General features: G+C 47.8%; 4 protein-coding genes and 1 pseudogene across 5 annotated transcripts in view; 3 read left to right on the forward strand and 2 right to left on the reverse strand.

The window, feature by feature from the left end:
* The window catches only part of LOC109755795 (codeine O-demethylase), a 3627-nt gene extending 3045 nt beyond the window's left edge, over positions 1–582 (forward strand). Inside the window, exon 4 of the mRNA XM_020314683.4 lies at positions 66–582. Within this exon, the coding sequence (XP_020170272.1) occupies positions 66–314 (249 nt within the window). The 3' untranslated portion in view covers positions 315–582. The remainder of the gene's footprint in view (positions 1–65) is intronic.
* Positions 583–8285: 7703 nt separating this feature from the next.
* Positions 8286–9659, reverse strand: LOC109755793 (protein SRG1-like; annotated as a pseudogene).
* Positions 9310–40446, forward strand: LOC109755792 (codeine O-demethylase). Of its 2 annotated transcripts, XM_020314681.4 has the most exons (6): positions 9310–9594; positions 12414–12866; positions 12981–13240; positions 13436–13766; positions 13861–14108; positions 15410–15889. In XM_020314681.4, the coding sequence occupies exons 2-5, from the start codon at positions 12633–12635 to the stop codon at positions 14101–14103; spliced, it is 1068 nt and encodes a 355-aa protein (XP_020170270.1). In that variant the 5' UTR covers positions 9310–9594; positions 12414–12632; the 3' UTR covers positions 14104–14108; positions 15410–15889. The 2 variants fall into 2 exon arrangements, with proteins under 2 accessions (XP_020170270.1, XP_040253005.1); XM_040397071.3 differs by lacking the exons at positions 9310–9594; positions 15410–15889 and adding an exon at positions 40428–40446 and having other exon boundaries at positions 12523–12866.
* Positions 16159–17915, reverse strand: LOC109755797 (protein LATERAL BRANCHING OXIDOREDUCTASE 1). The gene is made up of 2 exons (XM_020314685.4): positions 17442–17915; positions 16159–17323 (listed from the first exon to the last, which is right to left on the reverse strand). The coding sequence occupies exons 1-2, from the start codon at positions 17715–17717 to the stop codon at positions 16511–16513; spliced, it is 1089 nt and encodes a 362-aa protein (XP_020170274.1). The 5' UTR covers positions 17718–17915; the 3' UTR covers positions 16159–16510.
* LOC109755767 (uncharacterized) lies at positions 18832–19810 on the forward strand. Its single transcript, XM_020314659.1, has 2 exons — positions 18832–19224; positions 19694–19810. Exons 1-2 carry the CDS (start codon positions 18832–18834, stop codon positions 19808–19810), a joined length of 510 nt encoding a protein of 169 aa, XP_020170248.1.
* Positions 40447–71683: the final 31237 nt, after the last annotated feature.

Raw genomic sequence — 71683 nt, forward strand, 5'->3', positions numbered from 1 at the left:
ATCTCCCATATGATACCACTATACTCAAGTTCTTGATGACTTTCGGCTGACCATTTCTCTGGCAGATAATGATCAACGGGATCTTCACAGGGCCAGTGCATAGAGTTGTGACTAATGCCGATAAAGAGAGGATATCAGTGGCCATGTTCTATGGTGTGGACCCTGATCATGAGATTGGGCCAATAGCTCATCTGTTGAGGGATGAGCAACCGGCACGGTACAGGAAAATGAAGGCCAAGGACTTGCTAGTCGCGCAACTTGAACATTTCTCTCAAGACCGAGGAGCACAAATTGCCGATGCATGCAAGATCTAAGTGAGATGACTGTACTTTCATGCCACAGTACCCATAGAAAGTAAATAGTTGATGAATTTACAGGGGATGAATCTGGTTAAAATGAAGAATTAGTCCGGTTTATGTTTGAGTTTGTATAAACACGCTCTGTGAACACTTCCATATCCTCTTATCAGCTCCAGTGCCTCTTCCCTTCCTTCTTCTGTACTAGCTTTTATTCTTAAAAAATATAAATCATATCCCCATGAGTGAATAAATCATTTTTATTATTAGTTTATTATTTACGAAATCTTGAAACTATGTTACTGATTTTAGAACTTTCATTTATATTACCTCGTTGTTGTCGTGTCGAACGAAGAGCGGTACTCTTTGTTGCGGAGCCACTTTTCATTGTCGCCTTTGTTGCCGTTTGGTGAGGAGCATCCCATGGACATCACCATGGATCTTACACCAACACCCCAAGTGACAAGTGGACCAATGACTAGAGCACGCGCACATGCCATTGAAAATGAGGTGAACTCGCTCCTCTTTGATCTTCCTATACATTCATATGAGACATGTCTACTACCTCAAACGGACACCCTATGCATACTCAGGTGCAAGGCATTGACCATGGGGAAGCGGGGATGGAAGGGCAAGTCATGGCGGAGGAGAAGCGAGAAGTCAAGGAGCAAGAAGGTGGAGCTGCTTCAACAGCCAGACGCCTAGGCTACCGTCAGACGACTAGGCTCCAAACCGAATGAAACAACACTCTCACTTTCTGTCCGGACCGATGTCCGGGGTTGCAACAGAAGCGTCGGCCATGAAGCCGGACGTCTGGCTTGCAACCGAGACGTCCGACCCCTGGAGCGCTCAACATGAAGAACCGACCCCGACTCGTACGAGCATCAGTGCCCAGATCTGCGGCCCATGCTTGTGTGCAAAACGGTCCGAGTGACATATCCCCTCCTACCTCCCTATTTCTCCGTAGACTACAAATACCTCCCCCCTACTTCCTCTCTAGGGTTAGGTAAGCTCAATAGAACTTGAGAGAGCTTTGCTCATCTATCTTTCTCCTTTGCGAACGAAGGCCTCCATTTGGAGAAGAATCCCAAGGGATTACCAAGCCCGCCCCCCAGCCCCCCGCCCCCATCGCTCCTAGAGGTTTAGGGAAGATCTATCTCTCAAGACCTCAAATCCCTTGAGGATTGGGAAGAACTATCTAGTATCTATTTTCTCTTGTTGATTGTGGATATATATGTAGCTTTACTTGGATTTGCTTGTGTAGAGAGGATATGTTATGCGTGATTCTAAGGTTCTCGCTGAGGCCAGTCGTCATGGTGAAGAGGAGGAGCTCATCGGAGACCGGGAACTCAAGATCACGCAACTCATCTAAGAGAGTCTTGAGACGCATGCAATATTTGTCAATGGAATCGTTTTGGTGCAAGTCAAAAAACTCTTGTTGGAGGAAGACAATTCGTTGCAGCCTGTCGTCGGTGAAGAAGCTGGTGATCTTGGTCCACACCATGTAGGTGTCGTCGCCGTCGCACACGACGGTGTGAAAGATGTCCTTGGAGACGGTGACAAAGAAGCATCGAATGATGGTGGCATCGATGGCCATCCACTCGAACGTGGTCGTGCAGATTGTACTCACGGAAGAGGAGGTTGAAGTAGGCCTTCCACGCGTAGAAGTTGGCGTCGGTGTGTGAGAGCTTGACGGGGACGTGGTCGGCGATCGGCACATCACGGATGCGTGCCGCCACAAGAGGAGCCAGAGTGGCGAAGGGGTTCGTTGTCGCCGAAGAGGGAGGAGACGGGGAAGTCCATTTAGTTCATGGTGGGAGTGGAAGCGAGGGAGAGAGGGTCAAGTGCGGCGGCGGCTAGGGTTAGCAAGCGATGGCGGCGGCTTGGGTAGAGGATCAGCGACGGCGTCTAGGTCTAGGTAGCAAAGGCAGCGGGTAGGGTAGGCTAGCAGCAGCAGTGACGTAGGTTAGGGGTGCGGCGCAGCTAGGAAGGAGAGAGGATCATGGGAAGGCTGAAATTACCAAATCCGAAAAGAGTGGACATTAAGTAGTTGAAATATTGGTTACAACAAGTTTTGGGATTTATCCTAATGTATGCTCTTCCGGTATTCACGCAGTGTGGACCAAACCCAGTAAAAACGTTTTGTGGGAGCTAAGTGTGATAGATAGGAACCATAAGTGGTTGGGCTGGTAAAGGCGTTACAAACAACAGATGACGCACCTATATGCCTTAGTGACCCCTTTGCCGAAGGAGGAGTGTATAATTTGTTAGAAGGTGGCGTGGGGTATGAACCCGACCAGGGCAGTCAACCATGCCAACGGAGGTGCGATGTGTGAGGGTGTGGTGTTGGGAGGTGCTTTGTGCGAAAGCTTGCCAGGCTCTTACCAGCAGTCAATGGTGTCAGCATCTGTGGACGTCGTTTCACCTCCTTGGAGGCGTCGCCATGGAGTCCAGCCCCTACACACCCTCGGATCTTGCTCTTCGAGTGAAAGCCTAAGGCCTGGGTCGCGCGACGACGTCGACATTATTGTTACTTCCCTCTTTGGCGCGTCGCCTTGAAGAGCATAGGATCCCGTTTGCACGCTTCATGGGCTGGACGCTCACGGCATTGCGGACGATAGGTGTCCGTCTAGTGATGTGGATGTTTGTGCGGCCTCTTGTATGGCAACAATGCGGCTTCAGGTGGAGTTGGGTTTGGAGTTGTGTTTTGGTAGTCAGTCTCATCCCACATGTTCGAGGGTCACCATGCCCTCACTTTGTCTTTTTAAAGTCGGAGCTGCAAAGGAGGGGCCTTCGTGGCAAAGATGACACATTGACACAAGGTGGGTGGCTGATTATGGTGCAGGCTCGATGTTTTTCTCCTTCAATGCTCGTCGACAGAGTCAGAGCTGCCTGGTCGTCTGCGTGTGCGGTTGACTGTTTGACGTTGGCCGGCACCAACCTCTCACTTGTTTGTGGTGCGGACGACATTGGTGGTCGCCAGTAGTGGAGTCGAAGGAGTCGGAGTTGTTGGCTCGTGCAGGAGTGACGATGATGACAACGGATCGCAAGCTCGATAGAGCTTTTCTCATCGATGGTGTGTGCGTTTTTATGTGAGTTGCCAATTCGTCTTATTTGCCTTGTTTTGCCAGCATGTTATAACGGTTTTTACTTGGATTTCCATAAATTAACCGGGTAACTTTTTTTCCTTTTTAATTAATAGAGATCTTTGGAGGTCAACTTTGAAAAAATAGTGCATCTCATTTTTTAACACAGTACACACGCACACTCTACTCATATGCACCTCCGAGATACTAAACCGGCATAATAATTTAAAATTAATAAAGTCATCACACACGCCTTCAAACATATCACCAATGCCAAGTCTAGGATTTTGAATGAACCTTGGTGGATGTGTTCCACCATGAAGAACCTAAGTAGCTAAGCTACACTCAGTTTGCAGTGCATCAGTTCTACATAGTTCTAGATCACTGTTACGGTAGAGAATTATCTAATGGCCAAAAATCTTGTCTCTCCCATTTTTGGACATCTAACTTCACATCATAATGAGTCGGAGATGCAGTAAGGCCAACTTCAACGCATGACCCTAAACAAATGTCCGTTTGTTCGGATTTCGTCTGTTTAAAGTAGCAATGGACGGGAAAACGGACATCAGCATCCGGCTTCTGTTGGAGGCGCCCAACGCGGCCGACCACCCCAAAACGTCCGCCCACGCCACGCCCGTGTGCTTGCCCCCGTGGTCGCCCTGCAGTCGCAAAACTCACGCTCGCCCGCGGCCGCCCGCCTACGCGTGCCTCTACAGCACTGCCTCGCCTGCGCCCGCTCGCAGCAGCCCGCCCCCGCACTCTCCCCCGCTTGCTCGCCGCGCGAGCCAGCCCGCACGCCCCTATAGCTGCGCCCTCACCTGCGCCCGGTCGCCAGCAGTAGCCCGCCGCACACGCCCTAGGTTGCAGCAGCCGCCGCCGCACTCACTAGGCCGCGGCAGCAGCGGCCGACGCGGGGCAGTGCCATGGTGAGGGCGAGGAACATGCCGATGCGGGGCAGCACCATGTCGAGCTAGAGCACGAGAAGGTGGAACCGGCAAAGCAAGCTATGGCGGCGCGTGCGCTCCGGCGAGGAGATGCGGTGGACGGCGGCGCGAGGGCAACCATGGAGACGCGGCTTCGGCGAGATGAGGGAAGGCGACGCGGCTCCAGCGTCCAGCAGAGGAGAGAGGGGAAGAAGAGAAAAGTGGGGGCAGGTGGTTGCCATGCGGGCCATGCGCCGGCGCGAGGACGCAGACAGGCTGTCCGCTTTGACGCAAATCCATCTCAACTTTGCTCTAGATATGAGGTCAAACAAACACTAATGGATGAAAAAAATAAGATACGATTACGCGCTGGGTCGTTGTTTTTGTTCGTTTGACATCCAAACGAATGTGCCCGGACGATTTGTGATCGTATGTTGGAGTTGGCCTTAGCCCATGGCAGCCACGTTCGGGTCCGCCGTAGTTGGAGTTGGCCTTAGCCCATGGCAGCCACGTGCGGGTCCGCCGTAGAAATCGCCCAGACGGGAATAGTAGCTGCGCTCTGTGTTCGTCGTCCTGCCCATCATCTCATCAAAAAAAGGCCATCCTGCCCACTGCCCCCCATAAGTGATTCGGCGAAGTCGAGCGGGAGCGCGGCGCGGCTTAGAGCATCTCCAGCCGCGCCCCAGGAAGGCCTCCCCAGACGATTTTTTCGCGCCGGCGCTAAAAAAAGGCCCAGTCGCGTTCTCAGGAGCTCGATTTTCGCCGGCCTGGGCCGAAATCAGCGCCGGCGGACCCAGGCCGAACCCGGCGCGCTGGGAGCGCCGAGGCGAGTGGTTTTGGCGCGAAAAAGCTGCGGGCCAGCCGCGTCAGCGACACCGCGCCTCGCCTTCCCCCAACGCCTCGGTTCCCGCGGGGAATCAATGGCAAGGCTGCCGCCGCCGGTCAGCCTTGGCATTGATTCCTCAGGGGCGGCGCGTCACGGGACGACGCGCCAACGCCTCCCCTCCCTCGCACGCGTACACACAGGCGCGGCGCGCCTATATAAGCCGGTGGCCTCGCTCGCATGTGGCCACACCAGCCCAGCCCTCGCCGCCGAGCTATACCTCTCCCGAGCGCCGCCGCCGAGCCTTCCCTCTCCCGAGCGCCGCCGCCCAGCCCCTCCCTCTCCCTCCCCTCCCCGATGGCCGAGCGTTTTCCCGGAGACGCGGCGGCCAACGGCTTCGGCCGCCGCACGCTCCGCGAACAGGAGTCCTGGCTCCTATTCCAGGCAAACATCCCGGCGCCGCTGGACATGCGCGCCGGGCCGACGGGCTGGAGGCTCAGCAACGGGGGAGTGCCCATGCCCCCGTTGCCCGACGCCGTGGCCAAACCCTCCTACTTCGCCGACGAGGTTGACGTCGTGCGCGCCTCCCTCACCGACGCCCAACTCTCCCTCCCCCAGTACGCCGCCGACAACCACGCGGCTTGGGCGGCGTACTTCGAGCGCCGTCAGCAGCAGCGGATAGCGTCCACCAACGGCGCGCCGGTGGTCGGCGGCCTGAAGAACAGCGAGGGGCGCCACCTGTGGTGGGGCGTCCCCGGCCGCACACTCGAGGGCGTGCTGACGCACCTCGAGGGCGGCAACGACCCGCCGTTGGCGTACCCCCCGGCGAGGGCGGCCGCCCCGGCGCACCACCGACGCGACAGGCCATGGGCACCAAGGAGGTTCGGCTCCTCCTCTTCTTCCTCCTCCTCGCGCTCTTCCTCGCACTCCTCCGGCACTCCGGCGCTGCTCGGCGTCAAGGCCGAGCCCGCGGCGGAGACGCCGCTCGGCCGGTGCACTCGCAGCGCCGGCATCGTCATCAACGAGGGCGGTCGGCGCGCCTCCTCGCCGGCTCCTCCTCCGCGCTTCGTCAAGCCAAAGACGGAGCCGGGGCTCGCGCCGGTGAAGGCAGAGCCGGGGCTCGCCGCCGTGAAGACGGAGCACGGCGAGGTCGAGCGCGACGACGACGTGGCCCTTGAATAGGCACGCCAGGACTCCCTCAAGATGGCGAGGGAGCACCAGTGCGCCGCCCTGCAGCGCTTCGCGGAGCGCCGCCGGGGCCGCGACGAAGGAGGAGTCGTCGTCATCGACGACAGCGACGACGACGACGCGCCGCCGCCGCCACCAGTCTGCCATGGCGACGCCGGGTCCAGCAGGGGCGCCCGCGTCAAGGAGGAGAAGGCCGACGACGAGGATGGCGGCGACGACGGCGACTACTCGGTGTTCAGCCAGTTTCTTTTAGATTGGTTTATTATATATTTGCTATGTAATGAAAATGGGCGAACTTTGTTGAAATATATGCCCAAGTTGGCCGAAATTTGTCGTGTTTAACCGAACTTCGCCGAACTGTGCCGAAATTTACTATACATTTTTAATTTTTAAACGCGCCTGGGGCGACCCTGGGGCCGGCGGCTGGGGACCAACTCGCCCCGGCCCTTTTTTGCGCCGGCTCACCCCCAGGCGGCGATTTTAGGCGCCCCCTGGGGGGCCAACGGCTGGAGATGCTCTTAGGGATCGCAGGGGACCTTGGCGGGGGAATGCGAGGCCGGCCCAGGAGGGCCTGCCGCCGGACTCGCCGAGGAAACGCCCCGCTCCATTGGGGGGGACGCCCTGAGGTAAGGATCCAGCGCGATTAGCACGCATTTTCTTCAGGTATTTCGAGAATTTTGGCAGAGAGCTTGTTTCGGTTGATGAAAATCAGGGCTGGATTTCCACCGACGGCGGTTTGTGTAGGTTGGCTTTGTGGATTCTCCGTTACTATGTCGGGAGATTTGAACCCGTAACATCAAAATTGTGAAAACAAATGTTATTTCGTACTCCCTCCGTTGACAAATATCAAACATAAGATGTTTTGGATATTTCAATATGGACTACGTACAGACTCAAATGAGAGAACAAACACACTAAAACGTATCTATATACACCCGATTCGGAAAAAAGTTAAAACATCTTATATTTGTGAACGGATGGAGTACTAAATATTTCAGCCAAGTGTCCCCAAATCAAACATGAGTATAGATAGTGCGCCATATCAGACTACAAATTCAGTAAAAATAAACATTTTTTACTGGCGACAGGCCTGGCTGATAGAATGCAACTGCAAAATTCAACTACATATTTTGGCAAATAGCACTTTGGTAGTTCAGATGAATCAAAGATTAGACTACAGACACCGGTTTTATGTAGTAGTATTGTAGTAATTGTTATTTCTTTCAGGGATGAAATAACTGGTTCTACCAAGTTATTTCAGAAGCTACTCCAGATCAGGCTATATCACTCCTGACATGAATAAGCTAATGGATTATACGATCTAAACACTTTTATATTTGTTTACGGAGGGAGTATTTAGTAAAAATTGATGTCAATGAAAGGCCTGTCACTGATAGACTACTTGTAAGCGTTTTGATGCGTGGTCCAGCCAGTGTGGAAGCTTCTCTGATCCTATGGTCAACTCTTCGGTTCTCACGTCCTCATTTTCCCTACTAGGTGGAAATGATTATCCAGATGTAATTTGTCCTCTTGGTTAATTCACTCTCTTAAAAGAATGTGCCTTTGTGAGGTCACTGTAGTTTAGACCATTGTTGCTCAGGCATACCCAGTTCTTGATTAGCAAGCTGACTTTGTTTTAATCAGCATGGCCATCAACCAATAGATCGAGCAGCTATTGGTCACTAGCAAAATTAGGAGAAAAATAAGGAAGATGATAGACAGGAAAGTAGCTATATGAAGACTGAATCAGAAAGTTAACACGGTACAAAATAATGTAGAACAAGGGGGTAACACTTGAACTTAAAGAGATGAAGTAGCCCTCCGATGGCATACGATGACGCAAAAGTATCCGCATATAGCACATTCTAATCAGAAAGTTTAAATGTCAACCAATTCTGTAAGGAAGAACAGATTGTTGGAAGCAACTGCACCACACTGCACATCAATCTGTTACACCTCAGAATCACATTCAGATCTTCATTGTGTCGATGACCAGTGTCCCTTCTGCAAAAGTTTCGAAGAGTTTTCTTAGATAATCCTTGCTCTTTATCTTCCTGTACCGTGCCGGTCTCTTATCATCCACCAGTTCCGGCACTGGTCCAATCTCTCTCTCCGGGTCCGTCGTATAGAACATAACCAACGAGACCCGGTCTTCCTCTGCATTGGTCACAGCCCTGTGAACCGGGCTCTTGAAGAACCCGTTGCTAAGTATCTGCATGTATCAGATGAAATAGAGCTCAGCTTAACTGTTTACATGACAAGATTGAACAACTTTTGCAACTTCCTGCACATACGTACCTCCATTACATCTCCTGTGTTCACAAGTAATGCATTAGGAACTATTGGCACTTTGTACCACACACCATTTTTCTGCACCTGGAGCCCACTGACACTATCGTCGATAAAGACAACGGTGATCACAGTGGCATCAGTGTGGGGTTTCAGGCCTAAGACTTGGTTCGGCTTGGGACAGGGAGGGTAGTAGTTCAATCTGGCATATGTGATGGCATCCTCTTCGATCATTTCGACAAAGTAGTCCTTATGTAAATCGAGCATCTTGGCCAGATGCCTGAGGACAAGGCTGGCAATCTCCCTGCACCTTACTGTGTACTCGCACATAATATCTCTGAAGAAAACTGAATGATCAGAATCGTTCAATTGCTACTCATCAGTTGACTTTTTTTTAAATCATGCATATTGATCATGGACGCCTGATAAAATCCTAAAAGGTACCTGAAAGAAGGAGGTTGTGTGGGCCACAAGCTATAGATTCTCCGGGACTCCGGTTCCACTACAAGATACAACCGGTCACTCCAGTCTAGGGTCTGCTTCTCTGATACGACTATGTCGTTCCCGTATCCTTCCATAAGGAACTCCTCGCCATCAACCAAGTTTGAGTACTTCTGCTTCTCGTCTAGTGGGAGCTTGTAAAATTCTCTTGTCACTTTCATCACGTCACCAAGAAAACTTGGCTCTATTCCATGTCCAAACAGCCTAGAGAAAGATCGATCACAACTCTTACTTGCCTGATAAAAAGGTAGCACAAAGAGTTAATCAGAGGACAAGCTTACCAGGAAGAGGCCCCAGTTCTCCAAGGCGGGACTGCATCTTGGCAACCTCATCAGAGCTGTTACCAGGGGCAGGCAAACGGCTGAGATCAATGATTGGGATCGGCTCAGGCATCTCGGAACAGGCCACGTCGGGGCGGTTTTGCTCAGGAACCACATACTGGCTTGGTGGTTCATGTATGCAAGTCACCAGCTCTTGCACAATCGAGGGTATGTTGACTATCTTCGATGGTTCTTCACAAGCCATGGTTGCTTGCTACTGTTGTTTTGCTTGAGTTCCCTTGTCTCGCTTTGGCAGTTTTATGGGCATAGATATGCGAAACCGAATAGTTTGTTTCAAAGCAAATGGGTATCTTGACTTTCAAGCGCGCAGCTGGATCCAGTACTGACTCCTTTGTCCACTTCTATAGAGCCAATTTTTATGTGCACAAGTGAGTAGTTTAGGATGTAGTCAGCACTTTGATCCACACATAATTTAGTGAGAAATACAAACTGGTAAATTTGTAGGAACTTGTACCCTACCAGGCTGGGGCTTAAGCGGTAAGGGAAGGAGGGGGCTGGGCGTGGCGATGAGCGGCCGCGCCGGCGGCTGGGCGCCGTCGCGGGAGAGGAAGATGGTGGCGGCAGCGCAAGAGGCAGGGGGCGGCTAGGGTTCCAGCTCCTCTGGGAACCGGGCAATAGGGATAATAATATTCTTATTACTTGATTGCAAAAAGAGTCTTACAGCCTATATTTATAACCTAGATAACTTGCATAAGAATCAACCTAAGATAAATTGCATAAGAATTAACCTAAGATAACTTGTGGGCTAAGATTGCCCGGTGGGCCTAGCTAAACCGGCCATAACACTTCTCCCCGCCTGCACAACAGCTCGTCCTCGAGCTGTAAGGTGGGGAAGCGCTTGCGGAACTCCTCAAGGCGATCAACCAGTGTCAAACACCTTCTCGATAGCTGGGGCGGCCAGGTCGGCCGCGACGGCGTCCTCCGGAATGTAGTCTGCAACCTCCAGGTAGAAGAGTCGTGGGCAGGCATGGCCGGGCGTGTAGGGCTCGTCGCAGTTGAAGCACAACCCTTGGCGGCGACGCTCGAGTAGCTCGGCTGAGGTGAGCCGGCCGAACGGGCGCGCCGCGGTCGTGGCGAGGGGTGCCGCAGAAGCCTGCGCAGGCCGACCTGCGCGGAATCTGGCCCGGGTAGCGACCCAGCGGTCCGGAACGGTGATTCCTGCTGGATGGCCACCGCGCGGCGCTCGAACGCGCGGGCGTAGTACATGGCCGACTGGAGACCCTAGGGTCCCTGAAACTCCACGTCCACGCGGATGTGATCCGGAAGTCCACCGACAAAGAGGTCGGCCAGCTGCTGCGCCGTCACACCTGACGCATGGCATGCCAGGGCCTGGAAACGGTCGGCGTAGTCCTGCACCATGGAGGTGAAGGGAAGGCGGCCGAGCTCCGCCAGGCGGCTCCCGCGAACCGGAGGCCCAATGCGAAGGAGGCAGAGCTCGCGTAAGCGCTCCCAAGGGGGCATGGCGCCCTCGTCCTGCTCGAGGGCGTAATACCAGGTCTGTGCCGCGCCACGGAGGTGGTACGAGGCGAGCCAGGTACGCTCCGATGTGAGGGTGCGAAAGAACTGGTTGCACTGGTTGAGCCACTTGAGGAGGTCCTCCGTGCCGTCATAGGTGGCGAAGTCGATCTTGGCGAACCGCGGCGGTGTCTGGGTCGGAGCGCCGTGTCGAGCTGGCGGGTCGGAGCGCCGTGTCGAGCTGGCTCAGAGGTGCGGAGCAGCGAGGCAGGTGGTGCCTGGTCGGAGTACTCCGGGTAGGGACCGGCGGAACCGGATGGCCCAACGAACTGCGGGAACGGAGTCGGCTGTTCGAGGGCCGTGGTGTAGACCGGCGATGGCGAAGACCCAGCCGCCCACGCTGGGAGTGGCGACAGGGAGGGCGGGAACCGGACCTGATGGATCGGGAGGCCGGTCGGCGAGGGTGCCCCCGAGCTTGGCAGGGGCGGCTCCGGTGGTTGCAGCGGCAGCAACAGGGGCTGGACGGGGGCAGCGGCTGCCGGGGACGGCAATGGTTGCAGGTGCCGGAGGGGCACCGTCGATGATGGCGGCGGCAGATGCCACAGGCCCGCGGCGGCTGGTGGTGGCCCACTGGAGTTCCCCGTCTGGAACGGCAACAGCGGGGGCCCACCGCCTGCGGGTGTGCCCGGGAACAGCCATGGCACAGGGTGGCCGTAGGTGGCGATCGGTGCAGCCGGCGGAAGGCCGTACGCTCCTGTTATGTACTGGTGGTACTGGTTCATGTGGAGCCCTTGGACGGCCGTCACGAGCTGCTGCAGCGTCCTGGTCATCTGTTCCGGCGTGAAGACGGCGGCTAGCGGCGGCGCGGCAGTGATGGGGGGACGGCGGTGGTGAGGAGCCCGCGGTGGTGACCGGGCCCGACATCGTGGGGCCCCGACGGTGGTCATCGGGGCGGACGTCATCGACGCGGTGGTCATCGGCGCGGAGGTGGAGACGGGCAGCGGCGACGATGGTGTTGACGAAGACATGATCGGACCCAAGTCTCTGGATACCAAATTGGTAGGAACTTGTACCCTACCAGGCTGGGGCGTAAGCGGTAAGGGAAGGAGGGGGCTGGGCGTGGCGATGAGCGGCCGCGCCGGCGGCTGGGCGCCGTCGCGGGAGAGGAAGATGGCGGCGGGAGCGCAAGAGGCAGGGGGCGGCTAGGGTTCCGGTTCCTCGGGAGCCGGGCAATAGGGATAATAATATTCTTATTGCTTGATCCCAAAAAGAGTCTTACAGCCTATATTTATAACCTAGGTAACTTGCATAAGAATTAACCTAAGATAACTTGCATAAGATTTAATCTAAGATAACTTGCGGGCTAAGATTGCCCGGTGGGTCTAGCTAAACCGGCCATAACATGAATATATATACCTGCGTAGCAAAATAAAGTGTAGTGCATGCCACCAAATGCCATGTTATCTCTGTCTCCCACTTGTCTTCTTACATCGCTTGTTTTGGCTTATTAGGTGTATTCCGGGGAAAAAGGAGTAGCCGCCATCTTTCCGATCTTTTTGGTGTTAGTTGCAGTGGTTAGTGGCTGGTCCATTCATCGATAACCATGTGGACTGAGACGGGACTGAGACAAAGACAACTTCATCTTGCATACTGCAACCTCTTTCTTCAAGAGAGCACAACCACCAAGGAGAGCAACACCAGGATCAGCAAAGAGACATCCAAGAACTCCAATGGCTGATGAGTCATGGAGGCTGCCGAGTTCAGTGCAGCAACTGGCTGCCAGCATACAGGAGCCACCAAGGCAGTACTTGCTCAGAGAGCAAGAACCGCTTGGTGGGAACCTGGCTGGTACGGAGATGCCGGACCCCATTCCAACAATCGATCTCGGCCTGCTGTCTGCATCCAACGACGCGGAGGAAGCCGCCAAGCTGCGGTCGGCGCTGCAGACCTGGGGATTCTTCAAGGTGAGATTTCGTTTTCGAGTTTCCTGTTCCTAAGTTTTAGTTTTACTTTGGTTTTTGCATTTTTGGTTCAGTGTACTTGCTATTTCTGTGACACGCATCACCCCGTGTGACCAGGTTTCTAACCATGGAATGGAGACCTCTCTGATGGATTCTGTGATGACCGCATCAAGGGATTTTTTCCGCCTGCCACTCGAAGAGAAGAGGAAGTACAGTAACATAATAGGTGGGAAACATTTCCAGATGGAAGGGTATGGAACTGACCAGGTGAAAACTCAAGACCAAAGGCTGGACTGGTCCGATCGACTGCATCTTAAAGTGGAGCCAGAGGACGAGAGAAACCTTGCCCTTTGGCCCATACATCCAAAATCTTTCAGGTAATCTGCCAGATATATGTGTTCAAATGGATCTGTCTTTGCTGTTAATGTTGCAGAATAGAGTTCATTTGCTTATTTATGTCACTAGTTATCTATCGTGACCTGGAGAAACTTCATAAATAATTACTATATGAAAGAAACCATCGTCCATATACCATACTTGGCTTAACTGAACTACCCTGGTGGTATTTGCAGGGATGACCTGCATGAGTACACATTGAGGAGCAAGAGAATCAAAGACGACATCCTTCGGGCAATGGCCAAGCTATTGGAGCTCGATGAAGATTGCCTCGTTAACCAGTTTAGCGACAGGGCACTCACTTATGCTAGATTCAATTACTATCCTCCATGTCCAAGACCTGATCTTGTCTTGGGCATCAAGCCTCACTCTGATGTCTATGCTCTTACGGTTCTTCTAATGGACAAAGATGTCGCTGGGCTGCAGTTTCTCAGAGATGGAACGTGGTACAACGTTCCAGCTGCGTCTAACTACACCTTGCTGATCAACGTTGGTGTTACAATGGAGGTAGCCATCTCTGAACCTCAAGTAAATTTCTCCCATATTTATTCGACAATGGAGGTAGCCATCTCTGAACCTCGGGTTATTTTTATTGGTGCAGATAATGACCAACGGGATATTTAAAGGGCCAGTACATAGGGTTGTGACTAATTCTGAGAAAGAGAGGATGTCAGTGGCCGTGTTCTATGGTCTGGATCCTGAAAGAGAGATTGGACCGATAGCTCAGATGTTGACTGAGGACCAACCGGCGCGATACAGGAAAATGAAGGTCAAGGATTTCCTGGTCGCGCACCTTGAGCATTTCTCTCGAGGAGAAAGAGTCGTCGATTCGTTAAGGATATGATCAAGGTGAGTTTGCTTTGGTGCTGCAATACCCATGGAATAAAGAATTTGTGACTTGCCTATTCGTTAAGGATATAAACGAGGCGACTTTACTTCTATAAGGCGATGAATCTGGTGAAAATAAATAATTTGATCGTATTTATGTTGCATTTTGGGTTTGTTCTGTGGTAGATGTGGCTCTATGGACACCTTTGTATTCTCTTACCTCAAGTGTCTCCTCCCTTTCTCCACAACTTACTTTTACTTAGTTAGGTTTCTTCATGCATGTGCCAAAAAAACTTAAATTCTATCCCAGGGAAAAAAGAGTATCACTTGTGAATTTTAATCAGGATTGTCAATAAAAGGTATTTTTGAATGAAATTGCTGCTCCTGTACACATGTTATACACTATAGGTGTAGCAACAAGAAATTTCCTGCATGCGTGTTCCAGTGACCCTGAGGTGATGATCATCACCTACGAGAATGAGCACAGCCATGGGTAGTCCAAGACAGAAATGCAGAAGCCAGAGGTTCCAATATCAGAAGAAAATAGATCATTGACTCGATGTCAGTAAGCACATCAGTTGGTCATTGATTTTTCACAAAATGGAATGCAAGTGAGAATTGTAGCAGAAAGATGCACATATAGTGGCATGCTGGTACCTGGTAGCAAAGCTATTTATGATCTTCAAGTGGTAGTGCCATGTTGGCAAAAGCATCTTGGCCATTCGGTGTGGTCCACAAATTTCACCTTCGGTATGCCTGACGGGAATTCAGTGTCATTATCTAGGTTGGCCGTGGTTATCACCTTCAGTCAATATTCACCAGAATTTCAGAAATTAGTCATTTGATTAGGTACCGAAACATGTGTCTGTCCTTCAGTCCAAATGTTTCAGTCATTTTAGTTGGTACACATGAATCCAAATAAAATTCAGAACGGTTGTAGATATTCCTGAAACTTCTGTTGGATTCAGCTATTTTCAAAATTTTGATCCTTTGTTCGAAATGGCAAGACAAAAGAGCTCGAAAAGTCAATATTTGGGGTGTGGTTCCTGCTCGCACCCCTGCTGGCTGGAAACTTCACATCCCACCCAGAATTCATGTTTGCACTGAACCTGAATCATGCTCCCATTTTGTTTTTCTGACTGTGTGGTGACACGATCGATTCGGTCTCTTATTTCTGGCATCGTTGGTGTTTCGCTGGGTTCTGACTTTGAGTCGATCGCCAGATGGCGGATAAGTGATAGTAAAAAAACGCCGTTTTGAACTTGCTTTGCTCTGCAACCCTGTGGCCTATTCGGAATCTGAGGGATGAACCTTGTTTTCAGGGAAAAGAGTGGCGCGGCATGACTGTACTGTGGCGCAAGGTGATGTTGTACGTTGGGAGATGGCGGGCGCTCTCCAGAGATATGATGCTCACTCATGGTTGCGGGATTGAAACGTCTGAGGATTGCTTAGGGCTGCTTGGAGATGAGCCATGTCGACTTGGAGTTCGTTCCAAAGGACTACCAGTGATGCTCCTTTGCTGGGTGCGTGTGCTTCACCAGGATGCTCCTTTGCTGGGTGCTGCGTGGTCTGGTCTGGATGCAATGACTGAAAACATGGATGCTTTTTGGTTGAAATATTTGCAAAACTGGGGTTTGAAACGACTGGATCATATCGACATGGATATATCAATCTGTACCGGCTACATGTAGGGAATGGCTAGGAGCCAGTCGATTGAAATCTTGTTTTGAGTCAGTCGATTTGGCCTGGATGAACTTGAAGCGTTGGATAGAAAATGAACGGTCCAGATTGTGTCTTCCTCCTTCCAACAGTTTTCCTGGTAAAAAAAGAACAGATCGCGCATTCTTCTTTCTCCCGCACGCCGCCTGCTACCACGGGCCGGGATGCCTGCTAAGCCTCGCCCTCCCCTCAACCTCTCCCCACCGCCATGCTTGCCGCCGCCCCCGGCCATCCCTCTAGCCCCACCCCCATCTAATTTTCTTCTCCGGCGAAGCCACACCACCACCACCATCGCCGTTCACCACCGTCCCAACCCTGAACCCTAAGATAGATAATGGGGTCCGGCGAGGCCTTTCCATCTCCTTCCTTCTCCTTTATTCAAAATCGACTAACCCGAAATCAAAAATTCAGCTGACTGAAATGTAGCTAAACTGAATGACCTTAGTACTCGTATTTTTGAACCGGCTACTTACTACTCCCTCCGTCCCATAATATAAGAACGTTTTTGACACTAATATAGTGTAAAAAACGTTCTTATATTTCGGGACAGAGAGAGTAGCTTATTGCCAGACCCATATATTTTACCGTACGTAAAGTAAGTAGTGTGCACAGTGCACGTCAACTAGCCACCATACTCCACGGTACACATAAGCCCATCGCCCATGCATGCAGCGAACCGTTGGATAAAAAACTGCTCGTCTCGATCAGACGAGCTTCACCTTGTCGATGGCCCTCTCCCCTCGCGCCAAGCTCTCCAGCAGCTCCCTGACGTAGTCGCCGCTCTTCTTGGTCTTCTCGTACCGCCTGGGCCTCTCCTCGCTCACCAGCTCCGGCGCCGGCTCCACCTCCCGCTCCGGGTCCACCGTGTAGAACGCCGCCACCGACACCCGCCCCCTCTCCGCGCTCGCCACCACCCTGTGCACCGGGCTCCGCAGCACCCCGTTGCTCACCACCTCCACCACGTCCCCGAGGTTCACCACCAGCGCGCCGGGCACCACGGGCACGTCGTGCCACTCGCCGTCGCGGAGCACCTGGAGGCCCGCGGTCTCGGCGAGGAGGACGGTGAGCACGCCGCCGTCGGAGTGGGGCCTGAACCCCAGCACGCGGTCGGGGCGCGGGCATGGGGGGTAGCAGTTGAGCCGCACGTAGGTCACGGCCTTCTCGTCCAGCATGTCGGCCAGGCGCCCCTCCTCGGGGAGCCCCGCCGCGCCGGCGAGCTCCCTGCACCGCGCGGAGTAGCGGTGCAGGACGTCCCGGAAAGAGGGCGGCCGCGTCGGCCAGAGGTCGTGGAGGCGCCGCGACTCCGGGTCGACGATAAGGTAGAACCGGTCGCACCAGTCCAGGACCTGCGTCTCCGACAGCACCATGTCGCCGCCGTATCCCTCGATCCTGTACTCTCTCTTGTCGCCGACCAGGTTGGTGTACCTCTGCTTCTCTTCCAGCGGGAGGTTGAAGAAGTCCCGCGTCACGGCCATCATCTCGCCCAGGAGACCCGGCTCGATCCCGTGCCCGACGGCCTGGAGGAATTCAGAAATTAATGGACGTCGATCAGACCATTGGATCAGCTGAAGATGAAACTAAAACGGTGCAAGAAGAAGCAGATGAAGCAGAGGAAGGTGGTGTTGGTTTTCTTGCCAGGAAGAGGCCCCAGGTCTGGAGGGCGGACTGCAGCTTGGCCGCCTCGTCTGCGTCGCCGCAGGACAGGCGGCCGAGGTCGACGACGGGGATGGGGTCCGTCACGTCGCCGCCAGCGCCGGCGAGGGCGGGACGGTCATGGTCGCGGACCACGTACCGGCTAGGCGGCTCCTCCGGGCCAGCTGCCGCCAGCTCCTGCACGTTCGGCGGGACCTTCCACTGCTGGTCATCATCAGCCATTCTTCTTGATTCTTCTTCCCTCAAGACAGTTTCCATTACCTGAAACTTTCTGAAACTCAGAGATCGATCGAGGGCTCGAGGCAGACTACAACTATTTATACTCCTGTATGTATGTACGTGCCGGCGTCACGAGATGATAAATCGAGACGTGCAAGAGCGGTGCAGGTCTAGCCGTATAGGCCAGGAGGTTAGGACGGTGGTCAGTGATCGGGAATTGTGTGCCGTGACTGTCTCTACTACTAATGCTGCTGCTGTGACGTTCCAGTGGAGTGGATGGATAGCGTTGGCTCACGTATACACGGCGAGCTGCTTTGTGCACCGCTCTTGTTCCGCTCTGCAAATCTCCATGATCGGCGTCACAAGCCTCTTCTCTTTGCCTATCCAACACTTGAGTTCGGATTAAATCTTATTTGGTGCCACTTACCTGACAAAATCCTGTTTCTGACAAGGTTCTTGAAATAAGAAATATAAATATCAGTGCCAGTGGGCTACCAGTACCAGTACCAATTCAGCATATCATTTTCTGAACAATGAATGACCAAATGATGTGCTTAGTGACATCGAGTCGATGATCTATTTTCTTCCGATATTGGCAACCGCTGGCTTCTACCCCTCCGTCTCAAAATAAGTGACTCAACTTTGTACTAATATTTTACACATTTATGGGTTGTACTGACTCGTCCAGGGCCTACCCCATGACTCTGCTCATTCTGGTAGCTGATGATCTTACCCTCAGGGTCACTGGAACACACATGCATGGAATTTCTTGTTGCTGTGTGTACAGGACCAGCAATTTCATTCACGAATACCTTCTCTTGAAATCGTGATTAAAATTCAGAAGTGATACATTTTTTTTCTGGAATAGGATTAAAGTTCTTTTTTTTTGCACATGGGGGACGTGGTGGAGGTGGTGAGAGCATCTCCGCCAAAAGGCGCGCGCGCGGGGTAAACTGGGCTTTTAGCGCGCGAGACGTTTTCGCGCGCTCCAGCGGTGGCGGGAAACTAGCGCGCGCGGGAAAAGGCGGCAGCTCGCGCGCTAGATTTGGCGCACCGCGTCCAGCGCGCCTATAAATTGCAGCGCCTCTGCCGCTCTCTCTCGCTCGCTCTAGCGCTTTCATTCCTCGCGCCGACACGACACCACCGCGCCACCATGCCGCCTCGCCGCCGGGGAGGTTCGGGCTTCCACGGCGTCCGCGTGCGTCCGTCCGGCACCTACTCCGCCTCGATCCAGTTGCGCGGCGGCATGCGCCTCGGCCTCGGAACCTTCGACACCGCCCAGGACGGCGCCCGCGTGTACGACGCTGCGGCGTGGCGCCTCCGGCGGTCCCGTGGGGACATGAACTTCACCGACGTGGCGACGCCAGAGCAGGCACAGGAGTTGGCTCCTTTCCCACGGCTTATCACCGACGAGGATCGGCGCAAAAACCGGAGGCGGGAGCGCCGTCTCAGCCTGGCCGAGATGGACGAGGAAGCCATGGCGCTGTGGAGGCAACGCTTCCCGCAAGATATCATCAACGAGGAGCAGTTCTTCGCCGAGAGGAGGGCGGAGAGGAAGGAGAAGAGGAAGGAGCGAGCCGCCTATCGCGAGGACAAGCGAACGCGGAAGGCGGTCGCTAAATACAACATGGCACTAGGAGATGCATCGTCCTGGGACTCCCGCGACGATCGGTTCCTTGACGCCTATGCTCAAACGTCTGAGGAGGACATCACCGAGACAGAGTGCGAGTCGGAGAATGACGAGTAGTAGTTCTATGTGAGACTATGTATTGTAGGAGAAGACTAGAACTATGTACGCTTAGTTGTATCGTAGAACTATGTACTACTATGTATTATAGGAGACGACTTGAACTATGTATAAAATATAGCGCGCTTTATTTTGCGGCGGCCGTTGGAGCCAGCGCGCCGCCGCGCGCAAAACCTGACTCACCCGGCAATGTATCCTGACTTTTAGCACGCCGCGCGGCTGTTGAAGATGCTCTGAGCAACGGGGTGCTGACGAGCCCGGTGCATAGGGTGGTGGCGACCGCAGAGAGGGGCGGGTGTCGGTGGCGGCGTTCTACACGGTGGACCCGGAGAAAGAGGTGGAGCCGGCGCCGGAGCTGGTGAGCGAGGAGAGGCCCAGGCAGTAGGAAAAGACAAGATGGCCGGCGACTACGTCAGGGAGCTGCTGGAGAGCTTGGCGCGAGGGGAGCGGGCCATCGACAAGGTGAAGCTCGTCTGATCCATGGTTCGCTGCATGCATGCACGGTGGGCTTATGTGTGTGTGACGCGTGTACCGTGGAGTATGGTGGCTACTTTTTTTTGACGGGTAAATCACTTTATTCCTCATATATGGTAAGATCATGTACAACGAGATGAGAAATAAAGTCCGGTACGGGACCATCCCAGTACCCAGACGAGCTATTACAGAGGGAGTTCTTCGCAAGCATATCAGCAACACCATTGGCCTCACGGAAACAGTGAACCACATCGAGTTTTGTTAGTTCTGCCTCAAGCGCCTTACACTTTGTGATAGTTGCTGCATCCTGACCCAAGTACTCTTCTTGGTTGATACTCCCTTCATCCGAAAATGCTTGTCCCTTAAATGGATGTATCTAGCACTAACTTGGTGCTAAATACATCTATTTGAAAGACAAGTTTTTTCGGACGGAGGGAGTAGTTTCAATGGCATTCAGACTATCGGACTCAATAATCACCGAGCTACATCCAAGTTAGGCATCTAGGTACAACCCATTCCTGATCGCAGCAATTTCTGCTGATTCCACACTCTGTACATGCGATATAAACCATGATGCTGCACCCATGAACTCGCCATGATCATCTCTAGCTACTGCACCGGTAGCTCCATTCATATTTTCCAAACAAAACGATGCATTCACATTAATCTTAACTCTCCCTCTGCCTGGTTTTCCTAACTGTGATCACGTTTCTGTATTGTATGTTTATAGGGCTGGCAGCTCGCACAAAGTTCGTCGCTAAAACTTTGATAGAAATCGCAGTACAATTTGGCGGCCTAATAGATTCTCCCTTTATAAGCTGTCTCCTTTGCCACCAAATATACCAGCTCGCAACTGCCACTATTTCTGGCAAAGGAATCTCACCAAGTAGATCATCTCGTCTCATGAGGCTGTCCATAGTAATCGCACTGGACCAGTCTTCCAGATCTGATTTTCGTATCTCCTCTTTCAGCCCAGTTCCTTCCATATATTCAAGGCTCGGTTACAAGTAAATAAGCAATGTTGCGAGTCTTCATATCCAATTCTGCAGTGCGGGCATTGGGGCAACGTTGGGATATGTCTCCCTGCTAGCGTGCCTAGGCACGACAGTACCCCCCTCATCACCTTCCACACAAAGTGTTTCACCTTCCCAGGTAGCTTAAGCCCCCATACTCTCCTCCATGATTCACATTGTTGACTGCTTCCCGCTCCCCCATTATGGTTCCAGTTGCCCCCAAATTGGTGATGGAATTCCACATGATATGCAGATCTTATGGTAAACATACCAGACCGAGTGTGGTGCCAGGCCACAAAGTCCTCCATCATCTCAATCCGAAGCGGTATTTGCATAATTCTGTGTACATCCACAGGTGATAAAACCGATCATAAGATCTCTTCATCCCATTGACTAGAATATGGATCAATTAAGTCCTCAACTTTATCTAGCATCGTTTGTCCTCTTGGTGTAATAACCTTCCGGGTTTCACTGCTTGGGATCCAGGGATCATTCCAGATATTGATATGCGCCCCGTTCCCAACACGCCATATGTGTCCCCTCTTGAATGTTTGGATACCCGAAACAATGCTTTGCCACTTGAGCGAGGAACCTTTCTTTGGCCCCGCTTCAAGAATATTTCCACCAGGATAATACTTTGCACTAAGAACCCTTGCACACAAAGAGTCTGGATTCTGGAGAAGTCGCCAACATTGTTTTGCTAGTAAAGCAAGATTAAAACTGTGAAGGTCCCTAAACCCCAAGCCTCCCTTCTTCTTTGGGATGCACATTTTCCACCATGCAAACCGATGCATTTTCTTCTTTTCCTCACTATCTCCCCACCAAAACCCTGTGATCTCATCATTTATAAGCTTGCAAATCCCCTTAGGCAGTTTGAAGACAGACATGGCATAGGAGGGGATCGCTTGAGCTATTGCTTTTATCAAAATCTCTTTTCCCTGCATTGACAATGTCTTTTCCTTCCAGCCTTTCAACCTTTGGCAGATTCTGTCAACTAGATGTTGGAAACAGTCATTCTTGTCGACTCCCACAATAGTTGGGAGACCAAGGTATTTATCTGACAGCGCCTCTGTTAAGATATCAAGAGTTCTACACACATCTTCTCTTGTATTAATACTTGTATTAGGACTAAAAAAGATGCTTGAATTTGGTGTACTTACAAGTTGTCCCAAGCTTCCACAGTATGTGTCCAACACTCTTTTGAGGGTAGTTGCATTCTGAACATTTGCTTTCATGAGAATTAAAGAGTCATCTACGAAAAGAAGGTGTGAAATTGATGGGGCATTCCTACAGACACTAACACCTTCTAAACTTCCAATTTCCTCTTCATGAGCCAAATAGCTAGACAATCCTTCAGAGCAAAGCAAAAAGAGATATGGGGATAAGGGGTCCCCCTGTCTGAGGCCCCTTGTGGGTGAAAACTCATTTGTTTCAGTGCCATTAAAACGAACTCTATAGCTTCCAGATGACACACATTCCATGATCAACTCCACCCAAAGAGAATGGAACCCAAGCTTCAGCATTATCTTCTTCAGGAAATTCCACTCCACACAATCATATGCTTTCACCATGTCCAGTTTCACCGCACAATAGCCATTTGTCCCATGGGTCTTCTTCTTTATCGCATGGAAACATTCATAGGCTACCAACACACATTATCTGTTAGTGATCTCCCTGGAACAAACAACTCTATGTTGGCAAGATTACCTCCGGTAATATTTCCTTTAACCTGTTAGCTAGCATTTTGGATATAATTTTATAAACCACATTACATAAGCTAATAGGCCTATACTGTGTAATTACCTCTGGACTTTCCACTTTCGGTATTAGCACAATATTGGTTTGGTTCCATCCAACCGGTATTTTCTAGTTATTTATTGCAGTCAAGACCTCATCTATTAATTCATCACCAAGTATATGCCAAAACCTCTTGAAGAACACTGCATGGAGCCCATCCGGCCCCGGCGCCTTTAAATCCCTGATCTGGAAAAGTGCTTTCCAAACGTCCTCTTGAGAGTACGACGCCAAAAGGAACATGTTCATAGCTGTTGTATCACGAGGTTTCACTGTATTCAATAGATCTTGGTCACAATCAACCAGATCCAAAGTAAAAATATTGCCAAAGTACTAAGAAATTAGGTGGTTGAGGTTATTATTTCCCTCTACCCACCCATTATTATTGTTACGCAATTTCTTTATCAAAATTTTCCTCTTCCTACCTGAAGCAAACTTATTGAAATATTGTGTATTACGGTCTCCCCGACGCAACCATCTCACCTTGCCCCGCTGCGCCCAAAATATCTCCTCTTGATCAAGATGATTCTCGATTAGAACCGAGAGATCTTTCCTCTTCTCCCGAACAACATCTGAATAGGGAGCACGCATCAGAGTTTCTAGTTCTTGCTGGTCTTTCTTCAACCTGAACCGCGGCCCCTTCAGGACTCGATGATCCCAAGCATGGAGATCGCGATGTACCTCAATACCTCATCCATCTTCTCTTTAACAGTTGGGCATAAGCCTCGGTGCACAGCTTTCTGCCAAGCTGTCTTTACTATTTCTTCCATAGTTTCTTCTTCAAGCCATCTTGTCTCAAACCTTCTGTTATTTTTAGGCTTTCTCTCCTCTACACCTGATAGGTACTCAGTGTCCAAGAGGATGGGGCGGTGATTAGATTTACCCATCTCTAGGTTACACAAGCCCGCATTAGGATGCATACCCATCCAATCTGAATTTGTAACCACACGGTCCAACCTCTCCTTCAAGCCACCCCAAAACCAGGTAAACTTGTCGCCTGTGAACCCCAAATCCTCCAACGCACAATCTGAAAGTGCGTCTTGGAACGCTTGAAGGCGTGCATGCTGCCTTGGGGCTCCACCTTCCCTCTCAGAGGAGATTAAGATCTCATTAAAATCACCAATTATGACCCACGGTAACCTTGACTGGGCATGTAGATTTATAATGTGACGATATGTCTGTTCCTTATTATCCCAACTTGGCTCACCATAGATGTTAGTTAGCCTCCAAACATTCCCGTTGCTCTCATGTATCTCAACATCAATCCCTTCAAGAGTTGTAGTCCGGGAGTAGATCCTCACCTCCTTCTTCCAAACTAACAACAAGCCGTCTGTTCTTCCATTAGGACTTGGTGCAACAATCATTTCATCCATCCCTAGCTTCCTCATTATTATTTCTGCCTTTGCTTCATCCAGATGCGTCTCAGACAGGAAAAACGCACCCGGTACATGCTACCTCTGGATTTCCAGAAGCGAGCGAACTGTCGGGGCACCGAGGAGACCCCGACAGTTCCAACTTATTATTTTCATTGTTGACGGCGATTCTCCTCAAGGGAGGTCGCCGATGAACTCTTTTCTTCCTCGTTCCCTACTTCCTATCCTGACTTTAACCTCTTATTATCATGAATTTTTTGAGGAGTACTAAGAAGACTTTTGTCATCTGGCTCCCTATTGACATGCTCAATCAAGCTGATTTTATCAGACACAAACCCTGCAGGTGGTATCACTGAGTTCATGGACATCGCCACTGTACCATCCTGATTAATAAGCCTCTTACGAGCCATGGGAATAAGAGCATCCCCTAGAGCCATATCTTCTGTTTCATGCGAGTTCGGCTCCCCTGAGTAGCCTCGGCCTCTTCCACGACCTCCTCCTCTTCCCATACTCCCTCCACCTCTGTTCCCCCCAGTAGTGTCTCGTCCCCCAGGATTTTCAAATTGAACCGGCAACCAATCTCCGCATTCACATGTTTCAGGATCACGAATACCATCTTCACACTCTGTTACTTCGTGCCCAATTAGGCCACAAAAGTGACAGAACTTAGGAAGCTTTTCATACTCCACTGGGTGTTTTTTATTCTCCTTCAGAGTTAAAGGGACAAACCGGACAAGAGGAGTACCCAGTTTTATAAACACGCGGGCTCGCAAATATTTTGCTGGATTCAGTCGACCTTCCGCCACAAACACCTTGATAGGATGGACGCCAACTTTGTTCGCTATCTTCTTTGCCAAGCTAGATTTCTGCATCACTCCATCTGGGATACCCATAATTCATGTACATACTGGAATAGATCCAATCTGTACTCCTGCGAGTCCATCAGTCCATCATATTCATCAATGACGATGGCCTCGCCGCGGAAGAGCCAAGGCCCCGCATTCATCACTGTGTTCCAATCGCCAATACACATAAACTGGACAAGAAATCGGTTATTTCCTACTTCCTTGAAGGTTACATCTTGGGCAGATGCCCATGCATTACGCATATCCTTGAAGAGGGCAACATTGGAGAAGGGTCTTTGAGTATGAACCCTAAAAATCCCAAGCCATCTGGTTTCCTCCAATAAACCCTCCACCTCACCAGACGGATCCAGTTCATCCTCTTCTTCCCCGTGCAGATTAAGGCCCTCAAACTTGCTCTCTAGATTTGATCCGAGAGGAGATCGTCCGCCTCCCCCACTGCCTGATGTGCCACCATTGTTCCCCTGCATTTCCTTTGCCATGTTCGCCATGACAAAGTCTCCAGCCAGGCGACAAACGCCTAGTAATTAGATCCTAACCTCGTCAGGAGAAGTTTTCATGTAGGAAGTTCATAGATTCGATCGACTGGTGAACTCTCAGCGGCGGCCGCCGAGAGGAACTTGGGAACCCTAGATCGCCCTAGGGGAAAAAACTTATATGCTGCTGAAGGAAATATTCCCTAGAGGCAATAATAAAGTTGTTATTTATATTTCCTTATATAATGATAATTTTTTATTATTCATGCTAGAATTGTATTAACCAGAAACTTAGTACATGTGTGAATACATAGACAAATAGAGTGTCACTAGTATGCCTCTACTTGACTAGCTCGTTGAATCAAAGATGGTTAAGTTTCCTAGCCATTGACATGAGTTGTCATTTGATTAACGAGATCACATCATTAGAGAATGATGTGATTGACTTGACCCATTCCGTTAGCTTAGCATTTGATCGTTTAGTATGTTGCTATTGCTTTCTTCTTGACTTATACATATTCCTATGACTATGAGATTATGCAACTCCCGAATACCGGAGGAACACTTTGTGTGCTACCAAATGTCACAACGTAACTGGGTGATTATAAAGGTGCTCTACAGGTGTCTCCGATGGTACTTGTTGAGTTGGCATAGATCGAGATTAGGATTTGTCACTCCGATTGTCGGAGAGGTATCTCTGGGCCCTCTCGGTAATGCACATCACTATAAGACTTGCAAGCAATGTGACTAATGAGTTAGTTGCGGGATGATGCATTATGGAACGAGTAAAGAGACTTGCCGGTAACGAGATTGAACTAGTATTGAGATACCGACGATCGAATCTCGGGCAAGTAACATACGGATGACGAAGGGAACAACGTATGTTGTTACGCGGTTTGACCGATAAAGATCTTCGTAGAATATGTAGGAGCCAATATGAGCATCCAGGTTCCGCTATTGGTTATTGACCGGAGACGTGTCTTGGTCATGTCTACATAGTTCTCGAACCCGTAGGGTCCGCACGCTTAACGTTCAGTGACGATCGGTAATATGAGTCCCGGATATGATCACGGACATAACAATGAGTCTCGAAATGGTCGAGACATAAAGATCGATATATTGGATGACTATGTTTGGACATCGGAAGGGTTTCGAGTGAGTTTTGACGAATACCGGAGTACCGGGGGGTTACGGGAACCCCCCGAGGAGTGTAATAGGCCTCATGGGCCTTGGTCGAGAGAGGGAGGGGCGGCCAGGGCAGGCCGCACGCCCCTCCCCCTCTAGCCCGAATTGGACTAGGAAGCGGGGGCACCCCTTTTCCTTCCCCCTCTCTCCCCCTTCCTTCCCTCCTACTCCTACTCATGGAAGGGGTGGAATCCTACTCCCGGTGGGAGTAGGACTCCCCTTGGGGCGCGCCTAGGAGGCCGGCCTCCTCCCCCCTCCAGTCCTTTATATACGGGGGAGGGGGGCACCCCATAGACACACAAGTTGATCATTGATCTCTTAGCCGTGTGCGGTGCCCCCCTCCACCATAATCCGCCTCGGTCATATCGTCGTAGTGCTTAGGCGAAGCCCTGCGCCGGTAGCTTCATCATCACCGTCATCACGCCGTCGTGCTGACGAAGCTCTCCCTCGAAGCTCTACTGGATCGTGAGTTCGTGGGACGTCACCGAGCTGAACGTGTGCAGATCACGGAGGTGCCGTACGTTCGGTACTAGGATCGGTCGATCGTGAAGACGTACGACTACATCAACCGCGTTGTCATAACACTTCTGCTTTCGGTCTACGAGGGTACGTGGACAACACTCTCCCCTCTCGTTGCTATACATCACCATGATTTTGCGTGTGCGTAGGAATTTTTTTGAATTTACTGTTGAGAGGAGAACAACTTGTATTATTAGGAGGTCAAAGCCAACATATATACACATACATGAGGATGCCAATAGACTAGAATGCAAAAGGCCAAAAGACAATATTAATATAACTCTAACACCCCCCCTCAAACTCATGGTGGATCCACAACACTGAGTTTGGAGAGGTGAAATCCATGTTGCGCTCTAGTCTGAGCCTTCATGAAGAAGTCCGCGAGCTGTAACTCAGAAGGCACATACTGAAGAGCAACAACATGATCCTGCACAGCGGCGCGCACATAAGAAGCATCAACACCAATGTGTTTGGTAAGCTCATGCTTCACAGGGTCCCGCGCAATACTGATAGCACCTGTGCTGTCCGACAGGAGGGTGGTAGGTGTAGTAACAGAAACACCAAAATCCTCCAGTAACCATCGTAACCAGGTCACCTCTGCTGTCAGAAGAGCCATAGCTCGCAACTCGGCCTCTGCACTAGAACGAGAAACTGCAGTCTGTTTCTTCGTCTTCCAGGAAATGAGAGAACCACCAAGAAAGACACAGTAGGCAGAAAGTGAACGGCGATCCGTAGGATCACTAGCCCACGTAGCATCCGAATAGGCCTGGAGCTGTAACAAGCTGGAACAGGGAGAAAAGAGACGATGAGAGATCGTGCCACGAAGATATCGTAGAACACGAAGAAGGTGACTATAGTGAACTGAAGTGGGAGCAGAAACAAACTGACTCGGAATATGGACAGGATCGGAGATATCCGGATGAGTGACAACAAGATACACAAGACTCCCAACAAGATGACGATAACGTGTCGGATCAGACAAGGGCAGACCATCAGAAGCACGAAGGTGAACATTGAGCTCCATAGGAGTCTCAGTAGTGCGCTCATCACTAAGAGCCGCACGAGTAAGAAGATCCTGGATATACTTTTCTTGGGAAATAAAAAAGCCATCAGAGGTGGAGAAAACCTCAATCCCAAGAAAGTAACGAAGAGGACCAAGATCAGACATAAGGAACTACTCATCAAGACGCGCCTTGACAAAGGCAATATACTCGGAATCGTCGCCAGTGATGATCATGTCATCAACATATAGAAGAAGAAGAGTGCGACCATGAGCAGAAAGGTGGACAAACAACGCTGGATCGTGATCACTGGGTGAAAACCCAGCAGCAGTGACCACAGAGGCAAAACGCTCAAACCAAGCATGAGGCGCTTGCTTAAGGCCATATAGAGAGCGACGAAGATGACAAACCATGCCATCGGGAACTGAATACCCAGGAGGTGGCTGCATATAAACCTCCTCATGCAACTCACCATTAAGAAAGGCTTTTTTAACATCAAGCTGTGACACACACCAGTGGCGAACAGAGGCCACGGCGAGAAGTGTGCGGACAGTGGTCATGTGGGCCACAGGAGCAAAAGTCTCATCATAATCACGACCATGCTCCTGCTGAAAGCCACGAGCCACAAGACGAGCTTTATAACGCTCAAGAGAACCATCAGAGTGAGTCTTAATCTTATAGACCCACTTACAAGTGATGGGACGAATACGGGGAGGAAGAGAAACCAGATCCCATGTGTTGTTGCGCTCAAGTGCGGCAATCTCCTCTGCCATCGCAAACTGCCATTCAGGATGAACAACAGCATCACGATAAGAGGTAGGCTCAAGTACAACCGAAAGGCCATATTTGCTAGGAGAATAGCGGTCAGGAGGAGGGCAAGGTCGAGCCCGAAGACCATAAGTCGGCTGGGACGAGGAAGACGGTGCACCAGAAGTAGATGGCACATTAGTAGATTCATCCATAATACGTCGACGACGAGTATAATGAAAAGGAAAAGTGGGATGAGAAGGAACCACCAGAGGTGATGGAGATGGAGAAGACATCGGTGATGAAGGTGGGGTGTCATGCAATAAGGAAGGAAAAGGAACGATAGGAGAAGACGGTGTCGGATCTGCAATAGTGGGACGATAAGGAGGAGTAGGAATATGAGGCACGGAGGGAGGTGTATCAGGAAACGTGAGAAAAGAGATATCCTCTACTGAAAAGGTCAAAGAGGATGGTCGTGGATAGAATGGACGAGACTCATCAAAAGTCACATCCCTAGAAATACGCATCCGTTGACCGACAGGATCCCAACACCGATAACCCTTATGCTCATCACTGTAACCCAGAAAAACACACTCGACGGACTGAGCAGTTAGTTTGGTGCGTTCTCGAGGGGCAAGGAGAACATAACAAACACAACCAAACAATCGAAGAGCGGAATAATCAGGATGATGATCAAAAAGACGCTCTAGAGGAATACCTCCCTGTAGAGCAGATGAGGTTGAATGTTTATGAGATATGTGGCAGTGGAGACAGCCTCAGCCCAGAAATAAGGCGGAAGAGAGGCGGCAATCATCATCGCACGAGCTGTCTCAAGAAGGTGGCGATGCTTGCGCTCAGCCACGCCATTCTGAGCGTGAGCACCGGGACAAGAGAACTGCGCAAGAGTACCCTGCTCAGCAAGAAAACCACGCAACATTTTGGAGATATACTCGCCAGCAGAATCAGCACGAAACACACGAATAGGTGTAGAGAACTGAGTGTGGACCATGGCGGCAAAACGCTTATAAATAGAGAGAACCTCGCGACGAGAAGACATGAAGTAAAGCCAAGTGTAGCGAGAGAAATCATCTATAAAAATAATATAGTAGCAATGGCCCCCTTTGGAAGAGAAGGGAGTCGGTCCCCACACATCGGAATGAACTAAATCAAAAGGGCGTTGAGACACTGACTCACTTGTAGGATAAGGTAACTGAACCTGTTTACCAAGCCTACAACCCTGACACTGCAAAGAGACATCTCCTGAGACAGGCCCCAGAAGACCACGACGAACTAAAGATGATAGCCGAGAACCACATAGGTGACCAAGGCGATGATGCCACTGCTGGAAGGAGCTGGTAGCAGAAGCGGCGATGGCAGATGTACTGGCGAGTGTAGTGGCAGTGGAAGGAACATGAAGCCAGTCTAACTCCCAAAGCCCCTGGGAGTCAAGGCGGCGAGGGTAGCTCCAACCAAAGCCTTCGTGTGACGATCCTGGACAGTGCAAGAATCAACGTTAAGAATGATGCGACAACCAGAATCAGTAAGCTGACTTGCAGAAAATAAGTTCATGGTAAGGCGAGGAACATAAGAAACATCTGGAACATGAAATGAAGAAGTGGAAAGAATGCCTCGACTAGCAACAGGTAGAGGAGTACCATCAGCAGTAAGAACATTAATAGGAAAATCGAGAGATCTAAGAGAGGACAAGACAGAGGAATCAGAAGACATATGAAATGAAGCTCCAGAATCCAGAACCCATGGGGATGTACCAGACTGTGTAGATGGTGGTCGCTCAACAATAGAAGCACCAATCACAGAGCCTGCAGTACCCGTCAAAGAACCTGAAGCAGCAAGTAGACGCTTAAGCTTCATAATATCCTGCTCAGTCAAGGAGACAGTAGACGACGTCGAGGAAGAAGCGCGAGTCCCAGTAGAAGAATAACGCTCCCTATTGCGCATATCACACTTCTTCTTGAAGCAATCAGATTCGGGGTGACCATCCCTGTTGAAGTACCCACAATGAGTATGAGGACGAGAGCGGCCCTCACGAGTGCGGCTCTCACTACCAGAAGGAGTGGGTAGTAGCGGCGGAGCACTCGAGCGAGAAGGTACTGGTGGAGCAGCAGCTTGAGCAGCAAGCACAGATGGAACTTGAAGCAGACCGGCACCACGAAGGTGAGTCTCCTCAGCACGAAGCTCAGAAAGCACCTCAGAAATAGGAACATGGCCACGAGCAAACAACTGAGCACGCCGAGGCTCAAACTCCCCACGGAGCCGCGACAGAAACTCATAGACACGCTGAAACTCCAAGTCGGACCTCACAGTCTGGCAACAGGCGCAAGTGCCACAAACAGCAGTGCGAAGGGAGTCAAGCTGGCGCCAGATAGCAGAACTCTGAGTGTAGAACTCATCAATAGTGGAGTCTCCCTGCTGAAGAGCATGCTCCTGACATAACACAGACAAGTAGAGAGCATCAACAGAGGGCTGATAGCACTGACGAAGACGAGTCCACATCTCAAACACAGTGCCGAGACCCATAAACTCAGAAGCAAACTGTGGTAGAACACTGGCAGTGAGGACAACAGCTGCACGAGCATCATCATCACACCACTGAGTGTAAGCAGCCAGATCATCACGATAAACGGAAAGAGCATCCGAATAAACCACGACCTGCTGGTCATAAGCAGCAACCGCATCATCAGCAGCAACTCGGGCTGCAGCCCTATCATCATCAGAAGCATTTGCGGCAAGATCCGGTGGAGGCGGCGGTGGGATAGGAGCCACAGGAGGAACCGGGCGCTGAGGACAAGGAACCTCGCCGGAAAGAACTCCCCAGAGACGAAGGCCATGCATGTGAATACACATAAAAGCAGCAAACTCAGCATAGTTAGCCCCATCAAAAATCACCGGGCAGCGCGGAATGGCGACATAGCCCAACGAGGTCGAAGACATGGTGCGCTCTCTGTACCTCGTTTTTTAACCTTCTCTTTTTTAATCAATCCACACAACCGATCGGTGAATCCAGAGTAAGTCAAACGACAGAAGCAGCGCCCGCAGTGCTCGTACACCAGAATCAGAGGAGCAAAGTTGCGGCGACCCGACCTGGGTGAGACAAAGGCCAGCGGCGGCGGCCGGACCAGAGTGCCAGTCAGAGACGTGGAGGCGGCGGCCGGACCAGAGCGCCAGTCAGAGACGCGGAGGCGGCGGCCGGACCCGAGCGCCACTCAGAGACGCGGCGACGACTACCGGACATCGAGCACCAGCCCGAGACGCTGAGGCGGCGGCCGGACCCGAGCGTCAGTCAGAGACGCAGCGGCGGCGGCGGCCAGACCTCGAGCACCAGCCCGAGACGCGACGGTGGTGGCCCGACCTGGAAGAGCAGAAGGCCGATGGGGGATGCCGGACCTCGAGGCGGCAGGGTGCCTCGAGCGGCTGGACTTCGCTGTCTGGCGGGTAGAGACGAGGCGGAGATCGGCTACGAGACGCGTCAGGAGCACTAGCACGATCTGGCAAACAGGATCGGCGGCAGAGCAAAGAGATTGACTTCACGGAGAGGAGCAGCAGTGACTGGATCAATGAGACCAAGTCTCGATGGGATCCAACAGCCAGCTATGGATCGATGTGTGGACGCGCGCAGGAGCGGAGGAGCAGAACGGGCCGGTGGAGATTGGATCAAAAAAACCTAGAGCTCTAATATCATGTTGAGAGGAGAACAACTTGTATTATTAGGAGGTCAAAGCCAACATATATACACATACATGAGGATGCCAAAAGGCTACAAGAGGATGCCAATAGACTAGAATGCAAAAGGCCAAAAGACAATATTAATATAACTCTAACAATTACTACGTTCCCCAACAGCTGCTACTATCTCCTTAATTGAGTGTGGTGGCTACTAGACGTGCACTGTGCACACTACTTTACTTTTTCTTAGGGACACTTATACTTACTTTATGTATGGTAATAAAATACTTCCCCCTCCATAAATACTTGTCGAATAAATGGATTAAAAATGGATGTATTTAGAATAAAAATACGTCTAGATAGATCAATTTCTCCGACAAGTAATTTCAAACGGAGGGAGTATATGGGTCTGACATTAAGCTAGTAGTCGGTTCAAAAATACGAGTACCTAAACCCTCAACCCTAAGAGAAAGTACAATAGTGGGCTTATATCCCGCTTAGATTGCAATTTTGCTTATGTGAAAGAGAAGGACAAGAAAAAGTGAGGGGAGTAGGGGGGAATACACACTAGTAGATGATCGGTCATTAGTCCCGGTTCGTAAGGGCCTCTAGCCCCCACCCTTTAGTCCCGGTTGGCCACGACCCGGGACTAAATCCCTTCCACGTGGCCGGCAGTGCACGCTGGGGCTGGGGACCTTTAGTCCCGGTTGGTAACACCAGCCGAGACTAAAGGTTTAGGGGTTTAGGTTTATGGTTTATTTTTCCTTTTCCTTTTATGTTTTTCATTTAATTCTTTTTCATTTCAAACATATTTTACGCTACTACACGTTATGCATATATAATAGACTTTCTCGTATAGAACCAATCATATATCATAGAATTTCTCGTACGACCATGTACAACCAGTCATTTGCTTGCAAGCTTATGATGTGTATTAGCGAGAGGGCCCGGAGATACCTCTCCGATACTCGGAGTGACAAATCCTAATCTTGATCTATGCCAACTCAACAAACACCTTCGGAGATACCTGTAGGACATCTTTATGATCACCCAGTTACGTTGTGACGTTTGATAGCACACAAGGTATTCCTCCGGTATCCGGGAGTTGCATAATCTCATAGTCGAAGGAATATGTATTTGACATGAAGAAAGCAATAGCAATAAAACTGAACGATCGTTATGCTAAGCTAACGGGTGCGTCTTGTCCATCATATCATTCTCCTAATGATGTGATCCCGTTATCAAATGACAACACATGTCCATTGTTAGGAAACCATAACCATCTTTGATCAACGAGCTAGTCTAGTAGAGGCTCACTAGGGACACGGTATTTGTGTTTATGTATTCACACATGTATTTAGGTTTCCGATCAATACAATTATAGCATGAATAATAAACCTTTATCATGAATAAGGAAATATAAAATAACAACTTTATTATTGCCTCTAGGGCATATTTCCTTCAGTCTCCCACTTGCACTAGAGTCCATAATCTAGTTCACATCGCCGTGTGAATAACACCCATAGTTCACATCGCCATGTGATTAACACCTATAGTTCACATCGTCATGTGACCAACACCCAAAGGGTTTACTAGAGTCAATAATCCTGTTCACATCGCCATGTGATCAACACCCAAAGAGTAATAAGGTGTGATCATGTTTTGCTTGTGAGAGAAGTTTAGTCAATGGGTATGTGACATTCAGATCCGTATGTATTTTGCAAATATCTATGTCTACAATGCTCTACATGGAGTTACTATAGCTAATTGCTCACACGTTCAATATGTATCCAGATTGAGACTTAGATTCATCTAGATTAGTGTCAAAGCTTGCATCGACATAACTCTTTATCACTTCCATAACCGAGAAACATTTCCTTAGTCCTCTTTAAGGCACCTAAGGATAATTTTGACCATTGTCTAGTAGTCCACTCCTGGATCACTCTTGTACCCTCTTTGCCAAATAAGTGGCAAGACACACATCAGGTGTGGTACACTGCATGGCATATCGTATAGAAACTATGGCTAAGGCATAGGGAATGACTTTCATTCTCTCTCTATCTTCTGCTGTGGTCGGGCTTTGTGTCTTACTCAACTTCACACCTTGTAATACAGGCAAACCCCTTCTTGGACTGAACCATTTTGAACTTCTTCAAATCTTATCAAGGTATGTGTTTTGTGAAAGTCCTATTAAGCGTCTTGATCTATTCCTATAGATCTTGATGCTCAATATGCAAGTAGCTTCACCGAGGTCTTTCATTCAAAAATTCTTATTCAAGTATCCGTATATGCTATCCAGGAATTCTATATCATTTCCAATCAATAATATGTCATCCACATATAATATCAGAAATGCTATAGAGCTCCCAATCACTTTCTTGTAAATACAGGCTTCACCGTAAGTCTGTATAAAACCATATGCTTTGATCACCTCCTCAAAGCGTATAGTCCAACTCTGAGATACTTGCACCAGTCCATAGATGGATCGCTGGAGCTTGCATACTTTGTCAGCACCTTTAGGATCGACAAAACCTTCTGGTTGCATCATATACAACTCTTCTTTAAGATATCCATTAAGGAATGCAGTTTTGACGTCCAGTTGCCAGATTTGATAATCATAAAATGTGGCAATTGCTAACATGATCCGGACAGACTTAAGCATCGCTACAGGTGAGAAAGTCTCATCGCTGTCAACTCCTTGAACTTGTCGAAAACCTTTCACAACAAGTCGAGCATTGTAGACAGTAACATTACCATCAGCGCCAATCTTCTTTTTGAAGATCCATTTATTCTCAATGGCTTGCCGATCATCCAGCAAGTCCACCAAAGTCCATACTTTGTTCTCATACATGGATCCTATCTCAGATTTCATGGCCTCAAGCCATTTATCGGAATCTGGGCTCATCATAGCTTCTTCATAGTTCGTAGGTTCGCCATGGTCTAGCAACATGACCTCCAGAACAGGATTACCGTACCACTCTGGTGCGGAACGTGCTCTATTCGACCTACGAGCTCCAGTAGTACCTTGATCTGAAGTTTCATGATCATCATCATTAGCTTCCTCTCTAGTTGGTTTAGGCATCATGGGAACGGATTTATTTGATGTGCTACTTTCCAAATTGAGAGATGGTACAATTACCTCATCAAGTTCTACTTTCCTCTCACTCACTTCTTTCGAGAGAAACTCATTCTCTAGAAAGGATCCATTCTTAGCAACAAAGATCTTGCCTTCAGATCTGTGATAGAAGGTGTACCCAATTGTTTCCTTAGGGTATCCTATGAAGACGCACTTCTCCGATTTGGGTTCGAGCTTATCAGGCTGAATCCTTTTGACATAAGCGTCGCATCCACAAACTTTAAGAAACGACAGCTTAGGTTTCTTGCCAAACCACAGTTCATATGCTGTCGTCTCAACAGATTTAGACAGTGCCCTATTTAATGTGAATGCGGCAGTCTCTAATGCATAACCCCAAAACGATAGTGGTAAATCGGTAAGAGACATCATAGAACGCACCATATCCAATAAACTAAGGTTATGGCATTCGGACACACCATTACGCTGTGGTGTTCCAGGTGGCGTGAGTTGTGAAACTATTCCTCATTGTTTTAAATGAAGGCCAAACCTGTAACTCAAATATATGCCTCCACGATCAGATCGTCGAAACTTTATTTTCTTGTTACGATGATTCTCCACTTCACTCTGAAATTCTTTGAACTTTTCAAATGTTTTAGACTTGTGTTTCATTAAGTATATATACCCATATCTTATCAAATCATCTCCGTGTTGGGAAACGTAGCATGCAATTTCAAAAAAAAAAATCCTACGCACACGCAAAATCTACTAGGAGATGCATAGCAACGAGAGGGGGAGAGTGTGTCTACCTATCCTCGTAGACCGAAAGCGGAAGCATTTGACAACGCGGTTGATGTAGTCGAACTTCTTCTAGATCCGACCGATCAAGCACCGAACGTACGACACCTCCGAGTTCTGCACACGTTCAGCTTGATGACGTCCCTCGTCCTCTTGATCCAGCAAAGGTGTCAAGGAAGAAGATGAGTTCCGTCATCACGGCGGCATGGTGACGGTGATGGTGAAATGATCCATGCATGGCTTTGCCTAAGGACCGAAGGCGTAAACTGTGGAGGGGGGCGCCGCACACGGCTAACAATTGATGGTGTGTGTTCTAGGCGCCCCCTCCCCACATATATATAGGTGGGAGGGGGAGGGGAGCAGCCTTGGGGCGCCCCAAGTAGGAGGAATCCTACTTGGGGGCCTATTCTAATTCACCCCCTTACCATATTTGCCGGAAGGGAACAGGAAGAGAGGGGAGAGGAAAGGATGGGGGAGGCCGACTCCCCCCTTTCCTTATCCCACTTGGCCAGCGGCCTAGGAGGGGTGCGCCAGCCCCTTGTGGGCTGGTGTGCCCCTTCCCCTTTGGCCCATGTGGCCCATTAACCTCCCGGGGTGTCCGATAACCCCTCCGGTACTCCGATAAATATCCGATACACTCCGGAACACTTCCGGTGTCCGAATATTATCGTCCTATATGTCAATCTTTACCTCCCGGCCATTTCGAGACTCCTCGTCATGTCCGTGATCTCATCCGGAACTCCGAACAACATTCGGTCACCAAATCACATAACTCATAAAATACTAAATCGTCATCGAACGTTAAGCGTGCAGACCCTTCCGGTAACCCCTCCGGTACTCAATAAAAATCTGATGCACTCCAGAATACTTCTGGTGTCCGAATACTATCATCCTATATATCAATCTTTACCTCTCGACCATTTCGAGACTCCTCGTCATGTCTGTGATCTCATCCGGGACTCCGAACAACATTCGGTCACCAAATCACATAACTCATCGTCATCGAACATTAAGCGTGCGGACACTACGGGTTCGAGAACTATGTATACATGACCGAGACACCTCTCCGGTCAATAACCAATAGAGAAACCTTGATGCTCATATTGGCTCCTACATATTCTTCAAAGATCTTTATCGGTCGAACCATAATGACAACATACGTTATTCCCTTTGTCATCGGCAAGTTACTTGCCCGAGATTCGATCGCCGGTATCTTCATACCTAGTTCAATCTCATTACCGGCAAGTCTCTTTACTAGTTTCGTAATACATCATCCCGTAACTAACTCATTAGTCACTTTGCTTGCAAGGATTATTTTGATGTGTATTACCGAGAGGGCCCAGAGATACCTCTCTAGTACTCGGAGTGACAAATCCTAATCTCGATCTATGCCAACCCAATAAACACCTTCGGAGATACCTGTAGAGCATCTTTATAATCATCTAGTTACATTGTGACGTTTGATAGAACACAAGGTATTCCTCCGGTATCTGGGAGTTGCATAAGCAATAGCAATAAAACCGAACAATCAATATGCTAAGCTAACGGATGGGTCTTGTCCATCACATCATTCTCCTAATGATGTGACCCCGTTCATCAAATGACAACACATGTCTATGGTTAAACTTAACCATCTTTGATTAATGAGCTAGTCTAGTAGAGGCTTACTAGGGACACTGTGTTTTGTCTATGTATCCACACATGTATCAAGTTTCCAGTTAATACAATTCTAGCATGAATAATAAACATTTATCATGATATAAGGAAATATAAAATAACAACTTTATTATTGCCTCTAGGGCATATTTCCTTCACTCTGAAGGTCAGAAAATAACGATACCCGCCGCGTGCTTGAACACTCATTGGACCGCATACATCCGTATGTATTATTTCCAATAAGTCATTAGCTCGCACCATTGTTCCGGAGAACGGAGTTTTAGTCATCTTGCCCATGAGGCATGGTTCGCAAGTATCAAATGATTCATAATCAAGTGATTCCCAAACTCCATCTGCATGGAGTTTCTTCATGCGTTTTACACCAATATGACCTAAACAGCAGTGCCACAAATATGTTGCACTATCATTATCAACTTTGCATCTTTTGGCATCAATATTATGAATATGTGTATCACTACGATCAAGATTCAATAAAACAATTACATTGGGTGTATGACCATAGAAGGTTTTATTCATGTAAACAAAACAACAATTATTCTATGACTTAAATGAATAACCGTATTGCAATAAACATGATCCAATCATATTCATGCACAACGCAAAAACCAAACAACATTTATTTAGGTCCAACACTAATCTCGAAGGTAGAGGGAGTGTGCGATGGTGATTTTATCAACCTTGGAATCACTTCCAACACACATCGTCACCTTGCCCTTAACTAGTCTCTGTTCATTTTGCAGCTCCTGTTTCGAGTTACTAATCTTAGCAACTGAACCGGTATCAAATACCCAAGGGATACTATAAACACTAGTAAACTACACATCAATAACATGTATATCATATATACCTTTGTTCACTTTGCCATCCTTCTTATCCGCCAAGTATTTGGGGCAGTTCCGCTTCTAGTGACCATTTCCTTTGCAGTAGAAGCACTCAGTTTCAGGCTTGAGTCTAGCTTTGGGTTTCTTCATGGGAGCGGAAACTTCTTTGCCATTCTTCTTGAAGTTCCCTTTCATTCCCATTTGCCCTTTTCTTGAAACTAGTGGTCTTGTTAACCATCAACATTTGATGCTCTTTCTTGATTTCTACCTCCGCCGATTTCAGTATCGCGAAGAGATCGGGAATCGTTTTCGTCATCCCTTGCATATTATAGTTCATCACGAAGCTCTAGTAGCTTGGTGATAGTGACTAGAGAACTCTGTCAATCACTATCTTATCTGGAAGATTTACTCCCACTTGATTCAAGCGATTGTAGTACCCAGACACTCTGAGCACATGCTCACTGGTTGAGCTATTCTCCTCCATCTTGTAGGCAAAGTACTTGTGAGAGGTCTCATACCTCTCAACACGGGCATAAGTCTGAAATACCAATTTCAGCTCTTGGAACATCTCATATGCTCCGTGGCGTTCAAAACGTTTTTGAAGTCCTAGTTCTAAGTCGTAAAGCATGGCACACTAAACTATCAAGTAGTCATCATATCGAGCTTGCCAAACGTTCATAACGTGTGCATCTGCTCCTGCAACAGGTCTCTCACCTAGCGGTGCATCAAGGACATAATTCTTCCGTGTAGCAATGAGGATAATCCTCAGATCATGGACCCAATCTGCATCATTGCTACTATCATCTTTCAACTTAGTTTTCTCTAGGAACATATCAAAAATAGGGGAGCTACAACGCGAGCTATTGATCTACAACATACATTTGCAAATATTATCAGGACTAAGTTCATGATAAATTAAGTTCAATTAATAAAATTACTAATGAACTCACACTTAAATAGACATCCCTCAAGTCATTAAAGTGATACGTGATCCAAATCAACTAACCCATGTCCGATCATCACGTGAGATGGGAATGGTGAACATCTCTATGTTGATCATATCTACCATATGATTCATGTTCGACCTTTTGGTCTCTAGTGTTCTGAGACCATGTCTGTACATGCTAGGCTCGTCAAGTTTAACCCAAGTATTCTGCATGTGGAAAACTGTCTTAACCCGTTGTATGTGAACGTAGCATCTATCACACTCGAACATCACGTGGTGTGTCGAAACGACGAACTTTCGCAATGGTGCATACTTGGGGAGAACACTTATATCTTGAAATTTAGTGAAGGGATCATCTTATAATGCTACCATCGTTCTAAGCAAAATAATATGCATAAAAGATAAACATCACATGCAATCAAAATATGTGACATGATATGGCCATTGATATGTCAGTTTTGCATCATGTTTTCCTACTATTATTTACGATGTTTTTATGCATAATAATGCTTTTTGGAGTAATTCTAATGCCTTTCCTCTCATATTATGCAAGGTAAGGTACACACAAAGAGGGAGAATTTCGGCAGCTGGAAATCTGGACCTGGGAAAGCTACGTTAGGCCAACTATTTTGCACAACTCCAAATGAGCTGACACTTTATGGAGATTTTTTATGGAATATATGAGGAATATTGGAGCCAATAAGTACCAGAGGGGGCCCACCAGGTGGGCACAACCCACCTGGGCGCGCCAGGGAGCCCAGGCACGCCCTGGTGGGTTGTGCTCCCTCGGCCCACCTCCGGTGCCCATCTTCTGGTATATAAGTCATTTTTGCCTAGAAAAAATAAAGAGAGGACTTTCGGACGGAGCGCCGCCGTCTCGAGGCGGAACTTGGGCAAGAGCACTTTTGCCCTCCGGCGGAGCAATTCCGCCAGGGGAACTTCCCTCCCGGAGGGGGAAATTATCATCATCATCATCACCAACAACTCTCCCATCTTGGGGAGGGCAATCTCTATCAACATCTTCAACGACACCATCTCCTCTCAAACCCTAGTTCATCTCTTGTGTTCAATCTTTGTACCGGAACTATAGATTGGTGCTTGTGGGTGACTAGTAGTTCTGATTACATCTTGTAGTTGATTATTATATGGTTTATTTGGTGGAATATTATATGTTCAGATCCAATATGCTATTTAATACCCCTCTGATCTTGAGCATGATTATCATTTGTGAGTAGTTACTATTGTTCTTGAGGTCACGGGAGAAATCATGTTGCAAGTAATCATGTGAACTTGATATATGTTCGATATTTTGATAGTATGTATGTTGTGATTCCCTTAGTGGTGTCATGTTAACGTCGACTACATGACACTTCACCATATTTGGCCTAAGGGAACGCATTGTGGAGTAGTTATTAGATGATGGGTAGCGAGAGTGATAGAAGCTTAAACCCTAGTTTATGCGCTATTCCGTAAGGGACCGATTGGATCCAAAAGTTTAATGCTATGGTTACAATTTATTCTTAATACTTTTCTTGTTGTTGCAGATGCTTGCTAGGGGGTTAATCATAAGTAGGAGGTTTTTTCAAGTAAGAACAACACCTAAGCACTGGTCCACCCACATATCAAATTATCAAAGTAGCGAACACGAATCGGACCAACATGATGAAAGTGACTAGATGAAATTCCCGTGTACCCTCAATAACGCTTTGCTTATTATAAGAGACCGTTTTGGCCTGTCCTTTGCATCAAAAGGATTGGGCTACCTTGCTGCAATTTTGTTACTACTATCATTACTTACTCGTTACAAATTATCTTGCTATGAAACTACTCTGTTTCTTACAATTTCAGCAATTGCAGACATTACCTTGTTGAAAACCACTTGGCATTTCCTTCTGCTCCTCGTTGGGTTCGACACTCTTACTTATCAAAAAGAGCTAGAATTGATCCCATATACTTGTGGGTCATCAAGGCTATTTTATGGTGCCGTTGCCGGGGAGTGAAGGGCCTTTGGTAAGGAAACATTTATATAGTGTGTTGAAATTTACTGTCACTTGTTACTAACAATCCTTTAAGGGGTTTGTTCGGGGTATGTTCACCTCGACCGGAACCACAATTAGCTACCCCTCAACCTACTACACCTACTGAAAATGTTGAATATTAAATTCCTTCGGGTATGATAGAACAAATGCTAGCTAATCCTTATGCAGGAGATGGAATCGAACATCCTGATATGCACTTGATATATGTGGAACAAATTTGTGGATTGTTTAAGCTTGCAATTTTACCCGAAGATGAAGTGAAGAAGAAGGTGTTCCCTTTACCTTTGAAGGGAAAAGCATTGGCATGGTATAGGCTATGCAATGATATTGGATCTTAGAATTGGAATCGATTGAAATTGGAGTTCCACCAAAAAAATTATCCCATGCATCTAGTTCATCGTGATCGGAATTACATATATAATTTTTGGCTTCGTGAAGGAGAAATTATCGCTCTAGCTTGGGGTAGGCTTAAGTCAATGTTATATTCATGCCCCAATCATGAGCTCTCAAGAGCTATTGAATTCTGGTGGGATCTTTTGGAAAGAATTAAACACAACTCTGAAGATTGGGAACTCGACTAAGGTGAAGAGTCAGGTATTAAGCTTAAGTATGATTATGTTAAATCTTTTATGAATACTGATGCTTTTCAAAAGTTTAGCACTAAATATGGACTTGACTCTGAGATAGTAGCCTCCTTTTGTGAATCATTTGCTACTCATGTTGATCTCCCTAAGGAGAAGTGGTTCAAATATCACCCACCTATAAAAGAAGATACTAAAGAACCGGTACTAGCTAAAGAGGTAACTATTATTTATAATGTTGATTCAGTTGTTCCTACTGCTTATATTGAGAAACTACCTTTCCCTGTTAGGATAAAGGAACATGCTAAAGTTTCAACTGTGGTCAACAAAAGTTATATTAGAACACCTAAACCTGATGAACAAATTAAAGTAGAGCCTGGTGTTGCTATGGTTAAGGATCTCTTGGAAGAAAATATAGATGGGCATGTTATTTACTTCTGTAATGAAGCTACTGAAATTGTCAAACCCGATATAACGGATAATGAACCCGTTGTTGGCATGCCCGTTGTCTCAGTTAAAATAGGAGATCACTGTTATCATGGTTTATGCGTCATAGGTGCTAGCGTGAGTGCTATTCCCTTTACCTTATATCAAGAAGTTATGAATGATATAGCACCCGCAGAGATAGAAGACATAGATGTGACTAATAAACATGCTAATAGAGATACCATATCACCAATTGGGATTGTTAGAGATGTTGAAGTCTTGTGTGGGAAAATAAAATACCCTACTGATTTTCTTGTTCTTGGTTTCCCACAAGATGACTTTTGTCCCATTATCTTTGGTAGACCTTTCTTGAACACCATTAATGCTAAAATAGATTGTGAGAAACAAACTTTCGATGTTAGTTTTGGTGATGAATCTCATGAGTTTAATTCTTCCAAGTTTAGTAGAAAGCTTCATGAAAAAGAATTTCCTATTAAAGATGAAATAATTAATTAGTCTTGCTTCTATTGTTGTGCCTCCTACTGATCCACTAGAACAATATCTGCTAGACCATGAAAATGGTTTACATATGCATTAAAGGAATGAAATAGATCAGATTTTGTTTGAACAACGTCCTCTGCTTAAACACAATTTTCCTATTGAACTCTAGGAGGTCCTCCTCCACCTAAAGGTGATCTTGTGTTTGAATTAAAACAATTGCCAGACACTTTGAAATATGCTTATCTTGATGAAAAGAAGATATATCCTATTATTATTAGTGCTAACCTTTCAGAACATGAAGAAGAAAGATTATTGAAAGTTCTAAGGAAGCACCGAGCTGCTATTGGATATACTCTTGATGATTTATAGGGCATTAGTCCTACTCTATGTCAGCACAAGAATAATATGGAACCTGATGTTAAACCCGTTGTTGATCACCAACGTCGGTTAAATCCAAAAATGAAGGAAGTGGTAAGAACGGAAATATTAAAACTTCTGGAAGCAGGTATAATCTATCCTATAGCTGATAGTAGATGGGTAAGTCCTGTTCATTGTGTCCCTAAGAAAGGAGGTATTACTGTTGTTTCTATTGATAAGAATGAACTTATTCCACAAAGAATTGTTACAGGCTATAGAATGGTAATTGATTTTAGAAAATTAAACGAAGCAACTAGAAAAGATCATTACCCTCTGCCTTTTATTGATCAAATGCTAGAAAGATTATCTAAGCACACTCATTTTGCTTCCTTGATGGATACTCTGGTTTTTCACAAATACATGTTTCTCAACTTGATCAAGACAAGACCACTTTCACTTGTCCCTTTGGAATTTATGCTTATAGACGTATGCCTTTTGGTTTATGCAATGCAACTACTACCTTTCAAAGATGTATGACTGCTATATTCTCTTATTTTTGTGAAAAGATTGTCGAGGTTTTCATGGATGACTTCTCTATTTATGGGAAGTCTTTTGATGATTGTTTAAGCAATCTTGATCGAGTTTTGTAGAGATGCGAGCAAATAAATCTTGTGTTGAATAGGGAGAAGTGCCACTTTATGGTTAATGAAGGTATTGTTTTGAGCCATAAAATTTCTGAAAGAGGTATTGAAGTGGACAAAGCTAAGGTTGATGGAACTGAGAAATGCCATGTCCTAAAGATATCAAAGGTATTCGTAGTTTCCTAGGTCATGCTAGTTTCTATAGGAGATTTATCAAAGACTTTTCTAAAATTTCTAGGCCTCTTACAAATATTTTGCAAAAGGATGTTCCTTTTGTTATTGATGATGATTGTTTCGAAGCCTTCGAAACACTCAAGAAAGCCTTAATTTCTGCACCTATTGTTCAACCACCTGATTGGAACTTGCCTTTTGAAATTATGTGTGATGCTAGTGATTATGCTGTTGGTGCTGTTCTAGGACAAAGAGTTGATAAGAAATTGAATGTTATTCATTATGCTAGTAAAACTCTAGAGAGTGCTCAACGAAATTATGCAACTATTGAAAAATAATTTCTAGCAGTGGTGTTTGCTTGTGATAAATTTAGATCTTACATTGTTGATTCAAAAGTTATTGTTCACACCGATCATGCTGTTATAAAATATCTTATGGAAAATAAAGATGCTAAACCTAGACTTATTTGATGAATTCTCTTGCTACAAGAATTTGATTTACATATCACGGATAGAAAAGGAGTTGAGAACCCCGTAGCTGATAACTTGTCTAGGCTTGAAAATGTGCTTGATGACCCACTACCTATTGATGATAGTTTTCCTGATGAGCGGTTAGCTGCAATAAATGTTTCTCATAACACCCCTTGGTATGCTGACTATGCTAATTACATTGTTGCTAAATATTTACCACCTAGCTTTACATACCAACAAAAGAAAAAATTCTTCTATGATTTAAGACATTACTTTTGGGATGACCCACATCTTTATAAAGAAGGAGTAGATGTTATTATTAGACGTTGTGTACCTGAGCGTGAACACGGACAAATACTACGGAAATGTCACTCTGAAGCTTATGGAGGGCATCATGCTGGAGACAGAACTGCTCACAAGGTATTGCAATTTGGATTTTATTGGCCTACTCTCTTCAAGGATGCCCATAAATTTGTCTTATCTTGTGATGAATGTCAAAGAATAGGTAATATCAGTAAGCGTCAAGAAATTCCTATGAATTATTCACTTGTTGTTGAACCATTTGATGTTTGGGGATTTGATTACATGGGACCTTTTCCTTCCTCTAATGGGTATACACATATTTTGGTTGCTGTTGGTTATGTTACTAAATGGGTAGAAGCTATTCCAACTAGTAGTGCTGATCACAACACCTCTATTAAAATGATTAAGGAAGTTATTTTCCCAAGGTTTGGAGTCCCTAGATATTTAATGACTGATGGTGGTTCACACTTTATTCATGGTGCTTTCGGTAAAATGCTTGCCAAGTATGATGTTAACCATAGAATTGCATCACCTTATCATCCTTAGTCTAGTGGTCAAGTTGAACTTAGCAATAGAGAAATAAAATTAATTTTACAAAAGATTGTCAATAGGTCCCGGAAGAATTGGTCTAAGAAATTATATGATGCACTTTGGGCTTATAGAACAATATACAAAAATCCTATGGGTATGTCTCCTTATAAAATGGTTTATGGAAAAGCTTGTCATTTGCCTCTTGAGTTAGAACAAAAGCATATTGGGCAATTAAATAACTCAACTATGATTTCAAACTTGCCGGTGAAAAGAGGTTATTTGATATTAGGTCATTAGATGAATGGAGAACCCAAGCTTATGAAAATGCCAAGCTATTTAAAGAAAAAGTTAAAAGATGGCATGATAAAAGAATCCAAAAGCATGAGTTCAAAGTTGGAGAATATGTTCTTTTGTACAACTCTCGTTTCAGATTATTTGTAGGAAAACTCCTCTCCAAATGGGAAGGACCCTATGTTATCGAGGAGGTTTATCGGTCTGGAGCTATTAAAATAAATAATGCCGAAGGTACTAACCTGAAGGTTGTTAATGGGCAACGAATAAAACATTATATCTCAAGTATGCCCATTAATATTGAAAGTAATATTATCCAAACTATGACACCGGAAGAACACATAAAAGAGACCTTCCGGAACACTCCAGAATCGTGAAAAAAGAGGAGGTACGTGATACGGTAAATAAATGGACTCCGAAAAATCCGCAAAACTATTTTTTGTCAGTTTTGGAATATAACAAAAATTATATAAATAAGAAATAACCAGGAAGGTCACCCTGGTGGGCACAAGACACCAGGGCGCGCCAGGCGCGCCCAGGTGGGTTGTGCCCACCTCGGGTACCTCCCGGACTCCGTTTTCCTACAACTTGCTTTTTTCCCAAGGTAAAAAAATCTCATATACCCCCCCGAACCTATTGACCACCGTATCACGAAGAAATCGTATGTTTTCTTTTCCCTGCTGTTTTCTGTCAGATCCCATCTACCATGGCCGCTTCAAGCTCCTGCAAGGACAAGTTCTTCAAGAACGTCATCAACCCATATTTGCGGGAGGTGGTGCAGCACCCTCAGGTCATCCAGATGCATGAGGGGGTGCTGCACATCTGTGATATGCAAGGTCCCAAGGGGACGGGAACCGTGGAGGCCAGGCTTGAAGCTATGGAGCAGGAGGTCTTCCGGTGCAAGGGGATGGTGGAGCGTGGACTCAATGCTAATCACCTCATGATCATGGACCTTACCCGTGATCTCAAGGTGGATGGCAAGTCCATGAAGGACATCATCTTCACCCTCAACGAGCAAATCAACTTCCTCCGAAGCCAGATCTATGATCTCCAAAACCAAATCATTGAATATGAGGTGAGGTTTAAAGTATGAGTTTGGCTGGCAGTTGCAGGACCCGTGAGACTCATTCCTCCTCTTATGATGGTGGACCTCTGCCATGGAAACCCGAGGACAAGATCTCTACTTCATCACCACCACCTTCTTCATCACCCAAAGAAAATTGAGTATGCACTCCCCTTGATTTCCGCAAGCTTGGGGGAGGTTCCCCGGTATCGTATCACCCTCATTATCCTTTGCCTTTACTTATCTTAGTTCGACCCATAGTTATCTTTTGCTTTAGATAAATAAAAGTTTAGTTCGATCATTTCTTTTTGAGAGTTTGCTTAGTGATCTATCCTTGTAATCGTGTGCAAGATATATAATAAAGTTTAGTTTTAGTTTTTGCTTCTTTACTTTCATGTTCCAATAAAAAGAAAGGAAATAAATGAAAAAGATCACATGCTAATCTTATGGTAGGTGATGACACCACATAAGGAAAAGTATAAGTAGAAAATTTTATTAGAGATTGACAAGCATAGCATTGGTCAATGATGCAACTCATAAAAGAATTAATAATGGAAGAGAAGATTCACATATAAACATACTATCCTGGAAATCTTTTGTGATTGTGAGCCCCCATCAAAATATTATATGCCAAAATTGTTGACATTTGACAAGGAAGACAACATAATGATTTATGTTTGTTCATATTCACATAGAATTTATATTGTCATAGATCCTTCAACATGTGGTGCTTGCCCCCCATCTTTGCTAGCCAAAAATTCCGCACTAAGTAGAGATACTACTTGTGCATCCAAAAACCCTTAAACCCAAATCTTATTTTCAAGAGTCCACCATACCTACCTAGGGATTGAGCAAGATCCCTCAAGTAAGTTGTCATCGGTGCAATAAGGCAATAAAAATTCCTTCTAAAAGTGTGAGATCATTTAGTGTAAGAGAAAATTGATCATTGTACGAACTTGTGATGGTGAAGAATAAAAGCGACAGACTGCATAATAAAGGTTGCCATCACAAGGGGCAACGCAACATGACGTTCTTTTGCACTAAGGGGTTGAGCATACAAACAAATAAGCACATGGCAAACTCTGATTCCCTCTACGAAGGGCCTATCTTTTACTTTTATGTATTTATTTTTATGCAAGAGTCAAAGTTTTTCTCTCTATTCCTTTTTATTTTAGCATGAGTTATTATTGTTGACCTCACCCTAGAGGTGAGTACGTTGGGAGGCAAATCTATAAGCCCCTATCTTTCTATGTGTCCGATTGAAACGTTTTGCTCATGTGTATGCGGTGAGTGTTAGCAATCATAGAAGACTATATGATGGTTGAGTATGTGGACTTGCCTATAGGCTCCGATACGTGACCCTTCCTGAAAAGATGATGAATTGTAGTTGCAAAGTTGACTAAGAACATAGTTTGTTGATTTCTAATAGAGTTTATGCTTTGTACTTCGATAGTGTGATGAATTGTTACTTATTCATGAGAAGTCTATGATAAAATTTCTATGATAAAACTTTTATGTTTAAATTTCTTGCTGTTATAATAATCTACATGATGCTTCTATGTCCGTATTTTGTTTTTATCGACACCCCTCTCTCTAAGCATGTGGACATGTTTTTCGATTTTGGTTTTCGCTTGAGGACAAGCGAGGTCTAAGCTTGGGGGAGTTGATACGTCCATTTTGCATCATGTTTTCCTACTGTTATTTATGATGGTTTTATGCATAATAATGCTTTTTGGAGTAATTCCAATGCCTTTTCTCTCATATTATGCAAGGTACACACAAAGAGGGAGAATTCCGGCAGCTTGACATCTGGACCTGGAAAAGCTATGTCAGGCCACCTATTCTGCACAACTCCAAATGAGCTGAAACTTTACGGAGATTTTTATGGAATATATGAGGAATATTGGAGCCAATAATTACCAGAGGGGGCCCACCAGGTGGGCACAACCCACTTGGGCACGCCAGGGAGCCCACGCGCGCCCTGGTGGGTTGTGCTCTCCTCGGCCCACCTCCGGTGCCCATCTTCTGGTTTATAAGTCATTTTGACCTCGAAAAAATAAAGAGAGGACTTTCGGGACGGAGCGCTGCCGTCTCTAGGCAAAACTTGGGTAGGAGCACTTTCGCCCTCCGGCGGAGCGATTCCGCCAGGGGAACTTCCCTTCCAGAGGAGGAAATTATCATCATCATCATCACCAATAATGCTCCCATCTTGGTGAGGGCAATCTCCATCAACATCTTCAACAACACCATCTCCTCTCAAACCCTAGTTCATCTCTTGTGTTCAATCTTTGTACCGGAACTATAGATTGGCGCTTGTGGGTGACTAGTAGTGTTGATTACATCTCGTAGTTGATTACTATATGGTTTATTTGGTGGAAGATTATATGTTCAGATCCAATATGCTATTTAATACCCCTCTGATCTTGAGCATGATTATCATTTGTGAGTAGTTACTTTTGTTCTTGAGGTCACAGGAGAAATCATGTTGCAAGTAATCATGTGAACTTGATATGTGTTCGATATTTTGATAGAATGTATGTTGTGATTCCCTTAGTGGTGTCATGTGAACGTCGACTACATGACACTTCACCATATTTGGGCCTAAGGGAATGCATTGTGGAGTAGTTATTAGATGATGGGTTGCGAGAGTGACAGAAGCTTAAACCCTAGTTTATGCGCTATTCCGTAAGGGACTGATTGGATCCAAAAGTTTAATGCTATGGTTAGAATTTATTCTTAATACTTTTCTCGTTGTTGCGGATGCTTGCGAGGGGGTTAACCATAAGTAGGAGGTTTGTTCAAGTAAGAACAACACCTAAGCACCGGTCCACCCACATATCAAATTATCAAAGTAGCGAACACGAATCGAACCAGCATGATGAAAGTGACTGATACGTCCATTTTGCATATTGTTTTTATATTGATATTTATTGCATTATGGGCTATTATTACTCATTATATCACAATACTTATGCCCATTCCCTCTTATTTTACAAGGTTTACATGAAGAGCGAGAATGTCGGCACCTGGAATTCTGGGCTGGAAAAAGAGCAAATATTAGAGACCTATTCTGCACAACTCCAAAAGTCCTGAAACTTCACGGAGCACGTTTTTGGAATAAATAAAAAATATTGGGCGAAGAAAGTACCAGAGGGGGGCACCGGCCAGCCACAAGGGTGGAGGGCGCGCCCCCCAACCTTGTGGGCCCCCTGGCAGGCCTCCGGTGCCCATCTTTGACTATATGGTGTGTTTTGACCTGGAAAAAATCTGGAGGAAGCTTTCGGGATGAAGTGCTGCCGTCTCGAGGCGCAACCTGGGCAGAACCAATCTAGGGCTCTGGCGGAGCTGTTTTGCCGGGGAAACATCCCTCCGGGAGGGGGAAATCGTCGCCATCATCATCACCATCGATCCTCTTACCGAGAGGGGGTCAATCTCCATCACCATCTCCTCTCAAACCCTAGTTCATCTCTTGTATTCGATCTTGGTCCCAAAACCTCAGATTGGTACCTGTGGCTTGCTAGTAGTGTTGATTACTCCTTGTAGTTGATGCTACTTGGTTTATCTGGTGGAAGATTATATATCCAGATCCTTAATGATAATTAATACTCCTCTGATTATGATTATGAATATGCTTTGTGAGTAGTTACGTTTGTTCCTGAGGACATGGGAGAAGTCTTGTTATAAGTAATCATGTGAATTTGGTATTCGTTCGATATTTTGATGAGATGTATGTTGTCTCTCCTCTAGTGGTGTTATGTGAACGTCGACTACATGACACTTCACCATTATTTGGGCCTAGGGGAAGGCATTGGGAATTAATGAGTAGATGATGGATTGCTAGAGTGACAGAAGCTTAAATCCTAGTTTATGCGTTGCTTCGTAAGGGGCTGATTTGGATTCATATGTTTCATGCTATGGTTAGGTTTACCTTAATACTTCTTTTGTAGTTGCGGATGCTTGCGAGAGGGTTTAATCATAAGTGGGAGGCTTGTCCAAGGAAAGGCAGCACCCAAGCACCGCTCCATCCACATATCAAATTATCAAAGTAATGAACGCGAATCATATGAGCATGATGAAAACTAGCTTGACAGTAATTCCCATGTGTCCTCGGGAGTGCTGTGCTTTATATAAGAGTTTGTCCAGGCTTTTCCTTTGCTACAAAAAGGATTGGGCCACCTTGCTGCACCTTAGTTACTTTTATTACTTGTTACCCGTTACGTTTTATCTTATCACAAAACTATCTGTTACCGATAATTTCACTGCTTGCAGAGAATACCTTGCTGAAAACCACTTGTCATTTCCTTCTGCTCCTCGTTGGGTTCGACACTCTTACTTATAGAAAGGACTACGATAGATCCCCTATACTTGTGGGCCATCAGTGACTATATGAAATTCCCGTGTATCCTCAAGAACGCTTTGCTTATTATAAGCGACTGTTTTGGCCTGTCCTTTGCCTCAAAAGGACTAGGCTACCTTGCTGCACTTTTGTTACTACTATCATTACTTGCTCGTTACAAATTATCTTGCTATCAAACTACTCTGTTACTTACAATTTCAGCACTTGCAGACATTACCTTGCTCAAAACCACTTGTCATTTCCTTCTACTCCTCGTTGGGTTCGACACTCTTACTTATCGAAAAGAGCTACAATTGATCCCATATACTTGTGGGTCATCAGCCATCATCATCTTGTGCTTTTGATCTCCATCTTGAAAGCATCGTCATGATCTCCATCGTCACTGTCTTGACACCTTGATCTCCATCGTAGCATCGTTGCGTCGAGGTCATCACGCCAACTATTGCTTCTACAACTATCGCTAAGGCATAGTGATAAAGTAAAGCAATTACATGGCGCTTGCACTTCATACAATAAAGATACAACCCTAAGGCACCTGCTGGTTGTTGATATTAAAAACATGATCGTCTCATACATCAACATATATCACATCATATCTTGACTATATCACATCACAATGTACCCTGCAAAAACAAGTTAGACGTCCTCTACTTTATGGTTGCAAATTTTACGTGGCTGCTACGGGCTTCTAGCAAGAACCGTTCTTACCTATGCAAAAACCACAACGGTGTTTCATCAAGTTTGCTGTTTTAACCTTCTTCAAGGACCGGCCGTAGTCAAATTCGATTCAACTAAAGTAGGAGAAACAGACACCCGCCAGCCACCTTTATGCAAAACTAGTTGCATGTCAGTCGGTGAAACCGGTCTCATGTGCATGGACATGTAAGGTTGTTCCGGGACGCTTCATCCCACAATACCGCCGAATCAAAAATAAGACATTGGCGGTAAGCAATATCACTATCACCACCCACAACTCTTTGTGTTCTACTCGTACATATCATCTACGCATAGACCTGGCTCGGATGCCACTGTTGGGAATCGTTGCATGGAAAACAAAAACTTTTCTGTGCACACGCAATGATCTATCCATGGAGATGCATAGCAATGAGGGGGAGAGTATGTCTACGTAGCCTCGTAGACAGTAAGTGGAAGCATTTATCAAACGGTTGATGTAGTTGTACTCTTCGCGATCCGATCACGATCCAACCGATCTAGTGCCGAACGGACGACACCTCCGAGTTTAGCACACGTGCGGCTCGATGAAGTCTCCTCCTTCTTGATCTAGCAAGTGGGAGAGGATAAGTAGATGGGATCAGAACCAACACGACGGCGTGGTGGTGATGGTGGTGGTGGAGCACCGACAGCGCTTCGCTAAGCGTCGCCGGGACGAGGCGGTGGAACTTCAGAGTAACGGGAGAGAGAGAGAAGGGCGCCAAGGGCTTGGTGTATCCTCTTGGGGCGCCCTCCCCACTATATATAGCTGGAGGGGTGTGGGAAACAGCCCCTCCAAGCCCTGGGGTGCAGCTATGGGGGAGAGAACTTGGACTCCAAGTCCAATCCTACTCCTACTAGGTCTCCTTCCTTTTTTTGCCTTCCCTAGCCACAAGGGCTTTTGAGGACTTGGTGCGCCTAGATCAATAAGGCCAGGGCACCTTCCCACAGCGCATGCTAGCCCTTGGGTCGTGGTGAACCCACTTGTGGACTTCCGGACCTCTCTGGAATCCTCCAGAACCTTCTGGAAGCTTCCTGGCACAATATCAAAAAAACTGCACCTGTTTCCGGAACCCAAATATGACTTCCCATATATAAATATTTACCTCTCCACCATTCCGAGACTCCTCGTGACGTCTGAGATCTCATCCGGGACTTCAAACAACATTTGGTTACCACTAATCAAATATCCCAATACTACTCTAGCGTCAACGAATGTTAAGCGTGCGACCCTATGGGTTCGGGAATTATGTAGTCATGAGCGAGACACCTCTCCGGTGAATAACCAATAGCGGGACCTGGATGCCCATATTGATTCCTACATATTCTATGAAGATCTTTTATCGGTTGAACCTTTATGACAACATACACAATTCCCTTTGTCCATCGGTATGTTACTTGCCCGAGATTCGATCGTCGGTATCTTCATACCTAGTTCAATCTCGTTATCAGCAAGTCTCTTTACTCATTCTGTAATACATCACCTCGTGACTAACTCCTTAGTCATTTTCTTGCAAGCTTATGATGTGTATTACCGAGAGGGCCCAGAGATACCTCTCCGATACTCTGAGTGACAAATCCTAATCTCGATCTATGCAACCTCAACAAACACCTTCGGAGATACCTGTAGAGCATCTTTATGGTCACCTAGTTACGCTGTGACGTTTGATAGCACACAAGGTATTCCTTCGGTATCCGGGAGTTGCATAATATCATACTCGAAGGAATGTGTATTTGACATGAAGAAAGCAATAGCAATAAAACTGAACGATCATTATGCTAAGCTAACAGGTGGGTCTTGTCCATCACATCATTCTCCTAATGATATGATCCCGTTATCAAATGACAACACATGTATATGGTTAGGAAACCATAAACATCTTTGATCAACAAGCTAGTCTAGTAGAGGCTTACTAGGGACACGGTATTTGTTTATGTATTCACACATGTATTTAGGTTTCCGATCAATACAATTATTGCATGAATAATAAACCTTTATCATGAATAAGGAAATATAAAATAACAACTTTATTATTGCCTCTAGGGCATATTTCCTTCAGTAGCTAGATGGCTTCTTCTCTCTTTTTGATTCTCAATACAATGGTCTCTTGGAGATCTATTTGATGTAACTCTTTTGCGGTGTGTTTGTTGGGATCCGATGAACTTTGAGTTTATGATCAGATCTATTTTATCCATGAAAGTTATTTGAGTTTTGATTTCTGATATGCATGATTACTTATAGCCTCATATTTCTTCTTCAAATCTTTGGTTTAGTTATGCCGACTAGATCGATTTTTCTTGCCATAGGAAGAGGTGCTTTGTGATGGGTTCGATCGTGCGGTGTTCTTTCCCAGCGACAGAAGGGGCAGCAAGACACGTATTTATCATTGCTATTAAGGATAACAAGATGGGGTCTATTCCTACATGAATAGATCTTGTCTACATCATGTCATCGTTCTTATTGCATTACTCTGTTTCTCCATGAACTTAATACACTAGATGCATGCTGGATAGCGGTCGATGTGTGGAGTAATAGTAGTAGATGCAGGCAGTAGTCGGTCTACTAATCTTGGACGTGATGCCTATATAATGATCATTTCCTGGAGATCTTCATAATTATTTGAGGTTCTATCAATTTCCCAACAGTAATTTGCTTTCCGTATGTTATTTTCTTGAGAGAAGCCACTAATGAAATCTACGGCCCCCGGGTCTATTTTCCGTATGCTTTGAGATCTATTTTTATTTGCTTTTGTTTTCTGATCTATTATTCTAAAAACCCAAAAATACCTTGCTACACTTTTCCTTTTTTTATTTTATTTTGTTTTATCGCGAGATATTTTTATCCAAAATCATACAAACCTATCTATCTTTTACCCGAGAGGGATTGACAACTCCTCTTACGCGTCGGGTTGCAAGTATTTGTTCTTTGTGTGCAGGTACCATTTACATAGTGTTGCTTGGTTCTCCTACAGGTTCGATAACCTTGGTTTCATAACTGAGGGAAATACCTACCGTAGTTGTGCTGGATCATCCCTTCCTCTTCGGGGAAATACTAACGCAGACACGAGACATCACTCCCCTTGTGTCGAATCAATAAATTTGGGTTGATAACTCTACCCTCAAAAACTGTTGTGATCCCCTATACTTGTGGGTTATCAAGACCTTTTTCTGGCGCCGTTGCCGAGGAGCATAACTCTATTTGTCGAGTCACTAGGGATTTATATCTGTTGATCACTATGAGGAATTTGAAAGATACCAAAACCAAGATTTTCCCCTCTACTACGAGGGTAGGTAAGGAACTGCCATCTAGCTCTGCACTTGATTCACCTTCTATTTTGGGTAAGCTTGCAACACCTACACTTCCTATTAATTATGATATGTCGCAAGTAAGTGATGATGCTACTTCTGCTATGAATAATGCTTATGATGATACTAGTACCTTGCTTGATAAGACTGTGCCACTAGGGGAATTTCTTGATGAACAAATTGCTAGAGCTAAAGATATTTAGAATGTAGATATTTCTGAAACTGATGAAATTATTGAAATTGAACACTTTGAAACACCTGTTTGACCTAGCTCTCCTAGATATGAACTTCCTGTTGTACTTGAGGGTTATGTTATGGATGGAGAGGTAGCTAGGGACTTTCTTGCTTGTAAAGATAGAGAGGATCTTAAGAAACTACTAGTCAAGTTGAAAGAAAAATCTTTGAATGATAGAATGCAATATGATCCTAAGTTTGCTACTTCACCTATCTTTTTTACTGATAAGGATTATGAATTCTCTATCGATCCTGAGTTAATTACTTTGGTTGAATCTGATCCTTTCCATGGTTATGAATCTGAAACTGTTATGGCACATCTTACTAAACTGAATGATATAGCCACCCTATTTGCTCATGAGAAAATGTCGGGTGGTAGGTGCGACATATGCCAATGGGTGGCTTATCATTGTGGGAGCCAGTAAGACATCGCCGGTGCCTGGAAACGGGATAAGGCGAAGACATGCACGCCCGCGAATCTTACCCAGGTTCGGGGCTCTCCGTGGAGATAACACCCCTATTCCTGCTCTGCGGGGTCTCCGCATGATCACTAGATCAATACACGTACCTACAAGAGGCTCCTTGAGCTGTTTGGCTAGAGGAAGAAGAAGGGCAAGGCTAGCTCTCCTTTTCTCTCTATGTGGTGTCTAAAACTATCTGAGATCAACCCTTTGCATGGGTGCCCTGGGGGGTTTATATAGGCCTACCCCCAGGGGTACAATGGTAATCCGGCTGGACGCGGGTCCTAGCCGTCAGTGTCTGTATTCGCCGGCTTCTCCGCCGACCGCTGGGGCCCGCCGACTGGTGGGTCCCGCCGGCTGCCGGCCTCATGGCCGACAGGATGGCCCCACCGCCGGGGGGTCTTGTCGGTGGCTGGTTACTATAGCCTTGCCTCTGATGACGAGGGCTTTGTCGAAGTAAGCATGGCCACAGTGCCGCCGCCTTGCGGGCTCTCACTGTAGCCTTACCTCGTCTTGTCTCCTTAATGATGCACATACTTCGAGGATGGGGAATAGCCGGCTGTTGGGAGCCGGCTATGCCCCAGGCCGACTGGGGGAGGCTTGGCCGCCTTCGAGCATCTCTCTGGCTGAAGGGGCCCGCCGCCCGCGGGCCGTACTGGCGCCTGTCGTGGGTGGTGTCATGGTCAACATGGCAACAGTGCCGCGCCGGACGGGGGATGGCCGAACCGTACGGCGTACTGTGGCCACACGTGCTCCGGGATTCGGGGGGTGGCAGGTTGTACTGTAGCCACGCCCCGTCTCATCACCGTTATGTGGATGCAGCCCCTGAGGGTGCAGCCTTGGCCGGCTTCTGGGAGTCGACCTTCTTCATGGCCGGCTTCTGGGAGTCGGTCCTCTTGGGGACGGCTTCCTGGAGTCGGCCATCTTGTAGTTCTCTTCGGGAAGGTTTTTGAGGCCGGGCCGCCTTCTGGTAGTCGGCCTAGGTGATAGCCGGCCAGGGGAAGGCGGCCCTGTGCTCTGGATGCTTGAAGGCTTTATTGGCCTGGTAATTTTTTGAAGAGCCAGGGGAGTCGGTTGGGCTACCCGTGGCCATTTACTCCGACAGTAGTCCCTGAAGCTGGTTGGGCTTCGAGGCTGAGAGAAGGTCGAGAAGCTCGGTCAGCTTCTTATCTTGAAGAGCCAGCAGCTAGGAGCCGGCTTCGGTTGGGTGCGCCGTCTTGGCGAATTTTTTTGAAGTCTGAAGACGGGAGCCAGCCGGTGCGCTCGCCGGGCTGCGGGCCGGCCGCTCGCCGCCCGCGCGCCACGTGGCACCTTCCGGCTGAAAAATCCTGCCAGCCCACGCGCGTGACGGGATGCCGCCGTAGGCCGGGGCCCACCACTTCCACGCCTAGGCCCAGGCGCGGATTTTCTGTGGCCCAAAACGGGCCGCTAGCCTTCCGACGGCAGTTTCTGCACGTCATTAGGGCGCTATAATCGCGGGACGTAGGGGAGTGGGCGCAGTTAATCCCACGTTCCCCCCCACGCCTCGCCTCCTCGGCTTCGCCGCACGAGGCTATAAGTAGGGGGAGGAGGGGGAGCGGCAGATGCTCGCACGCTCATCCTCGCTCCGCCATCTTCTTCCTCCTTCTCTCCATCGCAGCAGCCTCTTGCCGCCGCGTCGTCCCACCAATCTTCGCACTACCCCGCAGCCTCGCCGTCGCGGGGCCGTGGTTTCTCCGCTGCCGCACCCTTTCTCGTCAGCTCCTTGCCGTCATGCAGCACGACGGAGACTGGGACGGCTCCAACGTCCACGCGGACCACATCGACTTCCTCCGCAAGACGTGGCGGCTGCCAGGCAAGGACCAGGTGCAGGTCCGTCTCGCGCCGGAGAAGGAGATCACGCCGGCGCCGGAGGAAGGCGAGGGGGTACTCTTCCGCTCGCACTTCTTGCGCGGCCTCGGCCTGCCAGCTAGCGCCTTCTTCCGCTCCTTTCTTGAATTCTACCAGCTCCAGCCGCACCACCTCACTCCAAACACGGTGGTGCTGTTGTCTGCCTTCGTCACTCTGTGCGAGGGCTTTCTTGGCGTTCTTCCCACCCTCGAGCTCTGGGGGGAGGTCTTCCAATCCAAGCTCGGCACCCGGATGCAGGGCGCGCCGGCTCAGAGCAGCGCCTTCATCGCGATGCGGAGGTCGGCAGCCGACAACCCCTTCCCTGTCATAACGCCGATCCAGTCAGTGAAGCTCTGGCAGAAGTCATACTTCTACTTGAAGAACGTCGCCCCACAAGGCGACTACGTCAACTTGCCGGCTGGGAGGCGGCCCCAGTGGTCCTATCGGGCCAGGACGCTGACGCAGGTTGGAGCCGCCGCCGTCGCCCGACTCCGGGTAATGATCCAGTCGGAGGGCCTGACTGGGTCCGACCTGCTGGCCGCCTTCGTAGTGCGCCGGGTGCTCCCACTTCAAAGCCGTCCTCATTTGATCTGTCAAATGAGCGGCCAACTCGACCCGAGTCGGATGTGCACCAAGGAGATGCCTCATGACGAGGTAGCTCACATGGTGAATTATCTCGCTAATTGCAAGCTCTCCGAGGAGTGGCAGTTTGGCAAGGAGCCATACTCCCGTGCCAATCCTCCGCCTATGGTATGCTTTCTAAACCTTCTTTTCTTTAGTACTTTAGTCACCAAGTTTTGCTTGGCTGACTCTGACCAGTCGGCTCGTCTTGGCAGAACCCTCTCCTTCGGCCAGCGGCCGGGTCAGCGAGGGCGGATCGCCAATTTGTCCCCGACCGGGCGGCGCACGACTTGGAGGACCCCGACTTGGGGGCGGCCGCCATGGACGACAATACCGAGGCGGGAGGCGGCGAAGCGGGCGGCTCCGGGCTTGGAGCCAGCTTCGACGACTGGCCGGATGACGACGAGGCGGAAATCGTCCTGCGCCGCCAGCCGGCGTCTGATCAAGGCGCGGGCTCATCTGCCGCGCCGGCTGCCTGAGGCGGGGCGCAGAAGCGCCGGGCCGCGTCAGTCCTATTCAGCAGTCGGCCGAAGAAGCCCAAGAGTGGGGCGGCGGCGACCAGGCGGGACGAGGCGGCCACGAAGGCGGCCCGCTTCCACAAGGTGGTGAAGCAGCCGCAAAAGGTTTCAGCGTAAGTGTTGATTCTCTCGCGTATTCCTTCTTCTTTTCTTGTCAGTTTCTGAATCCTTGTCTTGACTCAAAAAACAGGGCTCCGCTTTCGCTTGAGCGGGTTTCTGCCGCCTCCGTGGTTGGATCACCGGGAGGATCCGGGAGCACCCGCCGCGTGGACCCCCGCGCCGAGCTTCAAGCGGCGACGGAGCGAAATGCGCGGGAGGCGCGGGAGGAGCGGGAGGCGGAAGAGCTGAGGGCGGCTGCCGCCAAGGCAGCGCAGGAGGAGGCGGAGGAGTCGGCGAAAGCACAAGCCGACGCGGCGGCCAAGGCTCAGGCGGAGGCTGCAGCCGGAGTGGCCGGGGCCTTGCTTGTCACCCCCTGCGCGCCGTGGCGCCCGAGATCCCGGAGCCCCCGCCGGAGGAAGCCGGTGGCGACCTGTTGGGGATGGAGAGGGAGGAGGACGACGTCGTCGTCCACGAGAGGGAGGCGGCACCGCCATCGCCGACTGGGGCGGCCCAAGGCAGCCGGCCTAACGCACCGCCTGCGCAATCGGCTGGAGGCGAGCCGGCCGCGAGGACGGACCTGGTGATTCGGTCGCCATCGCGCTAGCGCGCGGTGAAGGCAACTTCGCCTCCGGACCCGCAGAAGGCCGCGGGCTCCAGCTCGTCGGCCCAGGACATGGAGACGGCCAGCGCCAGCTCGGGGTCGACGCCGGGTGGTGGGACAACTATGGTGAATGTGGCGGCACAAGAAGTCCGGAACCGTCTTCAGTCCCAGGCCGCCGTGCTGAGGCAGTACAATGACGAGTTCCTCGCGACACGGGCGGCCATTCGGGTGAGTCTTCCCGCTTTTTGCTTCTTGATCTTGGTTTCTTCAGTGGGGGCGCGTGAGCGCACCCACTGGGTGTAGTCCCCGAGTTCCGAGTCGGCTGCTGAGCAGGCGGCTTGAAACTTCTTGGTAGACTTTGTTTGCTATCTTGTTCTCATTCGCTTCTCTGTCCGACTTGCAGGACTACGACAACCTCCGTGCGGCTGCCTTCAACTCCCTGGCTCGGGAGCTGTCCCAGAAGACCGCTGATCTAACGGAGAGCCGGGGTAGGTGCTTCCTTTCTTTTATCTCACGTGGGGGCGTGTCAGCGCACCCACTGGGTGTAGTCCCCGAGATTCGGGCCGACTTCTGAGCAGTCGGGCTGGATCTTTCCTGGCGACTTCTTTCTTATTGCTCTTTTCTTCTTTGCCATATCTGCAGCAGCCAACGCCAAACTGAGGGAGCACCTGGGTGGGACCCAGGCCGCCCTTCGCACTAAGGAAGCCGAGTTCGACGCCTTGGCTCAGGAGCGTGATCGCTTGGTCAAGAAGCTGGCCGACCAGGAGGAGAGCCACAAGGCGGCCCCGAAGGCAGTGCAGGATAGCGAGGCCGCCCTCCAAGACGAGTACGAGACCGAGGAGGCGAGCTGGGCTGAAGCGAGGCAGTCGTTGACCAACGGCTACGGCCAGATCGAAGACTTGGTTGACGGTAGGCCGCCTTCTTCTTCGTTCCTTGCTTGCCGCTTGCCATTTGGTTCATTCTCTAACTTTGTATTTTTCTCTTCCTTCTCTTTCTTTCTTTCTTGTGCAGAGTACTTCCCTGGTTACTCTACTGCCGCCAACCAGGTCATCGAGGCCCACCGCAAGGCGCAGAGGCAGGCTGGCGCTGAGATCGCGCCGAGCGCTCGCCGGTCGCTTGAGGAACAGCTCCTGGCGATTCAAGCCCGCCTCCAGCCGGCTCACCGCATGCTCCGCCGGCTTCAACGTGTTGGGGCGCAAGTGCTGGCCGCTCTCTGGCCCGGCGAGGTGATTCCCCGCACCCCCAGTCGGACTGCCGACTGGCTGGAGATAGCGGCCAGCCGCTTCGAGGCCTGGAAGGCTTCTCCAGCTCGGTCAGGCGCCAGGCGGGCGCTGGAGTCCGTCAAAGCCTGGTATCCTGAGCTGAGCTTGGACCAGCTGGCCACCTGGCGGCAGGAGGCCGACATGGAGCTGGAGCCGGCGCGGCCGGCTATCATCCAGCGTGCCTCGGCGATCGCCGACTACACCGACACCAGCGCCTTTGCTCCTGAGGCGGATGATAACGGCATTGCTCAGCCGGAGGAGTGGTTCGGGCTGAACCCAGCAGATGGCGAGGACTCGGCAGAGGAGATCGACTCCAGCGACGAGGGCGAGGAGGAGGAGGAGGAGGATGGTGAAGACGCCGTGCCAGATGGTGGAGCAGCCGGCCAGCCTCAGCTTGACCGTGCCTCCAGCAATGAGGCATGTGCGAGCGCACCGCCTGCAGCCGGCGATGATCAAGCCGAGACTCGCCAGCCGGCCAGTCCTCCAGCCGGCGCTGTCGTCTCCACCAACTAGCCCAGCTCGCTTGTTGCGCCCTTAGCCTAATCTGCCGTCTTTACTTTCCTGTTTTATTACTCTTTGAACAATATTTTGTTAAATTTGCGCAGTTCCACCCACTGGGGGTGTATTCAAACTATGTTAAGTGCCGGCCTTTCGAAGGCCTTTTGTGTAAATATAATCATGCATGTGTTTGGCTTCCCATTGTTCTTGCTTTTCATCCTTTGGCTGTTTCCTTTGCCGCCCTCCCTTGGTCGCCGCCTTCCCATCCAGACAGCTGCTCTGCAGTCTGTGGCTGGAGAAGTGCTTGGCCGGTTGGGAGGGCAAGTACTCTAGCTTTCTTGGATTGTACCAACGTGAATGGGTAGCCGGCCTGCTGGCTGTTCTGACAGCCGGTAGGCGTGCTGGGAGGCCGGCTTGTGTTATATAGGTTCATTAGTCCTTAGCCATTTTTCATGTGGGCATCCTTTCCTACCTTTGGCTCTTGCCAGTCGATCAGTCGGTTCTTCGAGCTGCGACTTTCAACAAGAGAGGGCTCGGGTGCTGGCACACTACTTGTCTGACTGTAGGTAGAACTTTAATATAACTCAAGGCGGCAAGTCCCCGGGCCGACTGGTCGAACCCGGTGCCGGACAGAAAATCAAATGTAACAATACATTCATAGGTATGACACTCGTCATACATAGATAAAAGAGGGTAGTCCCCGAGTACACCTCGGGGGGCCCGTTGTCTTGTACTTAGTACAAAAAGGTAGCGTGGTACCTACTGCTTTCAACTGTAAAATCTTCTGAGGAGATTGGCGTTCCATGGTCGTTCCGACTCCTTGCCAGAATCATCTCTCTTGCGTGCCTTCGGCTTCTGTGCGTCGATCAGGTAGTAGGAGTCGTTGACTAGGGCCTTGCTGATGACGAAGGGGCCTTCCCAAGGGGCCGAGAGCTTGTGCTGGCCGGCTATTCGCTGGATCAGCCGGAGCACAAGATCGCCTTCTTGGAAGGATCTTGGCTTGACCTTCCGGTTGTGGTAACGGCGCAAACCCTGCTGGTAGATGGCGGACCGGCTGAGTGCTAACAGCCGGCCCTCTTCCAGTAGGTCGATGTCGTCTTCTCGCGCTTCTTGGGCCTCCGCCTCCGTGTACATGGTGACTCGAGGCGAGTCGAACTCGATGTCAGTTGGGATGACAGCCTCGGCACCATATACAAGGAAGAAAGGAGTGAAGCCGGTTGACTTGTTCGGGGTAGTACCCAGACTCCAGAGGACAGCCGGCAGCTCATCGAGCCAGCAGCCGGCCGAACGCTCCAGTGGCACGACCAGTTGGGGCTTGATGCCGGAGAGGATGAGGCCGTTCGCTTGCTCGACTTGGCCGTTTGACTGCGGGTGGGCAACGGACGCTAAGTCCTGTTGGATGCCCTGTGTCGCACAGAAACGTGCCAGTGCTCCCTTGGCAAAACTTGTGCCGTTGTCGGTGATGATGCTATGTGGTATGCCATACCGAGTGGTGATATCCGCGATGAATGTCACGGCAGTAGGCCCATTCAGCTTCTTGATTGGCTTCGCTTCAATCCACTTGGTGAATTTGTCTACGGCGACAAGTAAATGTGTCATGCCGCCGCGCGCTGTCTTGAATGGGCCCACCATGTCCATGTTGGGGAACGTAGTAATTTCAAAAAAAACTCTATGCACACGCAAGATCATGGTGATGCATAGCAACGAGAGGGGAGAGTGTTGTCCACGTACCCTCATAGACCGAAAGCGGAAGCGTTAGCACAACGCGGTTGATGTAGTCGTACGTCTTCACGATCCGACCGATCAAGTACCAAACACACGGCACCTCCGAGTTCAGCACACGTTCAGCTCGATGACGTCCCTCGAACTCCGATCCAGCCGAGCTTTGAGGGAGAGTTCCGTCAGCACGACGGCGTGGTGACGATGATGATGTTCTACCGACGCAGGGCTTCACCTAAGCACCGCTACGATATTATTGAGGTGGATTATGGTGGAGGGGGGCACCGCACACGGCTAAGAGATCAAGAGATCAATTGTTGTGTCTTTGGGGTGCCCCCTGCCCCCGTATATAAAGGAGCAAGGGGGGAGGCGGCCGGCCAAGGAGGAGGGCGCGCCAAGGGGGGAGTCCTACTCCCACCGGGAGTAGGACTCCTCCTTTCCTTATTGGAGTAGGAGAGAAGGAAAGAGGGGGAGAGGGAGAAGGAAAAAGGGGGCTGCACCGCTTGTCCAATTCGGACCAGAGGGGGTGCGCGCCTCCTTCCTTTTGGCCTCTCTCCTCTATTCCCGTATGGCCCAATAAGGCCCAATACTTCTCCCCTGTGAATTCCCGTAACTCTCCCGTACTCCGATAAATACCCGAATCACTCGGAACCTTTCTGAAGTCCGAATATAGCCGTCCAATATATCGATCTTTACATCTCGGCCATTTCGAGACTCCTCTTCATGTCCCCGATCTCATCCGAGACTCCGAACTCCTTCGGTACATCAAAACACATAAACTCATAATATAACCGTCATCTAACTTTAAGCGTGCGGACCCTACGGGTTCGAGAACAATGTAGACATGACCGAGACACGTCTCCGGTCAATAACCAATAGCGGAACCTGGATGCTCATATTGGCTCCCACATATTCTACGAAGATCTTTATCGGTCAGACCGCATAACAACATACGTTGTTCCCTTTGTCATCGGTATGTTACTTGCCTGAGATTCAATCGTCGGTATCTCAATACCTAGTTCAATCTCGTTACCGGCAAGTCTCTTTACTCGTTCCGTAATACATCATCCCACAACTAACTCATTAGTTGCAATGCTTGCAAGGCTTAAGTGATGTGCATTACCGAGAGGGCCCAGAGATACCTCTCCGACAATCGGAGTGACAAATCCTAATCTCGAAATACGCCAACCCAACAAGTACCTTCGGAGACATCTGTAGAGCACCTTTATAATCACCCAGTTATGTTGTGACGTTTGGTAGCACACAAAGTGTTCCTCCAGTAAACGGGAGTTGCATAATCTCATAGTCATAGGAACATGTATAAGTCATGAAGAAAGCAATAGCAACATACTAAACGATCGTGTGCTAAGCTAACGGAATGGGTCAAGTCAATCACATCATTCTCCTAATGATGTGATCCCGTTAATCAAATGACAACTCATGTCAATGGCTAGGAAACATAACCATCTTTGATCAACACTAGTCAAGTAGAGGCATACTAGGGACACTATGTTTTGTCTATGTACTCACACATGTACTAAGTTTCCGGTTAATACAATTCTAGCATGAATAATAAACATTTATCATGATATAAGGAAATAAATAATAACTTTATTATTGCCTCTAGGGCATATTTCCTTCAGTCTCCCACTTGCACTAGAGTCAATAATCTAGTTCACATCGCCATGTGATTTAACATAAATAGTTCACATCACCATGTGATTAACACCCATAGTTCACATCATCATGTGACCAACACCCAAAGGGTTTACTAGAGTCAGTAATCTAGTTCACATCGCCATGTGATTAACACCCAGAGAGTACTAAGGTGTGATCATGTTTTGCTTGTGAGATAATTTTAGTCAACGGGTCTGTCACATTCAGATCCGTAAGTATTTTGCAAATTTCTATGTCTACAATGCTCTGCATGGAGCTACTCTAGCTAATTGCTCCCACTTTCAATATGTGTCTAGATCGAGACTTAGAGTCATCCAGATGTGTGTCAAAACTTGCATCGACGTAACTCTTTACGACGAACCTTTTGTCACCTCCATAACCGAGAAATATTTCCTTATTCCACTAAGGATAATTTTGACAGCTGTCCAGTGATCTACTCCTAGATCACTATTGTACCCTCTTGCCAAAATCATGGTGAGGTACACAATAGGTCTGGTACACAGCATAGCATACTTTATAGAACCTATGACTGAGGCATGGGAAATGACTTTCATTCTCTTTTCTATCTTCTGCCGTGGTCGGGCTTGGAGTCTTACTCAATTTCACACCTTGTAACACAGGCAAGAACTCTTACTTTGACTGTTCCATTTTGAACTACTTCAAAATCTTGTCAAGGTATGTACTCATTGAAAAACTTATCAAGCGTCTTGATCTATCTCTATAGATCTTGATGCTCAATATGTAAGCAGCTTCACCGAGGTCTTTCTTTAAAAAAACTCCTTTCAAACACTCCTTTATGCTTTGCAGAATAATTCTACATTATTTCTAATCAACAATATGTCATTCACATATACTTATCAGAAATGCTGTAGTGCTCCCACTCACTTTCTTGTAAATACAGGCTTCACCGCAAGTCTGTATAAAACTATATCCTTTGATCAAATTATCAAAGCGTATATTCCAACTCCGAGATGCTTGCACCAGTCCATAGATGGATCGCTGGAGCTTGCATATTTTGTTAGCACATTTAGGATTGACAAAACCTTCTGGTTGCATCATATACAACTCTTCTTTAATAAATCCATTAAGGAATACAGTTTTGTTTATCCATTTGCCAGATTTCATAAAATGCGGCAATTGCTAACATGATTCGGACAGACTTAAGCATAGATACGAGTGATAAACTCTCATCGTAGTCAACACCTTGAACTTGTCGAAAACCTTTTTGCGACAATTCTAGCTTTGTAGATAGTAACACTACTATCAGCGTCCGTCTTCCTCTTGAAGATCCATTTATTTTCTATGGCTTGCCGACAATCGGGCAAGTCAACCAAAGTCCACACTTTGTTCTCATACATGGATCCCATCTCAGATTTCATGGCCTCAAGCCATTTTGCGGAATCTGGGCTCACCATCGCTTCCTCATAGTTCGTATGTTCGTCATGGTCAAGTAACATGACCTCCAGAACAGGATTACCGTACCACTCTGGTGCGGATCTCACTCTGGTTGACCTACGAGGTTCGGTAATAACTTGATCCGAAGCTTCATGATCATCATCATTAACTTCCTCACTAATTGGTGTAAGCATCACTGGAACTAATTTCAGTGATGAACTACTTTCCAATTTGGGAGAAGGTACAGTTACCTCATCAAGTTCTACTTTCCTCTCACTCACTTCTTTCGAGAGAAACTCCTTCTCTAGAAAGGATCCATTATAAGCAACGAATATTTTGCCTTTGGATCTGTGATAGAAGGTGTACCCAATTGTCTCCTTTGGGTATCCTATGAAGACACATTTCTCCGATTTGGGTTTTTGAGCTTATCAGGATGAATCTTTTTCACATAAGCATCGCAACCCCAAATTTTAAGAAACGACAACTTTTGGTTTCTTGCCAAACCAAAATTCATAAGGTGTCGTCTCAACGGATTTAGATGGTGCCCTATTTAATGTGAATGCAGCTGTCTCTAATGCATAACCCCAAAACGTAGTGGTAAATCGGTAAGAGACATCATAGATTGCACTATATCCAATAAAGTACGGTTATGACGTTCGGACACACCATTACGCTTGGTGTTCCAGGTGGCATGAGTTTGTGAAACTATTCCACATTGTTTTAATTGAAGACCAAACTCGTAGCTCAAATATTCTCCTCCACGATCAGATCGTAGAAACTTTATTTTGTTACGATGATTTTCCACTTCACTCTGAAATTATATGAACTTTTCAAATATTTTAGACTTTATGTTTCATCAAGTTGATATACCCATATCTGCTCAAATCATCTGTGAAGGTCAGAATTATAACGATACCCGTCGCGAGCCTCAACACTCATCGGACCACATACATCAGTATGTATGATTTCCAACAAATCTGTTGCTTGCTTCATTGTTCCGGAGAACGGCGTTTTAGTCATCCTGCCCAAGAGGCATGGTTCGCAAGCATCAAGTGATTCATAATCAAGTGATTACAAAATCCCATCAGCATGGAGTTTCTTCATTCGTTTTACACCAATATGACCTAAACAGTAGTGCCACAAATAAGTTGCACTATCATTATTAACTTTGCATCTTTTTGGCTTCAATATTATGAATATGCGTATCACTACGATCAAGATCCAACAAACCGTTTTCGTTGGTGTGTATGACCATAGAAGGTTTTATTCATGTAAACAGAACAACAATTGTTCTCTAACTTAAATGAATAACCATATTGCAATAAACATGATCAAATCATAGTCATGCTCAACACCAAATAACAATTATTTAGGTTCAACACTAATCCCGAATGTATAGGGAGTCTGCGATGATGATCATATCAATCTTGGAACCACTTCCAACACACATCGTCACTTCACACTTAACTAGTCTATGTTTATTCTGCAACTCCGGTTTCGAGTTACTAATCATAGCAACTGAACTAGTATCAAATACTTAGGGGTTTTTATAAACACTAGTAAAGTACACATCAATAACATGTATATCAAATATACTTTTGTTCACTTTGCCATCCTTCTTATCCGCTAAATACTTGGGGCAGTTCCGCTTCCAGTGACCAGTTCCTTTGTAGTAGAATCACTCTGTCTCAGGCTTAGGTCGAGGCTTGGGCTTCTTCACTTGAGCAGCAACTCACTTGCCGTTCTTCTTAAAGTTCCCCTTCTTCCCTTTGCCCTTTTCTTGAAACTAGTGGTCTTGTCAACCATCAACACTTGATGTTTTTCCTGATTTCTACCTTCATCGATTTCAGCATCACGAAGAGCTTGGGAATTGTTTCCGTTATCCCTTGCATATTATAGTTCATCACGAAGTTCTAGTAACTTGGTGATAGTGACTAGAGAACTCTGTCAATCACTATCTTATCTGGAAGATTAACTCCCACTTGATTCAAGTGATTGTAGTACTCAGACATTCTGAGCACATGCTCACTAGCTGAGCAATTCTCCTCCATCTTGTAGGCAAAATATTGTCAGAGGTCAAATACCTCTCAACACGGGCATGAGTATGAAATACCAATTTCAACTTTTGGAACATCTTATATGTTCCGTGGCATTTCAAAATATTTTTGAAGTCCCGGTTCTAAGCTGTAAAGCATGGTGCACTAAACTATCAAGTAGTCATCATACCAAGCTTTTGTCAAACGTTCATAACGTCTGCATCTGCTCCTGCAATAGGTCTGTCACCTAGCGGTGCATCAAGGACATAATTCTTCTGTGCAGCAATGAGGATAATCCTCAGATCACGGATCCAAACCGCATCATTGCTACTAACATCTTTCAACTCAGTTTTCTGTAGGAACATATCAAAATAAAACAGGGGAGCTAAACGCGAGCTATTGATCTAAAACATAGATATGCTAATACTACCAGGACTAAGTTCATGATAAATTAAAGTTCAATTAATCATATTACTTAAGAAATCCCACTTAGATAGACATCCCTCTAATCCTCTAATTGATCACGTGATCCATATCAACTAAACCATGTCCGATCATCACGTGAGATGGAGTAGTTTCAACGGTGAACATCACTATGTTGATCATATCTACTATATGATTCTTGCTCGACCTTTCGGTCTCCGTGTTCTGAGGCCATATCTGTTATATGCTAGGCTCGTCAAGCTTAACCTGAGTATTTCGCGTGTGCAACTGTTTTTCACCTGTTGTATTTGAACGTAGAGCCTGTCACACCCGATCATCACGTGGTGTCTCAGCATGAAGAACTATCGCAACGGTGCATACTCAGGGAGAACACTTATACTTTGATAATTTAGTGAGGGATCATCTTATAATGCTACCGTCAATCAAAGCAAGATAAGATGCATAAAAGATAAACATCACATGCAATCAATATAAGTGATATGATATGGCCATCATCATCTTGTGCTTGTGATCTCCATCTCCGAAGCACCGTCATGATCACCATCGTCACCGGCGCGACACCTTGATCTCCATCGTAGTATCGTTGTCGTCTCGCCAGCTATTGCTTCTACGAATATCGCTACCGCTTAGTGATAAAGTAAAACAATTACAGGGCGATTGCATTGCATACAATAAAGCGACAACCATATGGCTCCTGCCAGTTGCCGATAACTCGGTTACAAGCATGATCATCTCATACAATAAAATTTAGCATCATGTCTTGACCATATCACATCACAACATGCCCTACAAAAACAAGTTAGACGTCCTCTACTTTGTTGTTGCGAATTTTACGTGGCTGCTACGGGCTTAGTAAGAACCGTTCTTACCTACGCATCAAAACCACAAAGATAGTTTGTCAAGTTGGTGTTGTTTTAACCTTCGCAAGGACCGGGCGTAGCCACACTCGGTTCAACTAAAGTTGGAGAAACTGACACCCGCCAGCCACCTCTGTGCAAAGCACGTCGGAAGAACCAGTCTCGCGTAAGCGTACGCGTAATGTCGGTCAGGGCCGCTTCATCCAACAATACCGCCGAACCAAAGTATGACATGCTGGTAAGCAGTATGACTTATATCGCCCACAAATCACTTGTGTTCTACTCGTGCATATAACATCAACGCATAAAACCTGGCTCGGATGCCACTGTTGGGGAACGTAGTAATTTCAAAAAAATTCTACGCACACGCAAGATCATGGTGATGCATAGCAACGAGAGGGGAGAGTGTTGTCCACGTACCCTTGTAGACCGAAAGCGGAAGCGTTAGCACAACGCGGTTGATGTAGTCGTACGTCTTCACGATCTGACCGATCAAGTACCGAACACACGACACCTCCGAGTTCAGCACACGTTCAGCTCGATGACGTCCCTCGAACTCCGATCCAGCCGAGCTTTGAGGGAGAGTTCCGTCAGCACGATGGCGTGGTGACGATGATGATGTTTTACCGATGCAGGGCTTCGCCTAAGCACCGCTACGATATTATCGAGGTGGATTATGGTGGAGGGGGGCACCGCACACGGCTAAGAGATCTGGAGATCAATTGTTGTGTCTTTGGGGTGCCCCCCTGCCCCCGTATATAAAGGAGCAAGGGGGGAGGCGGCCGACCAAGGAGGAGGGCGCGCCAAGGGGGGAGTCCTACTCCCACCGGGAGTAGGACTCCTCCTTTCCTTGTTGGAGTAGGAGAGAAGGAAAGAGGGGGAGAGGGAGAAGGAAAAAGGGGGATGCACCCCTTGTCCAATTTGGACCAGAGGGGGGGGGGTGCGCGCCTCCTTCCTTTTGGCCTCTCTCCTCTATTCTCGTATGGCCCAATAAGGCCCAATACTTCTCCCCGGTGAATTCCCGTAACTCTCCCGTACTCCGATAAATACCCGAATCACTCGGAACCTTTCCGAAGTCCGAATATAGTCGTCCAATATATCAATTTACGTCTCGGCCATTTCGAGACTCATTGTCATGTCCCCGATCTCATCCGGGACTCCGAACTCCTTCGGTACATCAAAACACATAAACTCATAATATAACCGTCATCTAACTTTAAGCGTGCGGACCCTACGGGTTCGAGAACAATGTAGACATGACCGAGACACGTCTCCGGTCAATAACCAATAGCGGAACCTGGATGCTCATAATGGCTCCCACATATTCTACGAAGATCTTTATCGGTCAGACCGCATAACAACATACGTTGTTCCCTTTGTCATCGGTATGTTACTTGCCTGAGATTCGATCGTCGGTATCTCAATACCTAGTTCAATCTCGTTACCGGCAAGTCTCTTTACTCGTTCCGTAATACATCATCCCACAACTAACTCATTAGTTGCAATGCTTTGCAAGGCTTAAGTGATGTGCATTACCGAGAGGGCCTAGAGATACCTCTCCGACAATCGGAGTGACAAATCCTAATCTCGAAATACGCCAACCCAACAAGTACCTTCGGAGACACCTGTAGAGCACCTTTATAATCACCCAGTTACGTTGTGATGTTTGGTAGCACACAAAGTGTTCCTCCGGTAAACGGGAGTTGCATAATCTCATAGTCATAGGAACATGTATAAGTCATGAAGAAAGCAATAGCAACATACTAAACGATCGT

This window comes from Aegilops tauschii, chromosome 7 (genome assembly GCF_002575655.3).
Source record: "Aegilops tauschii subsp. strangulata cultivar AL8/78 chromosome 7, Aet v6.0, whole genome shotgun sequence".
NCBI classification, from domain to species: Eukaryota; Viridiplantae; Streptophyta; class Magnoliopsida; order Poales; family Poaceae; genus Aegilops; species Aegilops tauschii.

Excerpts from the sequence above, each read along its gene's own strand:
- LOC109755767 (XM_020314659.1), top strand. The coding sequence starts at position 18,832 with ATGCCGCCTCGCCGCCGGGGAGGTTCGGGCTTCCACGGCGTCCGCGTG. Across the intron at positions 19,225-19,693 it reads AGTTCTTCGCCGAGAGGAGG|GGTGGTGGCGACCGCAGAGA; the intron begins GCGGAGAGGAAG and ends CCCGGTGCATAG.
- LOC109755792 (XM_020314681.4), top strand. The coding sequence starts at position 12,633 with ATGGCTGATGAGTCATGGAGGCTGCCGAGTTCAGTGCAGCAACTGGCT. Across the intron at positions 12,867-12,980 it reads AGACCTGGGGATTCTTCAAG|GTTTCTAACCATGGAATGGA; the intron begins GTGAGATTTCGT and ends CCGTGTGACCAG. Across the intron at positions 13,767-13,860 it reads ACGTTGGTGTTACAATGGAG|ATAATGACCAACGGGATATT; the intron begins GTAGCCATCTCT and ends TTATTGGTGCAG.
- LOC109755797 (XM_020314685.4), bottom strand. The coding sequence starts at position 17,717 with ATGGAAACTGTCTTGAGGGAAGAAGAATCAAGAAGAATGGCTGATGAT. Across the intron at positions 17,324-17,441 it reads AGACCTGGGGCCTCTTCCTG|GCCGTCGGGCACGGGATCGA; the intron begins GCAAGAAAACCA and ends GAATTCCTCCAG.